This window comes from Pieris brassicae, chromosome 7, assembly GCF_905147105.1.
Source record: "Pieris brassicae chromosome 7, ilPieBrab1.1, whole genome shotgun sequence".
Classification (NCBI taxonomy): Eukaryota; Metazoa; Arthropoda; class Insecta; order Lepidoptera; family Pieridae; genus Pieris; species Pieris brassicae.
Window position 1 is genome coordinate 4,951,485 of NC_059671.1, and position 71,820 is coordinate 5,023,304.

At 33.0% G+C, this 71,820-nt stretch overlaps 7 protein-coding genes and 5 non-coding genes across 17 annotated transcripts in view; 8 read left to right on the top strand and 4 right to left on the bottom strand.

Moving 5' to 3' along the window:
- Window positions 1-12,063: 12,063 nt before the first annotated feature.
- Trnay-gua lies at window positions 12,064-12,151 on the top strand. The gene is given in 2 exon segments: window positions 12,064-12,100; window positions 12,116-12,151. It is a non-coding gene; the product is annotated as a tRNA-Tyr (tRNA).
- Window positions 12,152-12,855: 704 nt separating this feature from the next.
- Trnay-gua lies at window positions 12,856-12,941 on the top strand. The gene is given in 2 exon segments: window positions 12,856-12,892; window positions 12,906-12,941. It is a non-coding gene; the product is annotated as a tRNA-Tyr (tRNA).
- A 188-nt stretch (window positions 12,942-13,129) lies between these two features.
- Trnay-gua lies at window positions 13,130-13,215 on the top strand. Its single transcript is given in 2 exon segments — window positions 13,130-13,166; window positions 13,180-13,215. It is a non-coding gene; the product is annotated as a tRNA-Tyr (tRNA).
- A 188-nt stretch (window positions 13,216-13,403) lies between these two features.
- On the top strand, window positions 13,404-13,489 carry Trnay-gua. The gene is given in 2 exon segments: window positions 13,404-13,440; window positions 13,454-13,489. It is a non-coding gene; the product is annotated as a tRNA-Tyr (tRNA).
- Window positions 13,490-13,995: 506 nt separating this feature from the next.
- Window positions 13,996-14,081, top strand: Trnay-gua. Its single transcript is given in 2 exon segments — window positions 13,996-14,032; window positions 14,046-14,081. It is a non-coding gene; the product is annotated as a tRNA-Tyr (tRNA).
- A 25,164-nt stretch (window positions 14,082-39,245) lies between these two features.
- On the bottom strand, window positions 39,246-49,345 carry LOC123712544 (histidine--tRNA ligase, cytoplasmic). 4 transcript variants are annotated; one of them, XM_045665701.1, is made up of 9 exons: window positions 49,243-49,345; window positions 48,900-49,002; window positions 47,830-48,042; window positions 47,347-47,568; window positions 45,797-46,003; window positions 44,410-44,704; window positions 43,703-43,803; window positions 42,066-42,248; window positions 39,246-41,161 (listed from the first exon to the last, which is right to left on the bottom strand). In XM_045665701.1, the coding sequence occupies exons 2-9, from the start codon at window positions 48,990-48,992 to the stop codon at window positions 40,931-40,933; spliced, it is 1,545 nt and encodes a 514-aa protein (XP_045521657.1). In that variant the 5' UTR covers window positions 48,993-49,002; window positions 49,243-49,345; the 3' UTR covers window positions 39,246-40,930. The 4 variants fall into 4 exon arrangements, with proteins under 4 accessions (XP_045521657.1, XP_045521655.1, XP_045521658.1 ...); XM_045665699.1 differs by adding an exon at window positions 48,195-48,358 and having other exon boundaries at window positions 48,900-49,345; XM_045665702.1 differs by adding an exon at window positions 48,548-48,826 and having other exon boundaries at window positions 48,900-49,345.
- Window positions 49,346-49,511: 166 nt separating this feature from the next.
- LOC123712467 (vacuolar protein-sorting-associated protein 36) lies at window positions 49,512-54,664 on the top strand. Of its 2 annotated transcripts, none has more exons than XM_045665566.1 (8): window positions 49,512-49,618; window positions 49,851-49,978; window positions 50,162-50,357; window positions 50,447-50,802; window positions 50,991-51,155; window positions 53,304-53,404; window positions 53,590-53,704; window positions 54,462-54,664. In XM_045665566.1, the coding sequence occupies exons 2-8, from the start codon at window positions 49,883-49,885 to the stop codon at window positions 54,630-54,632; spliced, it is 1,200 nt and encodes a 399-aa protein (XP_045521522.1). In that variant the 5' UTR covers window positions 49,512-49,618; window positions 49,851-49,882; the 3' UTR covers window positions 54,633-54,664. The 2 variants fall into 2 exon arrangements, with proteins under 2 accessions (XP_045521522.1, XP_045521521.1); XM_045665565.1 differs by having other exon boundaries at window positions 49,526-49,741.
- Window positions 54,665-55,889: 1,225 nt separating this feature from the next.
- Window positions 55,890-57,239, bottom strand: LOC123712082 (piRNA biogenesis protein EXD1-like). Its single transcript, XM_045665023.1, has 3 exons — window positions 56,652-57,239; window positions 56,458-56,574; window positions 55,890-56,163 (listed from the first exon to the last, which is right to left on the bottom strand). The coding sequence occupies exons 1-3, from the start codon at window positions 57,237-57,239 to the stop codon at window positions 55,921-55,923; spliced, it is 948 nt and encodes a 315-aa protein (XP_045520979.1). The 3' UTR covers window positions 55,890-55,920.
- Window positions 57,240-57,286: 47 nt separating this feature from the next.
- On the bottom strand, window positions 57,287-57,820 carry LOC123712083 (vacuolar ATPase assembly integral membrane protein VMA21 homolog). Its single transcript, XM_045665024.1, has 2 exons — window positions 57,602-57,820; window positions 57,287-57,535 (listed from the first exon to the last, which is right to left on the bottom strand). The coding sequence occupies exons 1-2, from the start codon at window positions 57,620-57,622 to the stop codon at window positions 57,287-57,289; spliced, it is 270 nt and encodes an 89-aa protein (XP_045520980.1). The 5' UTR covers window positions 57,623-57,820.
- A 1,102-nt stretch (window positions 57,821-58,922) lies between these two features.
- On the top strand, window positions 58,923-62,313 carry LOC123712227. The gene is made up of 5 exons (XM_045665231.1): window positions 58,923-58,930; window positions 60,721-60,832; window positions 61,423-61,509; window positions 61,575-61,673; window positions 61,901-62,313. The coding sequence occupies exons 1-5, from the start codon at window positions 58,923-58,925 to the stop codon at window positions 62,210-62,212; spliced, it is 618 nt and encodes a 205-aa protein (XP_045521187.1). The 3' UTR covers window positions 62,213-62,313.
- A 2,542-nt stretch (window positions 62,314-64,855) lies between these two features.
- Window positions 64,856-71,820, top strand: part of LOC123712231 (glutamine-dependent NAD(+) synthetase) — a 25,003-nt gene continuing 18,038 nt past the window's right edge. Inside the window, exons 1-3 of one of the 2 annotated variants that reach the window (XM_045665235.1) lie at window positions 65,874-65,892; window positions 69,805-69,875; window positions 71,624-71,777. In XM_045665235.1, coding sequence (XP_045521191.1) covers window positions 71,632-71,777 — 146 coding nt within the window. In that variant the 5' untranslated portion in view covers window positions 65,874-65,892; window positions 69,805-69,875; window positions 71,624-71,631. Of the gene's footprint in view, window positions 65,079-65,873; window positions 65,893-69,804; window positions 69,876-71,623; window positions 71,778-71,820 lie in introns of those variants that run through there. The other variant, XM_045665234.1, reaches the window with a different exon arrangement.
- Window positions 65,608-70,129, bottom strand: LOC123712228 (cytosolic carboxypeptidase 2-like). Its single transcript, XM_045665232.1, is given in 16 exon segments — window positions 65,608-65,923; window positions 65,997-66,398; window positions 66,510-66,655; window positions 66,730-66,906; window positions 66,990-67,067; window positions 67,136-67,256; window positions 67,334-67,653; window positions 67,722-67,881; window positions 67,957-68,072; window positions 68,141-68,305; window positions 68,371-68,629; window positions 68,700-68,846; window positions 69,116-69,348; window positions 69,426-69,578; window positions 69,649-69,824; window positions 69,925-70,129. Coding segments are annotated over 16 exon segments (3,174 nt in total).

Below are 71,820 nucleotides of genomic sequence, written 5' to 3' on the forward strand. Positions count from 1 at the left end.
ACTGAATAAAATGTGATTGTACGAGTCATAATAAAATCCTTTCGACTTTTAAATAACTGCTACCTTCAATGCAAATCTATCGCATGGATCTTACAAAGGAAAGGTGATAAGTGCGACGCCCAGCAATCATTCACTTAGCTACTGTCTTGTGGTCGGCCAATCGATCTAAGTCGGCGACAGTTTGGCTCAGCCTAACACCCTGTTGCCACATACAGTTGTGACGTGTGGACCGTCATCACTCATTTGTATCCTGGGAAAATGCTTCAGATCAAGATAAACTTACGGTTCATAGAAACTGTTTACGCTAAATATTTGTAGCTTAGTTCTTAATAAAATATGGTTGTAGATTTTTTTTCTTCGTATCACAAATAAAATTCTTCTTCGTATCACAAATAAAATTTAAAACTAATGTTAAGCTTAAAATAGATTGCACAACCGACACACGGAATTTGTAGAAACTGTATATTATCTATGACAATCGATAAAATATGACAGTTGACTGCCAAGTCAATCGTCATATTGTCTGTCAATTTTCAGATTGAATCCAAAACTAATTGTTTTATAGACTATATAACAATGAAAAGTCTACGCTTAAACAAAATCAAATGTTATAATTAGGTTATGTATAAAATTAAGTTTCTTAGGTATAATTTTCTATTAATTTAATAATAAGTTTCTGTTTGAAAAGAAGACATGGAATTTAAAATATTTCAGACAAGACTAGCCCAGAGATGTTTGAATTGTAATAGTAAGAACGTTCATAAAAATCTACGTTAGTATGATTAGAATCACTATATAGTTAATGTGTGATTTATAAGAACATACACGTTTATAAATATGAACTGATATAAAATAAAAGAGCTGTGTAATTCTAGTGGATAAATCACGACTTTTAACCCTGAGGACGTGCGTTTGAATTCCAGCTATGTACATATGTATTCAAACTATGTCTGCGTGAACTACTTGGTCATAGGATGAAGGAAAACATTGAAACCTTTAACAAGACAAAATAAAGAAAATCTGTGCGCAGCAGCCCCTGCTTTTTCTCATAAAGAAAATATATTTTATTATTTGTTTGTAGATAAACTATTGATAAACTCGGTATGAGCGAGTAGACAAACATTAAATTACCTAATGAACACAATTGAGACCCCAGTATCAAAGAAAGTAAATCTTTATTTATTTTATTGCTATGTGTGAAGTCATATGAAATTAAATATTCTGGTACGTGTGTATAACCTAAGCAGTTTCATTAACAATTAATATAATAATAAACGTAAACAATATTAAAGCGTTTTCTAAACATTAAAGCAAAATTTTCTGTAAACGACGGCTTGTTGGGCTAAGTCGAGAATCCTTATAAATCAGTGAGGCACAAGAGGCGTCGAATATAACTTAATCCTTCTGTTCGTTAAGTCCTGAAATACACTGAGCTGGTTGTACATACTAAGGTAATTAAGTTTAAAAATATCAAGCGATATTTCCTCACTTTTCGGACTTTAATTTACTAGAAAATTATTGTTTTGTAGCAAATTTGCTACTAGATTATTATATTGGAATTAAGTTTGCAATTCGTCCACCAACAACATATTGCTCAAGGATTTGAACAGTTACAGTAGGCATTTTTAAATTTTAACGAGAAAATCTGTAATGGTGTAATGGTATAATTATATATATTTTATTATTATTAACAGAACTTATAATACCGAATAATATAACTAAAATACTATTAGTAAGTGTATGTCCTAATACTGTCTTCGCTCTATTACGAAGTTTCATTTATAAAGTATCTCTCAGTGTACGAACAGCGTAGGAGTTTCGTATTGTCTTGGCACCATCAGTCATGAGAAATAGGAAAATTGTAACAATGCCGGATTAACAGTTGACGGCTTTATAAATATTCATTTTAGGAGCATTCAATTAAAGCTGTTTGAGACCTTGTTTATGTGACAGATGTGTTGATTCCTGTGCCTTATTATATGCCAACAATATTTTAAGATTTTTATTTGTTTTCAAATCTATATTACATATAAGTTAAAGCTGACTTTCGGCTAACATAAACGGCGTATAACTAACGTGACCAGACGTCTCGTTTTGAACGGGACTGTCCCAATTTCCAATTACGAGTCCCGGTGTTCCCGAAATGAACTGTGAGACGAAAAATTGTCCCGTTTTTAGAAACCGCGCGACAATTTGAGCAGCAGAATGTAAAAAGAACGTGCCGAGAGTTCCATTCTTATTTGAAATAGTTACCAGCTATATTAAAACAAATTTGTTGTACATTCATAACGTATTAACCAACTAACTTTTTCTAAATAAATAACTTTAAAAAAAGTGTTTTTTTTTTTTCATTGACAACTTACTATTTGACCTAAATAAACCAATGTCCCGTTTTGAGGTCACGACGTTCGAGATCACGACAAAAGAAGCCATAGAAGACGACGACACACGTGTTACGTCAGTTTTCGCACTTGGACGCCCATTAGCAAATATTTATAAGAATCATAATGACACTTTTAAGACCTAATATATGTATTCATATATAACCTTATTTTTATATAAATATTACGAACCTTATAATGCCCTATTTATAATATATAAAGTACGAAAATGTTTGAAACGTATATTTATTATCTAGTATAACATAAAATTATGTTATCTAAGTGACTCTAGAAGCCAAGCAACCATGTAACGTGCATGAATGCCCAATAGTTTGTTCTATGATGTGAAGTTAGCCATAAAATATCTCTAAACAGGTAATGAAGCTATAAGTGTAGAGGTAGCGAGGTATCGTGGTATCTTCACGCTCGACCGAGTGGAAGCATTCGCTTCATCACACGCGCCATTGTAAACTATCCACGCAATTCAGTTACTTCGTAAAGAAGCTGTAAACATTGAAAAGAGTTTTTAAATATTAACTAAAAGTTGTCATTGACATTTCAAAATAAATTTGCACTGATTTTGTATTGAGGTTATTTCATGAAAACCTAAATATATATCTTCTTTAAAAAACGACGATTGGGTGCTTAAAGTAAAAGTGTCCATTTTTAATCTACGTCTTTCGTTCTTGATATTGATGAAATAACATATTATTCTTATTATACTCTATCATAGATAGCAGACAATTAACATATTTTCCTTTTAAGTGCATTTAAAGACCGTATAACAAATCGCACCTATTTCACTATATACTGAAAACCTCAAAACATTCAGTAGCGATATAATATCGTATATTGTTTTAATATGGTATAATTTTGTATATTATGGTGAGGAATAAATAAACATAATTATTGTTTACGTTATGACGTTACGTCTATTTACAATAATTATGTACGTATAAGATATATGTGATATGATTTCTTAATCATATCACAAAAAAGGAAGCAATGAAACTCCATGGGTTTCTTTCCGTACTGAACCTACGAGAACGAATGATGAAATCTATTGTCGCACACCTGGGCTTCGAACGAACGCTGATTATTGCAAGCCACTAAGCTAACACTGCTCAATTTGTATAACACAAGAGCAATCAATATGCATTTGTTATCTAAATACTAATTATACAGATTCCTGACTGTGCACAGATTCGTTTAATTACAATACGTTAATCGTCCGGTATTGTTTACATATGATTAATTACCGTCAATTGTAACGTTGTTTATTGTTCGGATTTTGTTTTAATTTAAACATGAGTGCCTAAGGACATAATAATTTATTTACCTAGCGAAATATTCAATAATTCAGAGAGTTTTTGTTGACCATTATAGCATTCGATTTCCGTTTAATACAAATATAACACAAATTGTGTTAATGGCGGCAAAGTATAATAATTAAAGATGTGACATTTGGAATGGCGGTACTGTCGGTTGTCATTGTCATGTCACAGAGCTTATAAGTTAAAAACATCAAAGTCAAATCTGATCAAATCCCTTATAACTTGTAGTTTAAAGACCTAGAAATATTGTGAAATCAAATGAAGTTTGTGTGTTATCTTGTCCACGGTACACACATTTCATGATTATATTTTCTATTAAAAACTTACTCTTTTAAACATGAAAATTTGCCCCGAATCCGTGTCTCACTCCTTAGCCTGCGAGACGTCTACTTTAATATCTTAGCTTAATATTTGCGTAGCCATCAACAAATGAATATAAGTATTAAGTTTCTACTAATACTATTTATATATGACGCTGATTTTAATTAAATTAAAAGAAGTTTATATTAACGAATATTAATTTTATACATTGGAAAACAAAGGGTATATTGTCCCGGATTAGTTAAACGATTTAATTTGTTCTCAAAGGTCTTGCAACATGACAGAGATATACTAATATGTAATCTATATGCTTAGAATAAGGTTTAATTTAGACTGTTCGATGTATGGTAAATATTTATCGTTGGATATGCAGCGAATGTTGCAGGGTGGCGAATTCAGTGCAACGCGTGTCGGTGAATAATACGTTTCGAACGGGCGATTAACGTCTGACATTAGCCGATCGGACCTATACTATGTCGTGAAGTCAATACAGAATTTATATGTTCGATAGCTGACCCGGCAAACGTCGTTGTACCATGTATATTATTTCCAGCAAACATTCTTTTTAGTTCAATTAAAATAACCTATCATCAAAATAGGGGTTGAAAAAAAAAACAAAAAAAATTGTCTAAAAAATAAATGTTTTGGGGTGAACACTCTTCATCACTTAGGGGTTTGAAAGATTTCTTGTAGCCGATTCTTAGACTTACTGAATATGCATAAAAAAATTATAAGCATCGGTCAAGCCGTTCCGGAGGAGTATGGGAACAAACATTGTGATACTAGAATTATATATATTTTCATATAACGAAAGAAAAAGACAAAACAAAGCCTCTACTGAGCGATATATTACCGCCCCGTTATTCAAATAGTTAACTGTAATCATTGCAGTTTGTTCATACAATATTAAATTATCTTTATAAACTTATAATTATTTAAATTTAAAATTATGTAAATAATTAAAATAAATAATATAAATTATAATTTTATAAGCTATGCTTCAATCCGTTTAAAAAGTGTTTTCTTCATGTGTAAAATCTATGTTAACATAAGACAATATTAAATTATCTTTCAACAGACTCCGTAGTAATATGGTAAAAAAAATAGGTCTGATCACACGCCGTCGACTTGGGTTTCAGGCAAGCCGGTTTCCTCACGATGTTTTTCTTCACCGTTCGAACGAATGCGAAATGCGCGCATAAAAATAAAATCCACAACACTGCTCTGCTCGTAGTAACCTACATTCATAACATAGTAAACGTCAATAATAAATTGTGTCTTCCCAGAATCGATCGAATAATAATTAACTAATAATTATTAATTCATCTAATTATTCCAATGCAATAAGTGGGTACTTAACTAATCGTCCCATTACCGTTATATCCAATTACCAATTACTAATAGAAGCTAATTAAATTATTATGCATAAATGATCAAATCCTAACCATTAGCTTTGGATTAAAGTAGATACCAGTAAATCAATGAAGGCTGTCTAGTCAGGTTAATCAAATGGATCCAATGGGCTTAAGGATATGCATTACGGACAGTCGAAGAGACAATGCCAATTATATTAAATATAAATTAATATAAAATGTGAGTTACAAAATGAATTAACAGGCAGTATGAAAAAAAGACATATTTCAATTCAAAACCTAGTCTTGCCTTGACGATTTATAGTAAATTCATTTGACTGAAATATTATTATAATTTGCCTTTTAGAATCATAAAACATGGCATGGCTCACAGACAATCCTGTTTGTTTCAATCTTCAACCATTATTCCCCTATTAATACTTCTAGGCCTCATTTTCTCTCCGGATATCGATCAAACTGTTTACTTGTAACATAGCTACTAGGTGCAAGAATAATTCAAAATGTTATATGAAACTAGATTTACTACACAACTGTACAATATACCGCATGCAACATACACGGAGATTCCAGGAATATCACTTGAAATTCTAAACTATGTTGAATTTCCAGGTGACGTCATACATCAAGCGCCTGCAAGAGCTTACGTCTCATAAAAAATCTAAATGACAGTGAAAAACGACACTCATCATTTCAACGCCGTTTTATAGGCGCAATTTCTTTCAAATAAAATATCTTTATAAAAACATCTCTTCAATTGTCATTCATGAGGGCGTTTTGCGTATTTGTCATCGGGAACCGCTCGCGTGTCGCGTACCAAATATAAAAATGCAATTTTAAACAAAAAATCATTGGATTCGAACCCTCGCGATATAAATGTCGATTTGATGTTCGCAAACAAATGCGGATATTTATGAAAACCCCAAAACTTTTATAACGTAGCGGAGCTTTTACTATTGTTTTACCTACAAATATTGTATATCAAATTTTATATATTTTAGTTTTGCGTAAATTTAACCTATCGTCGTATATAAGTAATACTGGAGCATAGCAGCAGAGCAGAAAGATCGGCAATGTACTTGCAAGCCCCCTATTAATAAAAAAAAACAGCAACATGTACATCTGAAAGAGCAAAACATAACTCTTCACTTTCTGACCAAAATCTTAGTATACAAAGCCCTCAGATCATGAGCACATTTCAAAGATAATATTATATTTATATAGATACTCTTAAAAAACAGGCCATAAACAAAAATAAATAAAAAAATTATGTGCGCCGTGTTCGAAATTCGAATACAATCAGTAATAAATTGCGCAGAACAAAATCAAAGATTGCAGAGCTGTATTTGGTATTCCGAGCGTCGTCAAGAAGACATCAGGGTGGATAGCAAAATATTATAATAGCGTAATGGCGTCAGGTGTTGTTTTGAAAAGCCTCCTCCCACCTTGCTAGTGGAACTGATGTATCGATAATATGTTGTTTGAGTGTTTTTTAATACAAAATATATTTTTGAGTATGTCTTTTATTTACACGAATAAATCATATTTTCACTGTTCTCACTTTCATACTGTCACAAGCTGCTTTACAAAAATCGTGTTGAATAATTCAAAATTTTATAATTTACTTATAAAAATGTTATTCTTAACGACAAAATAGACTTAACTTTCAAAGGGAATTCTTAGATCTATTTTACAAATTAAACTATAAATTTATTTCTGTGCCTGTGTGTGCTATTATTTCACGGCCACACAATAAATACATATTTAATGTTTTCAGAAGAAAAAAATGTGGAGTTTAGCCACTCGTTTTACACCTTTCATTTGGGAACAAATTTATCTTGGGAACAAACAACACAGCATTTTTTTATAGATGTAATATAATTTGTTTAAATCATTCAATATTGACTATTGATTTCGAGAGCGATACTTAACCATTATAGCAGTCATACAATTTTTCGATACGATTTATAGTACGATTTGTCTGTAGCTTCAAAATAGTTATCAGTTTCGGCGATTTCCTCTTCTTTAGCGCAAATATTAAAAGTGTTAGAGGTAAGATTAGAGTAATTGTAATTGTTTTTAAATTTGGTCAAGTTACTAAAAAAAAACCTTATTTTGTTTCTACGTCTCTATTACTTACGCTTACGGTTCCGCAGTGTATGCGGTGATTTGAAAACAAAGTGACGTCACTTAAACTCAGTCAAAACAGATCCGTATAACTTTGAACGCTCTCGTTGAGTTTTATTGTTCGCTGGATTGTCGTGTGCTTAGTTTTATTGCACTCTCGGTGTTTAGATGCCGACTGTGGGCTGTGAATACCAAACAGTTCCGAATATTCATATAAAAGTTAGCAATTTGTCTTTCTACAAGCGATTGCTCCTTTAGGAACTAACTAGAAAACATAAATTTATTTTCAAATTATTATGCGTAAAAAAATGTGTTAGAATGCACAACACTAACTTTGGTTGCTTGTTGTTGTAGATGTCTTTCTTTTTACATTTTTCACAAAGGGACACATTTATAAAAGAAACTTCAACGAAACAGCTACATTTTTGTGTCCTGTAACATAATATTTAACACAAAAACATGTCAGTCATGTAATTTCAAACCCCAACCGAATTATTTTATAAATGGTGATTATCCAAATGTAAATACGCCACATAAAACGGCAATTAAGAATGAAAAATGATCATTACTCGCGTTATAATTAAAAAGCCGACTTATGAGTAGTCTTGTTCAGACTTTGATTAATACTTTGGTGTGACAGCGTGTTGTCATTAAACTTCCTATTTTACCTTCATTTGGAATTATTATTATCATTATTTGAAATATTCGGTACGAAATTATTCAGTTAATAAAATGTATTCTTTTTTAATTGTCACGTATAACTGATTACTCCATTTTTTGTCGGACTGTTTTAGTTTATTTATTTACAGTTCGTTACCATAATATATATATATATATATATATATATATATAGAAAACAAAAAAGCAGGTTACATAAACTATTAGGTAACGGGCGGCCTTATCGCTAACAAGCGATTTCATCCAGGCAACCCCAAAGGAACAATTTAAAAAAAAACACCTACAGAGTGTAATGTACAAGTGCATAATTAATTAACAACCTCAAAATAACATGCAAATATAATTAAAATTAAATAAAGTAAAATCTAAAAAAATATATTAATTAGTAATTAAGTAATAGAGATATCAATCTTGTTTTTTTTTTAGAACAGAGGGCAAACGAGCAGGTTTGAAATCGCCGCCAATGGACGCTCTTAACGACAGAGAGCTTGAGAGTGAGTTGGCAGCCTTTTAAGAATTGGTACGCTCTTTTCTTGCAGGACCGCGAGTTGAATAGGTTCTTCAGAACTAAGAATGGTTTTGTCACAATTATTTTTTATAACCAAATTGGCCATCACCCCAGTGCGGCATATTTACACTTTTATTACATATATAACAATAGAAACCCACATACAAAACCTACAAAATTTAACAGTAAAATAGTAAATAGCTTTACTATTTCTAGTATTATAGGAACTGTCGTAAAACAAACCTTTCGTCACTCAACGGATAGTTAAAAGTTGAGTGTAGGAAGTTTGTTAAGTATTTGTTCCTCGTTATTAAAGATATAGTCAAAATATCCATTTGAAATTTGGTTATCTTTACCAAATCAACTCTATAAACTAAGCTGAAGGATAACATTGTAATCCCAAACCGTCAAGTTTAAATCGCAATTCCAAACGAAAGTGTCAACTTGTAATCTATGTAATTAAGTGAATGTCAGGCAGGTTTACACTGATGAATATCCCGGCATAACGTTATTATGTACACTTGTCATGTGACATATATTTATATATATAAATTGGTTTCTGTTTGTAATTAAACCCCTAAGATGTCCAGTGTATGGTCCGATCGTGATGTTTTTTGTATTCAAAACGTCAATATAAGAATGTTGTGTGCAAATTTGGTTAATAGTAGTAATAACATACATTTTTGTTTATGTATAGTATTTTGGTTTTAAGATATTGCTTAGAGATTCTCTTGATTAATTTTTTAAGTGATTATGAATAAATTACATTAATAATATGTAAAATGAAATAAATCAATGGCGCTACATACTTTAATAGGTCTGGGCCTCAGATTTCTATAATAATTTATTAATAATAAATACGTTTTTAGTAGGCTCATTTTTGTTTATATATAGTATTTTGGTTTTAATTAATTGCTTAGAGATTCTCTTGACTTATTTTTTAAGTTGTGATTTAGTGATTATGAATAAATTACATTATTAATGAATAAAATAAATCAATGGCGCTACATACTTTTTTAGGTCTGGGCCTCAAATTTTATATTAATAATGAATACATTTTTATTAGGTCTCACTAATTAATTTAGTTATTAAAATTAGGTAACAGCGATATCGCACCCACTTGTTCTATATGTCTATAACAATATAAGGAAATGGAAAGTATGACATAGTTTGTATACCCTGAACTAATTTTGGAATTTCAAGAATGATTCGTCACCAAAAATATATTATTAATTTATAATAATACAAATAGCTTTAATCCGGTTACAAAATAGTTTTCTTTCAATGTGTAAAAGCTATGTTAACCAAAGACAGTACTATTATTAATTAAGATAAATTTATAAACTTATGAACTTCAAACATTATTTAAATGACTTTAAAATTACATTCACTCCGTTCTACAATACAATTCTACGTTCTACAACGAGCGTAGAAACAGCAACCAAGCATCTCTTCACCATTCTTTTTAATTTGTCAATTATTTTTCAACATACAAGGAGCTGCAAGCAACACATTAAAACTAATTATTTTATACACATAATTAGACCAAAATTATGATTTTATCTGCGCAGTGCTTGTCAAAACAAACGAGCAAAATACCGTCGAGAAATAAAGTGCGCGGGAAATATCTACTAAATACATAATAAGACAGAAACTTATAAGTGAAAAATCCAACAGCATTAATTGACAAGCAGACGTGAGTCTTGAGGCGACGAGACGTACATCGCGAGTTAACTGCCACTAAATGAATTATTCCGCTGAGGTGGCGCCCTCTGTTGACGGAGTAAACTTTGCTAAATAGTTTCGTTCCCACTGCTATTATTGTTCAGCAACTGTCGCAGAAGTTCTCTGACGCCTGTATTCACTACATTGTGTCTGCCAGCACAAAAGACACCATTTATGGCTCAACATTTTGTATGAGGATTGACGTGTTAAGAGATCTTGGTGACTTCTAAGCATTGTTCAATACTATATTATTTAATATGCATTTGATAATAATACGTAAACGTTTACGTATTGCGTATGTATAAGCGAGTACTAAACTTTAAATAAGAATTATTTACCGGATATAAAGACCAATTAATTATAAACAAAAATATTTTTAAAAAGAAATCAGTATAATGCAGAACACGAGGTCAAAAGATTACACGAATAATTATCGATAACATACTTTTATCGATAAGAAACACTAAATTGCATATAAGTCACTGTTATAAAATCACGTTTTCCAGTCCAGTCAACCTGAGAGTATAAAAATATAACAAAAAAAATATGTTGATCTTTATTATAAAATCACGTCCATCTAACACATAAACGTCACAATAAAAGCAATAACCAAAGGGGAAAACGAATAATTTGTATAAAATATTATTATAAATTTCTTAGTAAAACTTCCCTTTACGGTACAAGAATAACAAAAGACGTATCTGAATATAGTACCGGATTCCGGATCTCCAATTCCAAGTACTAGTGCTAAGCAGCTTACTTCATGCGAGTTTCCAATTAATATGTAAATGTAAGAATATTCGGGGTTATGATGCACCGGGGTGCAAGACGCAGTAAAATCCACTCAATCGTAATCTTGTAGATTACATGTCTGTGCTTGAATTTAGGTTTGCATATTAAATAGTATGAATACTGAATAATTTTAAGAATATATTTTGTTCACGCGTGTACTAGTTGAGTTTCTATGTTAACGCCATAGCGTAGTGAATTGTAAAAACTCATTTTATATAGTGTGCAATTAACGCTAGGATGCGAATTTTTCCTTCATTCGGGGGATAAAATTCATGGTATTAGTCATTCTCCGTAGCGCATGTCTTAGACCCAATAAGAGGGAGTTAGAGCTTTAAAATATAACATGATTCATTAAATAGATTGCTTTATACGATATTTGAATAATGCAAAACGAAGTAAAACTTCAATATGAGCCCAGATTCCAGATAAGTTTTACCTTAGAAAATTCGAGTTTCTAGACTTTGGTAATAAACTTTCTAAGGATTCTAGAAAATTCCAGAGCTGACATTGAAATTAAAACACATATTATTGTATTAATTAAAATATGTATTGAGGCTACGTGGGGTAAGTAGTTCATTCGCAGACAATAACGTATTTTAATAATGTATATAATAGACACGAAACGACGATTACTTTCGCTTCTTGTAGATTCTATTAATGCAGTGTTTATTTGACATTACCACTTACATAAATAATACGATGTTAATATCAGAAACATTTTAATTTCCTACCAAAACCTGTATATTATGTGATGCAATTTAAATCGCAACGCGTGACGTCAAGACTGTTACCGACTTAACACTTGTTTATTAAAAAACATAGATATACCTTCGATAGCTCAGTTGGTAGAGCGGTGGACTGTAGAAGTGAAAGTTAGTCATCCATAGGTCGCTGGTTCAAATCCGGCTCGAAGGAATTTTTGCAAAAATTCAAAATCAATTAAAGTGTTGTGATATATTAAGTGGAAAGGTCTTGTCATTTATGTAATTATTTTGTTTTACATTTATCTAGAAGACGATCTTTTATTTGTTACGGTTATTGTAGATATGTGTATATGTTTAACTGTCAACATTAATCGTCTAATACATGAGCATATAACTTACATAAATTAGGGGTAGCGGGGTTGCGACGCTGATTTAACAAAAAACTTACTTAACTTATTGAAGAGTTCCTAAATATAAGTGACACTTATGTTATTGTACATTATTGTGAATGTTAAATTACAATTTATTAGTGTGATAAAGATGAAATTAATAAATGATTACATTAAATGTAATCTAGAAGTTTACATTGACATCTGGGATCGCAATATGGGATCCTTTACAAATTTACAATATAACTTGTTTTGTAATATTGTGTTTCAGAGCAGTTGTTTAAAGCAGAATTCACAAGTCTAGCAATCAATAATCATATTAATTAAGAACTAATCAAGCTAATAGTCGTTGAACAATAGAATCTTGAATATCTGTATATCGATAAGTAATTAAATTAAAAAAAATTGTTACTAGGTGTAGGACCCAATAGATGGCGCCGTTAACAAACAAATATAATTTGGGACCTTTCACTTACGTATTGGTGTCGCGTTCTTAAATGCGAGTAAATTCATATATATTCGTATACCTTCGATAGCTCAGTTGGTAGAGCGGTGGACTGTAGAGTGATAATTGATATCCATAGGTCGCTGGTTCAAATCCGGCTCGAAGGAACTTTTTGTAACTACCCACAAATCATAAAGCTGCACTTTGAGAGATGACAAAAGCATTTACATGGATCAGTTTTGCTGGAACACTCTATAGGTGGCGATGGTAACAAACAAGAATAATTTCGGTCCTTTCACTTTGTATTACGTATTGGTGTTAAGTTGCTATGAGTACATTTGTTTGTCATTACATACCTTCGATAGCTCAGTTGGTAGAGCGGTGGACTGTAGAGTGATAATTGGTATCCATAGGTCGCTGGTTCAAATCCGGCTCGAAGGAACTTTTTGTAACTACCCACAAATCATAAAGCTGCACTTTGAGAGATGACAAAAGCATTTACATAGATTAGTTTTGCTGGAACACTATATAGGTGGCGATGTTAACAAACAAGAATAATTTCGGTCCTTTCACTTTGTATTACGTATTGGTGTTGAGTTGCTATGAGTACATTTGTTTGTCATTACATACCTTCGATAGCTCAGTTGGTAGAGCGGTGGACTGTAGAGAGTTAATTGGTATCCATAGGTCGCTGGTTCAAATCCGGCTCGAAGGAACTTTTTGTAGCTACCCACAAATCATAGAATGTATTATTTAGGTAGGCCTTGTCTTGAAGGAATCTTTGAGAGAAAACCACACAATATATTATTTATAATTGTAGTAGTTTGATATTTATGTACAGTGTGCGAGTTTTATCGAATTGGTTTAAAGCACTATATACTATATATATATATAATTTACAATGTATTTGCGTTTAATTCTACAATGTAATAATACGTTCGATCAATAAATGTCAAGAAGAATAGCACTTCTGTATCATACTTTGTACTATTTGTTGTCGGTACTATCCTAAACAATTTTTGTTTCGCTAGAAATTGATACCTCTTCGTATTCAACCACTAAGCCACGACGGCAATCACTTTTATGTTAATTTTGGTCAACAGTATAGATGTGTAACGTATGCAATGTTTCAATTTAGGTAACAACACGATAAGTAGAGCACCTTTCACCTCATACGTAATAAGGTCGATAATATACATAAAATTCGAAAGTATATCTGTACCTTCGATAGCTCAGTTGGTAGAGCGGTGGACTGTAGTGAAAGTGAAGTCATCCATAGGTCGCTGGTTCAAATCCGGCTCGAAGGAATTTTTAATATTTCGTAATCCTGGAAACATTTTGAGTGTTAAAAATGTAATACGCGGACTTCTTTCGAATATCTGTGACCCCAAAGACACACGTCTCCTTCAATGACATATTTTGATGATTATTAACTTATTAAAGTTATATAACTTATCTAACATCACAAACAAAATTACTTCTTTCAACATTAAACATAATCAATTCTCCGTCCAACTCTTTTAAAAACAAGACCTTAAAACACTACAAAACATTGAATATCACTGAATCGAACCGATTTTAACAAGCTTGAGCTTGAGTAAGATATACACACACCCTACACACATTCACATTATATTAATTATATATTAATCGGTAAGGTTTTCTAAAATATAAAAAAAACTACATGTGTCGGATAGAAAACTGATCACCTACTTGTCCATGACATAAACATCAATAAACAATATTAAAGAAACGGATGCCATCCCTATCTCTTGTATACTCACATTTCGGCACAAAAGCAATAAATCTAAACCATCCAATTATTAGTTATTATTCATAGCCTTTAAATAATCCAAGTATTTCCATGACAAATTGACAGGTATCATCGCAAAGGGCACCTCATAAAGATCAAACAAGCTTGTCAAATAATTCAGGGGTAGTTAGTATAAGGTCAAACTGACATTTCCTAAACATTTACGTCGAGGGCAATTCATAACAACAGAATACGGAATGTCACGTCACTACATAATAGCTAGTCTGTGGCTAATAGATTATATTAATTTTATAGCGGGCGTAATACAATCAATAACACATTTTATTATTATAGTGCTTATACGTTTTAGATATCAGCTAAATCCTACAATTACATAGAAAAAATAGTAATAGCAAAAGTACGTCTACTATCTTTACAGTTAGTCAGGCTAGCATCAGTAAGATCTTAAATCAAATGTAACGCAATAGTTAGTAGCGTATAACTGTATTATTACACAGATATAGCAAGGATGGATTTAAATTTATTCTAATGCAGTAAGAGTAAAAATCAAATAGATAAAGATTTGATCTTCATAACAGAAAACTTGGTAAAAACACAGTTTAATACACTAGAAATTGCTATTAAAAACATATTATTAGTATAAAAATGTATGTAATTTTAATGAAATTATAATTGGCATAATTCTTATTTGTACCCATGAAGCAATATAATGTGAAATATCTCATATATAAATAAGATTATATCAACGAATATATTAGACTTGATATGAGACACGTTACCCTAAAACAATAAACTTTTAACATAAAGCGCTACGAAAATCTTTAAAACTGTCAATCAAGAATACGTTTCCTAATTTACGATGATACCAATTAAGTCAATCTTCCATTAAATCCCCCTTTCTTAGCGACTCGTCTCTCGCCTGTACTCGCATAAAATGCGCGAAAACCTAATGCCATTTCACGGCGGAGTAAACCTTTCTCTTAAAGTTAATGTCTATTTAAACTTGGCTTAAGTTAATCGATCGAGAAGGCTCTTAATTATGGGTTTATCTTCGAAGCAATGAGGATCGAAGCGGGAGGATTTAACTCAATTCGAATTAGCTGTTTTAGAAGTTAGCTTACGTTAGTTCGCTTCAGACTGGGCTATTCTAAATTCAAAAAAGGGACGCCTTCTTTTGAAAGCGTTCAGAAATTGGCGCGATGTGTCAGTTATCTACTACACAGAAAAGTGGTAATAATTATAATAAAGATTAATTTATCGAAAATTATTCGGTTATCTGTCCAAAAATAAACCCGTACTATAATGAGACAATAATTTCACCAATAGACAAAAGTTTTCAACGACCTTGTAGGTATTAGGTCCTTCAACAAAAATGTACTAAAGATCGAGAACGATTCTGACCTGAATAAATCATTATAATATTGCAAGAATATAAAATGTACGGTAAAAATATTTTTAATTTTCTACTCAATAATCAAGACTATATAAACTTAAGCACAGTTAAGGAAGACAAGGTTTGTCAGTGCGAATTAGCGTCAAACCGCTAACCTGCCGCCGCCATATTAATATTCATAATCGACGTTCCTTGCATGTTATTAAAGCGGTGGAGACTGGGGATGTCAAAATATTTATGTCAATTTAGGGTTAAATTTAATGTCTTATTGAAATTCCTTAACAATTAACCTCATAATATTATATATTGATTTGAAACAAAATGACAAGAAACTCGGATATTATTAGGTTTTTTCCATATGGAACGTAAACTATTTTCTCTTCTTCTTTCTCACTCTTACACTATTTTCTTACATGGTAACTATGCGAAAGAGGATGATGATATATGAGCATCTTAAAACTTATATTAATGAAACAAAATAACTTTATTTTTTTGAAATGCTAGTTAACTGCATTTGTCCTTTCATCATTTATTAAAGGCTAGATCGAATTTTTTGCACTTTCCATTTATTTATATAAAGAAAAATATGAAAGAAATAAATTAATAAAATGTGACGGTAGAAACACGGAATAACCGTTAAGTCGTGTGACTTGCAGTTCGCGGCTACCCGTCGGGACCACAAACCCTAATTATCTCTGAAACAATACCGCACCTTATTTTTATCCATTTTGTGCTCAATCATAATTACCAGATCCATCCTCTGGGATTCTTTCTCGTGGTAAAATCATCCCCCGTAAATAGGAAACGTATACGGACTAATGTAGGATTAAAACAAATTATATTATTCTTATTATGAAATAAAAAGGGCTTGATTACTTGTAAAAACTTTTTTTCGGACGAGCGATCAACGAAAACGAGCAATGTTGGCCAAGTAGCTTGACCATGCGGCTGTCATTCCTTAGGTTCGAACCTTGGCCGTGAACCAATGGACTTTTCTCTTCGGTACAGTGAAGCAAAACATTGAGAGGAAACCGGCACGTCTCAGGCCAAAGCCTAGATGTTGTAACGAATTTATAGCATTTGTAATCTAGACAGACGAAGACCTAGAAATACTCGAGTCTTACCTATTTAATAAATAAACAATTTCAATCGTTAATAAAACCGGTCGAAAAAACGACCGCCGTGTTACGAACAGTATTTTATAAAGACATAATAAAACGTTATTCGTTTAAACAATCTGTTTAAACTAAAATGCATTTCCATACAATACGTGCTTTTTAATACAAACAATAACTCAATAAAAAAGCATTCGCAATTAATTACCTGAGTCGAATATTTATCTTTTTCCGCGCTGTAAATGCTTTGTGGAGCTGAACAATGGCTGCGGGGTGGTAGCTCTATAATTTTTTAATTAATTCTGTCGAAAATATCAAAGTCACCTAGTGAGCCGTCTACTAGAGCGGAATTTTATTAAACGCAACCTTTCAACCACATTTTTATAAAACGACAAGCGATATGTCCTGACTTCGCGTGCGTATAAGGTTATAAGAAACTCATTACGTAGTAGAATTGATCTGCTCAAAGATGCTTTTGGGCAAATTTGGGAAAGTGTAGTTCACAAAAGGTAACGTGACCAAATAAATTTAGAAATTCTATTTGAAATCCTAATCTGTGTTTATTAAAAAGAACTTATCATATTAATATTTGTATTTCGTATTTATTCCTTGATCGTATTATTTAAATATTCATTTTTAAATAATAAATCTAGACTGATTTACTATTTATTTGGTCTATGTCCTTCAAAATTTGTTTACGCTGTACGAGGAGAGATAATGATGTTTTTAAAAGTATATTCTATCGTAATCGGAAATAGTAACAGACAAAAAAAATTGATTTAAAAAATACAGCAATAAAGCTTTTGTAAATGATTTTCAAATAATAATTATTTAATCTTGCTATTTTCACACAGACAATGCTTCCAATTGTTTATGTATCTTTAGAGATTAAAGTGGATACATCGTGGTCGGTCTATAAATGCTTAATCGCAGTTCAATCTGTAATGAAAAAATTAATTCATTTTCCACTCAACTTCAAGTCGGCCCACTCTCTCGTGAAAGTTATTCTATTGGAAATTCGTGTCATTTCACTGGGGTGATCACGTGGCTTGGGAAATTACTGTGAAAATCACTCATTAGGAAAACCTGTAGGAAAACATGGACTTAAAAGATTTCCCGCTCGAGAACACTTGTTAATTAAAAGCTGAGTTGTTGGACAAAGTGAGTTAAAATATCGGTTTAATGATGCAGTTGGTTTTGGGGTTACTGTCCTGTTAACATACAAGTAAAAACGATTCATGTGACTCGACTCGCCTTGTCACTACAATATTTAAGAACGCTAAATACAGTCTGTTTACAGCTCACGTTTGTTCCAAATTTTAATAACTGAAGATGTGCGATACACTGACCGTTCATAAGAGTACCATTATGTATGTTTTATAATTTGAAAATTGCTCTGTTTTATTAATTTTTCGCTTCCTCTTAAAGTGGTGAAGATTCCTTCTAGCCCTAATATCGTGGCTTGAACTCCGTCTGTTACCTTGGGTGTCTTGTACCAACATCCCGTACTTATTTATAGATTCATTATCTATGTGTTAGGTTACATTCGTAGGGTTTTTAGGTTCTAATGTCTTATCCACTCATATAATTAGTTATCTAGTGTAGCTTGCACTACATATACTATAGAGTGACGCCTGGCATTTATTACATATAAATTTAAATACACATTTCATAGTACATTGACTGGCAAGCTATACAGAGTCTTACTTCTTAAACATACATAAACGTCATTATTACAGTACACGTTTCAATTAGAACGCTGATCGATATCCATTCACCAAAGGTTGACCGTTTGCCAAGGTGTGAATTGTTTAGTTAAAGACAAAAAATACTTGTCAAACGTTCATAAAATAACCTTATCGAGTTGTTTAAATTATAATATATTGGTTCCTATAAATGAGGTTTTTTCTGTTACTTGAAATAAATAAGAACTTTATTCCATTACTCTGCTTTACGCTCTAGCCTCATTGAGGAAGCACAAATTTCTTTCATTCAATGGAAATATTTCCAGCAAAGGGAGAAAATAAAAACATACATTTTTTATTAAATTTATCTTTATTAAAAGCAATTTGAATAATTATGTGAACAAAATCCTTAATGGCTGTCCATGCGTTGTGCTCATGAACGGGTGCTACTCGTGGTGACGGGGCGTGCTTGAACTCGTGTATGTGATGATTATTACGACCAGATAGTTCCACATTTTTACTTTCATCGACTACGTGTCTCGTGATCTATGTGTCTTCGCTTCCGCCTACACAAGCTGAGAATTTCCAGGTCTGGCTTCCATAAGTTAAATGGAGTAGTAGACATGAGTTCATAATTTTAGCTTTGAGAGTTATTGGTAAGATTCCAATATTTCTTCCAGGTTTGTTGAACCATTATCTTTATGTCAATAATGTAACTGTCTTTTTCGAAACTTATTATTTTTCCCAGGTAGGTATAATTTTGTACATATTCTAAAGGGTTACCATTGATAGTCATAGGTCTTTTTTATGTAGTCATTGTCTTGGTCTTTGTTAGATTCATCTCAAATTCAACTTCCGCACTCGCATCTTGTTGTAGAGATTATATGATGAGTTGCATCTCACAAGGTGTACCAACCAATAAATGTTGATCTGATAAATATTAAACCGCTTCGTCTTCATAAGTTGACAATTACCTTCTACTGCATAAGTGGATGATTTAATAACAGTTATTGTATAACATTACGCTTCTCACATACACACACGCACACAAAAGCACCTTAGCTATTTATATAGCATACACTTAAAATCAAAATAATTCATTTAATACCACAATCAAAGGGTAAATCGCCACCCAGTCTGGGTTTGATAAAATTTTATTATACGGACAATGCTCACTTAAAATTAGCGTTATTAGTCCTCGCTCATACAAATTGGCGCTTTTATCCAAATTTATTGAAGGTAATTGATTTAATGCGTCTCTTTGTTGGCGATTATCTTTTCTGTATAAATGATTTCAGCGCGTATTTCGACGGAAAGATTCATTAGGGTAGAAAGCTTGACTGTATATAAATATATATTATATCAAAGAGTTTTTAAATTAATGTAGTTAGTAGAAAATGTTAACTGTAATTATATTTTGCAACGTATGCAGAGGATTTTTTTATAAGATCTGTAAGAGAGATTATCTTCTTCATCAAGGTTAGAGCTGATTTATGATATATAATAAATGGCCAAGTAGAATAATTCTTTACATACATAGATAGATAAGTATATTCAAAGAAAGAAAAAGTCTAACAATACAAGACAATCCTAAATTATGTTCAGAGTGTTTACCAGCGGCAATAACTATAATTTCCGGTCAGTTCGAAATGTCCACTTGCAACGAAGGCTGTAATTAGACCAATTTGAGTGCAAATACTCTATTTCTGTCATTATTTTCATTTAGTTGTGTAACTAAACATGACAAACAACTATACTATTTTCTTAACCTACATAGAAATAATACAAATGGTAACTAAAAAAATAATTATAAGAAAATTAACACAAATTTAAAAAGTTTGGTCCCTGTAGAAGTGCATCTTTAACCGCTGGCAACATTTCTGGGCTGTATTGCGATAGAAGGAAGCATCAGCTGTGAGGTCTCTTACTAACTTAAATCTTTAATTAGCGCCTGTCTACTTGAACCGTGGGGTTCAAGAGTCACTACTCCGAAGTTGTAGGAAAGATTCTTATATTTGAGCCGTTCTACTTTCTTTCATTATTGATTATTATTTTTAAGGATTTATTTCATATAGGCCTTTTTTACAAGGTTATTAAATGTACTCGTTCTAAAAAGCCGGCAACGCACTTGCGAGACTAGCAACGTGAGGCTCCGGTGTCACTTAACATCAGGTGAGCCTTGTGCCCGTTTGCCGTATATAAAAAAACTTTCTTCCTCTTCGTTTGAGGTTACATTTATGCATTTTCTTAATGTTGAAATTATTAGTGTTATTATAATTGAATATATTAAAATAATTAAAGTCAATTCAAATTCCAATGTAAAATACAGTAAGATAAGAAAATTCGGATGAAAATGAAGGAAAATCTCGCAGCATTATCTGTTCAGTTTAATTGTTGGCAGGAGTGCTATCTCGGCGTGTTCGGGGTCTACTGACTGGGATTGCGCCCAATAAAATGTTACAACCCCGTTGATAATGCTGTTTACGCCGCACTTTGTCACTTGTTTATATTATACACTATGAACGAGTAGATATTATTGTATGTTATCTAAGAACAACTTATATATTATATTCTCTCTTCTGTTGTTTTAGTGCCATTACTAGAGGTTGGCCGTCAATCTCTTTAAGCGGGTCTTGTCATGTACCAGATGCATCAACTCTTCTGCAGCTGCAAAACCCGTCCACTCCCTTAACTTATTAGGGCTTCATAAATATAAATACCATTAATAGTTATAAAAAGGTTAAAGAGAACTTTAGTCGAGTCAAATCCTTTATTTCAATTAGGTCTATTAAAAATTGTCTTTCAAAAGTAAAAAAATACGTGATAAATATTTAAAGAAATTATTTGGTTGCCCTTTTCTTAATAAAGTAGAAGTATAAAATATGGTAAGTAATCTGTAAGTAACCACATACTTACTCTTTGAAATTAGTTTTTACAATATTTTGTTTACATTGATTTGATATATATATAAGAAATTAAATATAGAATAAAAATACTACTATACTAAAATAAAATATGGTCATGTTATAAAAAAAACAATATAGCAGACAACCAACTTATCATGTAGATACATAGGGCTCACAGGTCTGTGTGTCTTTTTAAAATCTATGAGTTTCAAAAGACTCGATAGGAAAGAGGAGAAGTTTCTGTTTTTTTAATCATTACTAACAAATAGGCAATATATAAGAATATATTGATAAAAAATAAAAATGCGTTTATTCGATAGAAGTACATTGCATTACTCTCGCTAGCAAAGTTTAGATTTAGGGACCTTTTTAAGTAAATTTTACCCCTGTCTGAGTTACCAGCTCTCCATACCAAAACACTATTCATAAATAAGAATATAAATTAAAAACATTATGTTATGCTATTTTAAATAAATCTTAACATTCATTCAAATGTATTGAAAAAGTATGTCACATTCTCCAAAAGTGTATTTTGTATAAATTCTTATTTAAATACGTATATATTTACGTTCTAACGGCTCTGTTAGTACGAACTTTATTATGTATTTGCTGTTATTGCGTATATACCACGTTTCCTACTTTGAATAATTTAGTTTAGGAAGGCATTTTCACGCACAACGTACAACTTATAAAACGAAATACAATATTTACATTTTATGTGTGTATAAAACGTGACATCCTGTCATGTGATTTTCAATTCTTTAGAATGTTTTGCATTTTCAGAAAAAAAAACACAATCAGTTGTGTTTTTGTTTAAATTTAAGAGTTCTATAAATTAAAAAAGTAGTTGAAAATCCTCAGGGATTTAACTTATTACTGCGGTAGTTATTTTTTTATATAGAAGTAGACACAGTTTGGTCACAATCTAATGTTAAGTGAGATTATTGGAGGGCACGTTCTGGGCACGCACTGTCCAGGAGATGCTTATTAATCCGCCGCTTAAATAAAACCATTTTAAAATATCTAGAGAAGATGGAAAGTTCCACTCTTTTTTATGAGCTGTTATTACATGAAACGACGATCCACATCGTGCAGTGCGGCACCTGGGGATGTCAACAGCAAAGGGGTGACACTCTAGGTGTTTCTAGATGAGCGTAGTTTAAAAGAGGATGACGGAGTCAAAATGTGTAGTTCCACCGTGATTTCTCCGAAGTGCCATCTATGGAAGTCAGGCTTGAGGCATATATAGACGCCGATGGTCAAGACTTGAGAGTTTAGATTCTACGAGTGAATTCTCGTCTATAATAAGCTTAGCCGGCTTCTCAATAGTATCCAAGGCACCCAGGTGACGCTTGACAGCACTGGCCCGGCTGACTGCCGTACTCCACACACGAAAGGAGTTAAGTTTGATCAATAAAACGCTGAAAGAAAGAAGAAAGAAGCTGTTCCACTAAGAAGAACTATCGGACTTTGAAAATGCGTTTCTAGGTTCAAATAAATTTATAATAGAAGGAATTTACAAGCCTTCATATGACCCCAGCCATAAGCGAATAATTTTCAGATATGGCAAACTAATACCTGAACAATAAAAAAAATCTAGTCAAATTCCTTTTTATTTGTTTCGTTTGACGCGTCAGTCTTTTGTGAAAAAATCTCACGTACAACGAACGAAATGCGATCTGTATGATCCGCGAATCGTGATTTTCAAGTGTACTAGTGTAGAGGCAGGTTTATATCGATATAAACAATATATGCTGTGAAAATAATATTTCGTTTAATGTATTAGAATAAAATGAAGTGGCGGCTGGTAGTCCAAGCATCTACGCAGCACGAATTACAGACTCTCCATCTAAGGTTTGTAGTAAAGTAATCTTTATGTCATTAAATTATCCACCAAGTCTTCCATGGTCCAATTCACTAGACTTTTGTTTTGTGAACTAGCGAACTGTGGAATTAATCTCGCTTGGGGTCTTTCCTGAGAGATACGACTTCCTATTGTTTAAAGCATACTCCTTTATAACTTCAGGGAGGCAATGCACTAAAATGAGTGTTCATGGGCAGTGATGACTAACCTATTTGGGCGTCCTGTAGTCTCACTTTCCAACCTATCTTATAATAAAAATCCATTGTTACGTACTAAACTGTTACATGTGGTTTAAGAGTGTTATAATATTTTTCTATTAGTTTATAATGTATTATTTTTATACTTTTATCTTTTATAACTTACCGAAGTTAACGAAGTTATAGCGGCCGCTAGGGATATATACAACTTCTCAACCATAGCCACTGGGGCCTTCTCGCAGTCAATGGTTAGACTGGCCGAAAATCTTCTCTTTATGTTGCCAGGGACAGTATACCATACGTTCTCTACAGCCTTAATAAAAATACAAAATTAAACTTTTCTAATGGCAAACGGGTATATTTGACTCTCCGCAGTGTCTCTATTTAACGTTGTCATTTTTTTATCTTAAATTTGGTGTTTATTCTTTGGTTCAATTACAATTTACCCTAACGAACAAAAAATCTGCCCCCAAGCGATAACCGCAGATTCTAGCGACATTTGAAACAGCCCTAATATGAATAAAAGTGAAATAGGCTCTGTCAATAGTTCGGTTGGTATTTGCGAGGCAAACAGGTCCCTTCTGCGCGAGTTGGTGCTCCCGCAATCGCGTCCCCTTGTCAACAAGCTTTTGTGCATTTTTACATTCAATCTGTGGAAATAAAAATTATTTCCAATGTTCTGAAAATTTATTAGTAGTAAATATTGCTTCGTCTGTATTATTATTTTTTTAAATTTGATAAGTGGTTTTCTAACACAAGTTGTGTAAGGGCAAGCAACTTTTTTAAATTCACTCTAGTGATTATACAAGTATTTTATTATAATAGCAATATTATTAAAAAAATCTATTGTTTTTATTAAATCTATTAATGAATTTCCTTTAATTGAATCTTTATAATATTTTTAATAATGCGTACCTAATACTTTCTCCGGAAATAACAATTCTATGTTCCGAACGAATTAAAAAAAACGAGTTAGAAGAGAGAACTTTCTATATTATTTTCGGTATCGAAATTATGCATAATTAAAGCCTAAGTATTCCTAGTATTCCTTATGCTTTTTTAAAAATAATTATGAATATACACAACCATCGAATTGGTGGAAATAACTGATAAGATATGAAGTTGTATAGTTGGTAATAAACAAATTTAGTTATATAATGTAACTTAAAATATTAAATCCTATTTGAGCAGTTTTGTTAATAATGCGAATGGTATTATTAATAATGGCATAAAAAAATTTTACACGCTTATATATTTTCTTGGCCTTTAAGGATTCATTATAAAGACGTAACAGATGTAACTGTATACATGAAGTATTTATTCTGTAAATCTTTGTAATAGCGATGTGAGGGTTCTCACAATAGACATTAGTCTTGTTACACAAAAACATCGAGAATTCAACAAAAACGTGCACATTGTTTCTGAGCTCTGGTAATTTATCAGGTGTGTTCAAAGAAAATTCTAACAGACTTGTACATTAAACGCTTCGATACAATTGTTGAATAGTATTTATAAAGCTTTAGTTAAGGCCAAAACATTGTCTGTAATACATTTTACAGTTTATAATTGTGGAGAGTATAATCGAGTCAATATAAAACGAACAACGTGTTTTAAGTCGTAGATGATTGGTATGAAACTAGTTAATTTAATTTATTTTTATAAACAGATAACATAAATCATATCTCAGGATCCTGTGAATTTCCAGTTACATGTAAAGTGTAGTAAAATAGAGAATTAATAGTAATAATAATAATAATTAAAAAGAATACTAATTTATGATAAGTTACTTTAATATAAGTAATTAAACTAAAATAATAACATCACACGATATATCTTAAATACAAAACCATGTTTACCAAATACAAACAATCTTATCTAAAAACAAAACTTCATATTATTGTTCTTTGTTAAATTGCGTGGGAACAACGCAGAGTGCCGCGCGAGCGCTCCCCGCTAACGTCTTGTTCCAACCGAATGAAATATCTTAACGCGACTCGTAATGATCCTCATTTATTTCTCTCCCGAATCTCGCAATGAACGCTCCTAATTATTGCGTTTCCAGTAGGGTTATTAAGTTTTGCTTCGGTTAAAATGAGAAATGAGCGCAATCGTTTCCTCCTCAACGTGATATCTCGCGTGCCAGGGTCCTAAAATTTAATTCTGGATCAACGTTATGAGGGCATTAAATTAATTGCTACCCGGATTGTTAAGGTTATTTCTTGGGATATTTGTTTACAACTGCGTACTGCTAGATAAGCTCTGTAAAACCTTAATTCTAATAATAATACTATACTAACTTCTAAGTTTTGACTGTGAGTCAAAGCTGCATCACTGATTATTTCAAAGATTGACACAGTATTACTTTTCATTCGGTATCTATGGACCGCACTCTCCATTCAGGGTAAACGACTTCTAAAGCATTGTTTATAACATATTTAAATTCATGATAAATTTATAATCAAATCAGACATAAGTCTGAAAAAGTCAGTGTTCAGTCCTATACATTAAATATAACTATCGATATAGACTTATACAGAAAAATTAAATATTTACTTATTCAATACAACTATTTAAGAAATATAGCCATAAGTCTGTAGCTTGTTTGTATTTAGTATCCGAGACTTTAAGGCAATTTAGCCGTAGGCTTAAGCTCATACATATATTGTTTAAAGCCCTCGGCATTAACAAATTTCCAACTTTCCACTGATAACTTGGTACGTCTTAAAGTTGCTAAGAGGATTTACATACTTAAATGTTTTGATAGAAGACAAGAATTTATAAATAATACAAAATAGTATTTTCATGCTGGATACGTATCTACTTAGAATAATAGGTTTTTATCGGCATTAAAATTTCTGTTGTAACTGGCTAACTTTTCCAAATCATTTAGAAAATGATATTTTTTTTAAGACTATATGTTATAGAAGTGGAATTTCAGTGCATAAATAATATACCGAGCTAAACAGAAACATGTCTGTAGATAAGCGACCATGATAGCTTTGAAAACTCGTAGCAGCCTCGAACATAGCAGAAATACAGGTATTAACGCGTCAAGAACACAAAACATACTTATATTTATGTGGATTACATTAGGAATCATCCTCAGAACATTCTAGAAGGCGTTTTAATTTTTTATTTGTTGTTTATTCTATAGACATATAACATTTTTAACAATTCAATTGTAAATTACTTTAGTATACGAGTCACAAACCGTTCAAAGCAACTACACCAAGGTATTTACTAACGGAACTATGCAGGTGTAGGAAATAGTTTATAATTCGTGAGCACACATCGGTTAGTAGTTATCCGAAGCAGTCGTGCGATTCGTAGCCTCATGCTACGGAAGGGCTACGAAACTCGGAATTCGCTACAAAATTCATATTTAAATTTTCCAGAGTTCCACGTATAGGTCAAATATAAGTCATGACATAATTCAACAAATATTGGGATAAAATTCTTATTCATTCATAATATTTCTTTATTCAAGGTTCATTTAAAATTTGAATCAAAAACATTTGTCACCTCTACTAAAACTCGATCTTACACTTGATTAATTGGAGTTTCTCGGTTAACAATACGTAAATCATTAACGTAAAAAAGTTTAGTTTTAAATTTTAATTTTGTTTTTAAAACCATTAACCGTTCTATTCGACTATTATATACACCACAGAAGATTATCTGACATTCACAACACAGGGATATCTTTTATTAGGGGACTAACGTCTATATAGCAACAATAAAACCATTTTTTTAACGAGTGTACGAATTACAACATGTTTTTTGTCATGAAGCATTACTCAAACTTAGTTGTATCAACAAAACTATAAATTGTTAATATTATCTCAGTTCATTATATTATAAGCTAAGTAAACTGAGCGCTTTGAGTGGCCTCAACTCGAAATACTCGAAGACTGCCTCAAGGCACGAATGCCTGGCAAGACAAACCGAAATCTTATCAAGCGTCCGCCATGTTGGTCTCGTTAATAAGCAAAACTGCACACAAGGGTCTCCATAACTTACCTGACGGCTGTTTGTGGAACATATTGCTCCGCGCCATGGGCAAACAGTTGTCCAATAAGTTATGGGCGGGCGTGGTTATAACTTTATTACGTTTACACAATTTCTAATAGTTTGAAGTTGATTCATTATGATTAAGGGATATTAAAGTCAATATGTATTTTTTTTAATAATGCGTTTCTTAATGGTTTGGGGTTGGACAACCCATTATACCAAAACAATATTTATTACGCAAGCTTTGAAATAAATGAAAATGCTTTTTTGTAATTTATAAGATTTGACATAGAATCATACACAGGTATTTAGTTTAAATTTGTTGTAAACATCGTAATTTTACATTTTAACCATTTTCTATAGAAACCCTTCTAAGTTCAAAGAATATATTTCGGTCCCTTTATCATTTCCGCAATGTCATTGTTATTATAAAATCCATAAAAAGTGAACTTATTTTCTCCCAAGGTAAATTAATATTAACACAAAAGGCGAGCTAATAAAAGGGAAGACTGACAAAAAGTCTCGAAACATTGTTAAAGGCATTTCGTAAATGTGGCATTTTTCTTATAACGACTTGTGAATTCAACCCTTCAGAATAAAAATATATTTTTCAGTTAAATGTCTACAAGGGTTGAACGGAATTGCATCAATTTAATTTTGAAAGCGCTTTACACGAACGACTTGGACTCAAACAAATGCAGGGGTGATAAATCTCATGGGAGCGGTTTATTTCATACCAATTAGTTAGCTACAGGCAGTGGATTCGTCACGGATGAACAAATAACCCTTTCGAGTTTAAATGCTACGATCTTTCTACGCCTGCTGTATTCAAAACCACTTAAGACTAACTTACATCACTAATTTGTTTGCAATACAGACTATTTATTATATTATATTTTATTTATATTTAAGTAAAATTCAACAGAATATGTATAAAAACATTTATAAAGGAACTTATTTAGAAACATTATTTCTTGAGATGGTCTAGGAAATTTCTTTCTGCGTGCCCAACTAACTTACGTGCCAAACATCGTAAGTAAACAGACATGTTTCAAATCCGAAAATCGATTAAATGTATCGGACACAGCTGATCTATTAGTCTATGAAATAAAATGGTCGAAGAAAGTGATGCCTTCGGAGGTCAAGACCCATCTAGGTTAACCCTAATGGTATTTAATTATTTTATGTATGGAGCACTTTGAGGGCGTTTCAAGAAGGTAGAAAAAACAATACAAATGAGGCTTTAAAAATAATCCCTAAATTAACAATGAAACAAAATTAAACCTTACAACGTATCGCAAATCATAAAATTCACAACACATAACAATATCAACTAAAGTTAATTTTTTTTCAACTACCCTCAAAATTTTAGCTTTCACGGATGTTACTTTTTTATTTATATTGGCTGTTATAGTTAGTCAAAATATGTACTTCAAATATGGGTAACATATTTATTAAATATATCTGCATCATATGTGTAATCTAGAATTTTATATACCATTGTGTTATATTTAATAGAAAATAATTTTTAATTAATACACATAATGAACAAGCGTTTTTATGCCAATTTTTCTATTGCTACTACTGTAGCAAATGCTACTGCACAGACACATTACATACAATAAATTAAAATAAAGTAGTGTTCGCAGGTGTTAACGATCCGATTTTGATTCCATTTGCAGATACAAAAAATATCGCATCATGTAAAAGGTACCACAAAAGAAGACCAACTTGTTCATCTAAACTGAGTTGGAAATCTGTAACAAAACGGCCATTGAGGCAAGTTCAGACAATAAACAAAGTCGGAGATAAGCGCGTTGCGACTACATTGTTCTGTCGGGAATCCGCGAGTCGAGATACCGACGGAAATGACGTCATTATTAATACTATTACTTTCCTGGAAACATAAAAGTCTAATTTTGATTCCCCTTCAGGATTTTGTTTGTATCAATTAACAAGATGTACATTATAATTGAAGTGTTCTTGTATTGTTAATTAGGTTTTTTTTTAAATTTCGTCTTACACTTTATAAACACTGTGTGTAAAAAAAGTATTTTATTTTTTTGCACTAATTTTTAAATATACATACATATAAAAGGTAAGTACATAACTGATATTCTATTATTAACATAATTGCATGCAATAAATTTTAAAATATATAAAAATAATGATTATGCAACACAACAACCGTTCTAGAGTGAAACATTCAAAGAACGAACTTTTTGTCTAGTCTAGTCTTTTGAATATAATAATAATTGTGTATGCCACAGCGCGATTGTAGTATTATACTACAAAAAGGCATCTAGAACAGGCTAAATTATAAAACATATATCAAGCCTTGGTCTCATCTCTGTAACTTTCCGCTGACCAGGTCAAAAGACCCGAGGTCAGCGCTATGTATATTGAGAGAACAACATCGAACTTGCATACAAAAACGTCAAGTATAGTTGTCGAAACTTACAGATCTATACGCGAGCGTTCTTCCACTTCAATACATAGTTTCAAGTGATCTTTTCAACGATATATATATACCAATTAATAAAATAATACTCATCTCAGAACATCCCCAATACGACATCGAAAGTTCGTTAAAGTAATGTCAGGATTGTTCTTCCCCTTTGCGCGTGAAAGGGACACACATACATTCACAAAGGGGTAAAACAAGGATGGAACATATAGATAATATCCTATAATCACAGTTTTGTTTTCCAATCGCTACTAACGATTATTGGCGTGTTATTCGGGTGTCGTTTTGAAATTGCTTTAGTGTAAGACAAGTCGTTATCAACTCTAATAAAAAGAGAGAGATACTATTAATGTACGAAGTGATTAAAAAGTTATTTTGTTTTTGTATATTTGATGGTTGAGTTTTGTAACTAATCTCAGTTGATAATAGTAGTTTTTATTATAAGCTATAAAATTCTATTCGTATGTAATTTTAAAAGAAAGTAACAAAATCTTTATTTATTTATTAACACTTCGTTGCATATAGATAATAACACAATTTACATAATTAAATGAAAAGGGCAACTGGCGGCCTTATCGCTTTCGAGCGATCTCTTCCAGGCAACCAATGTGAGAAAAACAAAATTAAGTTAGCAAGAAGTGCAAAGATACATAATACATATAGTAATTTAGACAAAACTAAAACAGGAACAAAAACAAAACTGTATTGTGTTTGTTTAACATAGCTTTTACACATTGAAAGAAAACAGTTTTTTTAACCGTATTAAAAATTATGTAAAATAATTATAAGTTTATAATAATACAAATAGCTTTTAATAAAACAAATAGCTTTAATCCGGTAAAAAAATTGTTTTCTTTCAAAAACAAAACTGTCTAATCAGTTAGTGAGACAGGTAATATTTGTACTGTAAAGATTTAAACGAAGATATAGAGGAAGCCAAATGAATAGGGACCGGAAGAGAATTCCATAGCCTCACTGCAGAGACCTTAAAGGATTCGAAAAGGACGCCTTCCAAGATGGGATTCCCACCCACACAAGGATCCTGTGTCTGTGATTCATTTCATTATTATCCAAACATTCTTACTATAGGTACTTGAAGTAATAAATTCCACATAGGACTATAATTTTACTTCTGTTGTTTAAAAAGTATAATTTCGCTTTGATCATAGAACACGTTTACTTTTGGTGCCTCTCCATTACTGCATGTTGGCGTCTGCAGTCTCATGAAGCGTGTCCTGTCCTGTACCAACTGTTTAGTAGTCGCAATACCTGTCGACTCTCGTTACGTTAGCTGGTGAAGTATAGTATAGAATAGCGAAGGACGGATGACGACTTTTGGAGCATCTCTGTGTTGCGAGACAAGCTCATTAGTAGTAATAATAGTAAATATTAAATAATGAAAAAAAGACTTGTCTTTTTGTCTTCATTTCAGGGTTCTGGCGCCCTTGCTAGGAAATCTTTTGTGTTGGTAGCCGTCCCAAAGCGGCATCATTGGTACAGGTATTGGTATCACAATTTTTATTGATATTGTTAGTATTGTTACGAGCTAGGGGATCGGATAGAAAATGCCGTGGATTTATTCAAGGGTTTATTTCTTGATAAATCAATGAGGAATCTATGGGCACAAAATTAATTGCAGAGATTCACTAATAACACACAAAAACACAGTCACTAATTACTTCACTTATGCACACTTCACACAGTACTTTATCACTTATATTCACTTTATCGCTTCGGTGTTTCGCTCTTGTTATCGCATTCAAAACTAAGTCACTAGTCGCGTTTCGGCTCGCTTATATATCCCTGGGAATAATTCTAAACAATATTCGAGAACTTTCTAGGCGCGCTTGCTACTGAGTAGCGATTGCACAATTCTAGAACGTTCGCACTCTTTGTCTCTTTCGCACGTTGCTCCGTCCTTGTCGTACGGCGTTCTAGGGTGCTCGTCTAGTTTCGAGAAAGTTCTGATCTTCTCTCTCTCTCTCTCGTATCACTTCGTCCTTGTCTCACACCTAGAAAGTTCGGTCTAGAATATTCCTTCATCAAAGGGGTATAACTAGGCCTGAAAACGCCTGAAAACGGGTCTCCTGAAAACTGCACCACTCGACTACACATGTTCTGAAACTGACTGAAAAAATGTTTCAGCTTCCTGAAAACTAGGGTAACATTATGAAAACTACAATTAACTAATATGTGATTGAGCCTCTCCTGAAACGGTCAGAAATCATATTTCAGCCTGCTGAAAAGTTCTCTAACTAGTGGAAAAATCTAGAAACATTGTAGTCGACCCGTCTTCGTAACACTACCCCCTCCTTAGACATGCTCGTCCCGAGCATCATTACTCCCTTTATAGGTGGCCATTATCTTTTCCCATCGAGTCTGCGGATCCTTAACAGCTGCACAAGCTCTACATTTCTTGATCCAGTCTTCTACATCTTCACGATCCAATAAAACATTTCCTTAACCTTCATAAGAGTCCGTTTTACTCCTAAATGTCCACTAGACAAGTCACTATGACACATTTCTAATATGTCGCGAACCTTGAATCTTGGCACAACAAACTGCAAATGATCGCCTTGAGCATTTTTCAATTTGCGACATAACACTCCATTATGTAGAACTAAACTATCCCATTGAGCCCAGTAACTCTTAGTAGTGTTACTTGTAAATGTAACTTTACTCCATTGCGGCTTGACAGCTGAAGATTTCATCCAGTCCAGAATTGGTTTAATGTCAGAATCTTGATGTTGCTCTTCCTGAATTAATTTACCACACCAATCTGGACTTATGGTATCTGTTCTTAGTATCCTCACGTGGTCATTATCCCTTCCATCCTGTTCGTTGACTTTATCGCACGGTCTTTGAAACACATCATCTGAACTCCTTCTTAGCTCTCTTTCATGGGTTGATAACATGTCAGAAAATTTCTTCAACTGTCCCTCTGCCTTTGATAGAAGTATTGACAGGGCTTCCGTATAGTTATCCGGAACTGTTTGAACTGTGTTCCACTCTTTTTGATTACTGACTTGGCCGTCCACATTGATTACTCTGCAGGCATCATAACCACTTTTTGAACGGTTACCTTTAAAGCAAACTTCCTGTTTTCCACACTTGAACATTCCTTTTTCTAGATCTATCTTACACTTATAGAACTTCATAAAGTCCAAACCGATTATACAGTCATCTACTATGTCAGCAAGAACAACTTTATGTCTGTAAAAACTTCCACCAATCTTGAAGGTTGCGATACCTTCTCCCCGATCGGTTATGCGCTGACCTGTTGCCGTCACAAGCTGTACAATTCCTCTAGAAGGGCTTTTATAAAATGTCTTCAAAAGCTGGTATCTGATCACTGTTCGTGAAGCTCCTGTATCAAGTGTCAGATCACACTTAGTGCCATTGACTTCTCCTTCGATAACTAAGGTATTCCCACGTCTAACCTTCACATCACCTCGGAAGTCTTTCTTAGGGCATGAAAACCTCATGTGCCCTACTTCCCCACAGGTGTAACAGGTTGGCCCTCGTTGACCCTTAGCTTTTTCCGTGATAGCCCTAATGCGGTAAGGTTGAGGATCTTTCCGAATCGCCTCCACCTCCAACGCATGGGCAAGAGCATCCTTAAGTTCCTTATGGTGACCGAGGTTCACAGCCATTCGAATTTCACGGTCTCGAATACCGTCGACAAAAGCTTGAACCAGCATCTTGTCTGCAACATCTGGTGAGGATGCGTAGGCCTTCCTTACCAGCTTCTCTATTTCAAGTCCCCATTTTTGCAAACTTTCATTTGTCTGTTGTATTCTATCCTTCAATTGCGCCCTATAAACATGCTCTAAATGTGCGTCTCCATATCGTGATTCCAGGGCATCTAGCAGTTGCTTCAACGTCACCTTACCTTTCTTGGTATCTAATATGGAGAGGGCTTCGTCTCGCAGTCCCAGAATAAGGGCGGTAACAGCTTGATCGTCAGTCCACCCGTTTGACTCTGCTACAGTCTCAAACTGCAGCTTGTACGCGCCCCAAGAAGATGTACCATCAAAGGGAGGCACTTTCAGATATCCAGGTGGTGCAACAGTCGTGACAACACCAGTGGTCTTCAGGCATTGGATTTCATTTTCTATTCCAAGGATACGTTTATCCTGCTTGGATAGCTTACAATCCATATCAGATTCCAAATTCTCGATTTTTTTATCTACCTGTACTTTCAGGTCACAAAGTTTTTCTCCGATACGGCGAGCCTGTTCCTCCATCATCTGACGTGTATGTTCTTCTTGACGGCGTGCCTGTTCTTCTTGACGGCGTGCCTGTTCTTCCATCATTTGTCTTGTCTGTTCTTCCTGACGGCGTGCCTGTTCTTCTTGACGGCGTGCCTGTTCTTCCATCATTTGTTTTGTCTGTTCTTCCTGACGGCGTGCCTGTTCTTCTTGACGGCGTGCCTGTTCTTCCATCATTTGTCGTGTCTGTTCCTCTTGACGGCGTGCCTGTGCTTCCATCATTTGCTGCAGAGCAAGGAGGATGTTGCCATCGTTACTTTCACCCATCCCGCGGTTCGCATCGAAACTTTGTCGCCGGGCGGCATCGCGTGCTGATTGCGCCCTTGTCTGCACTCCCTCCGCAGCTGAAGACTCTGCCACAAACTCCTCCTGATTCTCCCTTGGAGTAATTGGCATGCTTCTATCCCACTTCTGACACCAAAATGTTACGAGCTAGGGGATCGGATAGAAAATGCCGTGGATTTATTCAAGGGTTTATTTCTTGATAAATCAATGAGGAATCTATGGGCACAAAATTAATTGCAGAGATTCACTAATAACACACAAAAACACAGTCACTAATTACTTCACTTATGCACACTTCACACAGTACTTTATCACTTATATTCACTTTATCGCTTCGGTGTTTCGCTCTTGTTATCGCATTCAAAACTAAGTCACTAGTCGCGTTTCGGCTCGCTTATATATCCCTGGGAATAATTCTAAACAATATTCGAGAACTTTCTAGGCGCGCTTGCTACTGAGTAGCGATTGCACAATTCTAGAACGTTCGCACTCTTTGTCTCTTTCGCACGTTGCTCCGTCCTTGTCGTACGGCGTTCTAGGGTGCTCGTCTAGTTTCGAGAAAGTTCTGATCTTCTCTCTCTCTCTCTCGTATCACTTCGTCCTTGTCTCACACCTAGAAAGTTCGGTCTAGAATATTCCTTCATCAAAGGGGTATAACTAGGCCTGAAAACGCCTGAAAACGGGTCTCCTGAAAACTGCACCACTCGACTACACATGTTCTGAAACTGACTGAAAAAATGTTTCAGCTTCCTGAAAACTAGGGTAACATTATGAAAACTACAATTAACTAATATGTGATTGAGCCTCTCCTGAAACGGTCAGAAATCATATTTCAGCCTGCTGAAAAGTTCTCTAACTAGTGGAAAAATCTAGAAACATTGTAGTCGACCCGTCTTCGTAACAGTATTAACAAAAGCTTTTGTAAGTGAACTCTTACAAAAACTATTTTGTAATATTTAATGTAGAATAATAAAATCATTTTAAGTACATTATGAATATATAGCCAAATTAAACTACACAGTACCTGTGTACCTTTTATTAATATAGATATTTCTTCGGACTGTGTAAATTCCAAATGCACATATTAAACATATTATAATAAGAATAGAAATAAAATTACCTTAAAATATAGTATATCTTCTGCAATATCTAACAATTATGTTAGCAAATGATTATTGACACTATTTATTGAAGGATTGCCGAGTCGATACAGGAGATATGTATACATGTGTATTTTATTATATTATTGTATACAAAACTCAATATCAAATAAGTGTAATATCATCGAAATATCATTTATAATTAAAGTCTGAATTTGTCTACATTGGAACTCATTTACAAAATTCCTTTTAGTCGAAATATATTCCGTTTTCAAAAATGAATTTCAATTTGGTCCTCGTCTCCCAAAACTTAATTTCAAAGGATTGATGCAATTTCAAGTAGAACGCGACTACTTTTACAAAGTAACATAAGAGGAGTGTATTTTAATTGCAAATTGGCTGGTAATGTGAGTAGACTGTCTACCAAAATCAAAATATGTATGGAATTATAAATATCTTTAATGCTAACTTTAAAAACGATTTAGGCCCAATCATGCATTTGCAAAGCTATTCAGGTATAGGCGTGGGAAGGGCTTTTTATACTAAAGTTGACATCAACTAAAAAGTCCAGAGCAACATTATAATGTTAACAGCTGATTAATAATGCATTATATATATAAAACACCATAATAAAAATTTTGCTATATTACAATCGATACGGTTGATACACCCATTGAATGGACATTATATTATAAGGGACTTTAACTGGGGCTTAACGTTTAAATTAGTATATTCCCCTAAAGCGGAACCACAACGAAGGGTTGCAAAATTTAAATTACAAATAAAAGTACTGAAAAATATCTACGAGTGGCTCCTGGGTAGTGCCTCAATAACGACGTCCGTTAATTAAAGCCGAGAGTAATAAAGAGAATTAATCTGTAAAACTTGAATGGTGTTATTGTCAGAGACAAAGTGAGAAATGCATAACAAGCAATCAAAGATTTTAATATTAATTCAGTATTTTTCTTTTAAGCGATTTGAAAAATGTATTTCAATTGTTTTGAATTAAATAGGCTGTTTGAATATGTATTATAGCGTAATAAATGTTTTAAATTCATTGAATATGTTGGTACACATATAAATAAAACACATCGCTTTGAAACTGCGTGTCGATAACGTCCTCGGGGTTTAATTTTGATTTGACGTCTTTAAAATTTGCAATTTGGTAATTAGACTCACTATATAGTTTTATTATTGAGCGTCAGTAATAATTAATGTTACAGAATATACACTTTTTTCTTTTTTATTATAGATAATAATTTAAGACTGTGCTCGTCTATTGTAAACTAACCGATTAATATTACTTGCTTGAGCTTCCCTAACAGGCAAGTTGTAGTAGGTATCATCATAGCTTGCATATCTGCGGGTACTAGGTTTTATATTGAGTTGGATGTAGTTCCCTTCTTCCCTCCTCAATTGGCCCCCTTCTTTACCGCTATACCTTGGATCCTCGTATATTGTTATCGTCTGTTTTCTACGCGCTACCACTGGTGCATTCGAAGGAACGTCTACAGGAACTGATTCAGGAATTTCAGCCACGGGATTCGACCTTGACTCGCCATATCGATATCCAGGGTTTGAACCATAGTAAATACCATCTTGTAAGCCACGATTGTCATCATATCCAGGCCCGACATCCTGTCGCCATCCAGTTCTATCCCATCCGGGGCTCTCTTCCCACGCTGGTTGCTCCCACTTCCTCCGATCTTCCCATTTTTGCCAGTCCCATCCCGGTTCTTGGTGCGGAACGTGGTACACGTGTGGTTCTTTATACTCATGATGATCGTGGATATTACCTCTGTCGTAAGAGTTTCGACCATTACGGTATTTATTGTAGTCCTCCAAATCTTTCAAGTAATGTTTCCTCCCATAATCTTGATGAGCTGTTCGCTTGTTACCGACATCTCCATAGCGATTATGACCTCCATCTCTGTAATGATCTTTAAGATATTCATGTCCGTTGTTATGCGATCCTCTATAATTCCTTCCATCGTGATTGTCGTAACTGTTTACCTTACTTTTATAAGCAGCTTGGTCACCTTCATCAGTAATGTCATCGAAATACGTACTTTTATTCGAGGATTCATCCTTATGATATGAGTTTTGAAATCCTTGTTTATGGTGTCCCTTTTTATGACCCCGTTTATAACCATTTGACTGAGTATCTTCTAATTTGTCCTGTTTGACGTTCGACCCTTTGTAATCGTCGCTTTCTGAAGCTGCTTTCGTTTCGTGATCCTTCGTCAAATATTTAAGATCGTCAGTTGTTTTTGAATGTTTATCCGTGTGGTCATCATTGATAATGCTTTCAATGTGATGATCCTTCTCTCCTTTTTGTTTTTCTAATTTAATCACTTCAGCGGCATCGTTGTGCGCCAGCTCTTTCAGGTGGTCTTCAGATGCATCTTTAAGCACTGACGCTCCGACTTTTGCCACAGAAAACACACAAAAAACAAAATAGATACGTTTTGTAAGCCGTCGCACCATTTCATTCCAGTAATTCGGTATGACTTGTTGATATTTCGAGTCCGTAGTAAATGGAACTAACGTTGTGTTAAATTATTTATACTGGTGTTAACTATGGACTTCACGGTGGGTTAGGGACAATAAGAGGAAGTATCGGTAGGCACAATGAGTGCCCAAAAAGAACGCGGTACTTTGTCCGTGACATGCAGATACTAGTGGTACTCCCACGAGTAAGCATGGAGGTCAACGCTTATTCATTTCAGTAATCAATGAACTACACAGACTGAATTCTATTTTGGTTTAGCTTAGATAAAAGTAAATTTAATATATTAAATGAACACCATATACCTGTCCAATGAAATGGAAAAATTAAACAATTCATTATAATTATTTATAATGGACTGAGAAAAGCGTGCGGAAAGTATCTCGAAAAGAACTGTACCAATTCTAATAAGTGTTCCCTAACTTGGAATGTACTGACTTAGTTTCGAGATATCTATGGACTTACTAACACTTTTGAAATATTATCCCATTAACAATATCACATGTAATAATAATATGACTTTTTTTTCCTGTTTTACAATAGTTGGTAGTTGTTATATTACAAGAACCAAAAAAATACTTTTGTTAGTAGATTAGCTTAAATTATGTTAGTAATATATACTATTTATGAATTAACAGGACACCAGTTTGTTTAAAGACCTCCTCTAAAAATGCCCATTTTACCAGTTACAATATCACATATATACCTACAGGTGAAAATGATAATGAATTTTGACTAGGTATCGGAATACTTGATTGATTTTACCCACTGATACTACTGACTTTAGGTATATTCTGATAACAGACCTCCAATACCTACAGATTATATATACGCTACATGCCACTAAAGCATGGATGGGCTAATAGACAGTATAAGATTAAATTAAAAATAAAATAAAAACTTATTTATATTGTTTATTAAAAAATCAGATATACAAATAGTCTATGGGTAACAGAAAAAGCTTACATCCATTTTCATAAATTACGTTCAAGCTTAAACAGAACTTTCATACTATTAAACCTACAATGGTAAGTTAGGATAAAAGCCATTGAACATTATTGCTTGGAAATGCTTATATACTCAATTATGTATAAACGCTAAATTTCTCTACCTAGTATCACGAAATAAATAAATAAGAATTCATTTATCGATGTTCAGCAAAAGTAGGCAGGTCAGTGTCCACCTAAAGCTAGCCAACGTAAGCAGCCAGGGCCGTATAACTATTGTATTCATTTTTATATTGTGTATAAATTGTATGTCCCTATTATGGCTTTAGTCATCTCATGCCTGAGGCCGTAGGTTCGATCCCCGGCTGTGCACAAATCGTTTTTACTAGGTGCGCATCTAACTCTCGCGTTAGAATACATCGTGAAGAAACCCACACGTCTCAAATAAAAAAATCGACGTTATGCGTTAGACAAGGCTGATCACTTATTTTTAATAAAATAGATCAAAGAAAAGAATGCAATCCGAGGCCAAGACTCGTTTAGGGTTGTAGCGCCACTGTATTATTTATTTATGTATTATATTTTTATATTTAAAAATATCGTACAATCTAAGTTATGAAATTATTCCACGAACAGTTCGGAACCCTGTACGTACATACGTACGTACACGAACGTTGCTATACCCAAATATTGCTTTTAACTCCATTTCATATCACCAATATGCAAGATGATATTTATAGTATCGTTGGCATACCATGCGCTACCGCAAGGGAACCTACTACTTCCATATTTATTGATCTATTTCGTGAATCATATAAATGCGAAAATGTGTTTAATAAACGACGTCAATAATAAGAAAGATGAAAGAAAAATAAAAATACTTACATAATAATAGAATTTGTAAATTTGTAAGATGTTTATGGATACAAATATGCGTGTATGTATTTTATGAAAGAGTTTCAGACGCATAAGGGAGCGTTCACATATTGCGTAACGAATATTTCCCCCCCCCCCCAAACGTTACGCCGCGTTTCATGGGGGGCGGTCAAAAATCTCCAAAAATTGCGTGATGTAATACTTGAACGCTCCATAAGTACCTTCAAAATTGTTAGTATTTTACCTCAATCAGTCGTAAGCACTTTATCATTAAACACATTTTCCGTGGCATAAAATGCAAGTAAATCGTAATAACTCTATTTAAAAATGTAACGCACAATCGTAAAACCCTTCAAGAAAATTCTTATATTAGAATAAATAATGAGGAATCATCATGTTAACTAATACAACTTTGTACACACATTTTGAGGAACGATAAATATATTTTAGAGCGAACCTACATTACTGTAACTAGTTCATCTAAATATGAATTTTTCATAGGATTTTAACGCGTTTTTTAATATTTGAAGCCCTTGTACAAATGACACCAAAATATCGAGTTACGTAAGTAATGTACGTTCCTTAAGTTTATAAATGTGTAGCAATACGCGTTATATAAAAAAATTACAATCACATTTCATCGTATCGAAACGATAACGATATTTCAGGCCTAGTACGAATAACAAAAACATTTGTACCAATTTAAATGTATTATTTTTGTAATGAAAAATTTCGCTCTAAAACATAATTAGCACCTTAAGACCCATTCATTTCCTTCAGACCAAAATTTGCGATTCTGGTCTCCAATTCCTCGACCAATTTCTCTCGAGGTACTTCAGCCTCTTCCCGAGAGGTAATATTCCTGATTTTAACCACACCACGCTTGAGTTCCGATTCTCCAAGAACCACAGCGAAGGGGATTCCGTTCTCTTCGCAGTGCTGGAGTTGGTTGAGCATTTTGGGATTCTTTTTGTAGGACTGCTCGGTCTGAACATATAAATAATTTTATTGTTAGTAAAAATATTCAATTTCAATTTCAAGAGTACATTTAAAATGTATTTTTTAGAAGCATTATAGGGCAGGGAAAGTCTTTTCACACAGCATGTAATATGTAATAAACTTTCTTTGACCATATCTAGTCGTTTTGATGACTTTAAAAAGGTTAAATTAAAGAAAATATGTCATAATTGACACCCCGAGTTGCTAGTACATTTAGAATTCTGCTTCTTGTCCCAGCAAATTCGGAAAAACTTATATAAACTTCGTTAAATAAAAATAAATGACATAAAAATTGTAAGGCATGCAACGGGCTGCCTTATCGCTATCAAGAGACTCTCGCAACCCTACTAAAACTAAAAAAAGAATATTAAGAGTAAAATGCAATAAGGGAGCGTTCGAGTATTACGTAACGATTGGGGGGGGGGGGGGGGGGCTCTTGTAAAACGTTACGTACGAGGCGGGGATTGAACTACGCGTTATTGTTAATATTATTTTCGACTTTACACCACATAATGGTAAGTTTTAGGGAGTCATAAAGAGTCACTGGGGGGTGGACAGGAAACGTTTTACTATTGGATACAGAAACTGTTACGGTGCGTTTCATATGGGAGAGGGGTCAAGAATCTTCAAAAATTGCGTGACGTAATACTTGAACGCACCCTATGTGCATAATCCAAACTGTATAAAAAAATTTGAAGCAATTTTATCACAAAAAAAAGGCATCATAATCCGCAAAATGCGTAGAAACCGATCTAATGCAGTATAGGAGTAGAAATTTACAATGGCGGCAATATAAATGTATAAAATGCCACGATGTACGATGTACACAAATGCCTTATGTATGTAATATTATAAAAAAACGATGCCAGCAATTCTTATCATAAAAAAATACCTTGATTCCAGCATTCCACAATTCCGCGCAGATCTTCATACGTTCGTCGAGGAAGTTCTTCTGCGCAGACGCAACGTATACGTCTATGTCCGTCGTTCGTACTATAATATCACCCGCAGCCAACTTCGCTTCGAGCACTGAGAATATACGTTCCACGCCCACACTCACTCCTACGCATGGCACCTGAAACATTTTTACACAGAAAAATTAATACAACACCAAAATGTGAATTAATATTTTAATTAGTTTCCATAGAAAAAAATGGCCAGAATACGGTTTGATACGGCAGCAGATAAACACTTTGTTCTAACAATAAGTGATATAGTAGAATTCAAATTATTTTTCCCTATCCCCTTTTGTACATATTGTAGCTAATAGTAAGATATACTCCGAAAGCATACTTCAATATATCTTTGAATTAATGAATTTACTAAGATCTGCAATAGGCTATATGACAGTATGAAAAATACTGTCATTGAGAATATAAAGTCTAACTTCAAAACGCGTTATGGAATAACTTATAAATATTTATTGAAATCTACTGTACGTGCGTATGTCACTGAACTTCTGTGAAACGGTTGGACCGATATGAATAAATTTTTGAAGTGAAACTTCTCTATCGGCGTTGGAAAAATATTTTTCGGTTACGCGTCACATTTATCCGTTACGCGACATCTTTTTCTTGTTGATTCGAAGCCATAAATATATATATGTGTGTGTGTGTGTGTATATGTATAATAACGATAACAATGATAGTGTATATGTATAATAACGATAACAATGATAGTAATAATTCTATTAAAAAAATGAATCAATGGCGCTACAACCTTTTTAGGTCTGGGCCTCAGATTCTGTATCTGTTTCATGATCATTTGTTAATCTAATAGGCAAGTAGGTGATCAGCCTTCTGTGCCTGACGCACACCCTCGACTTTTTGGGTCTAAGGCAAGTCGGTATCCTTACGATGTTTTCCTTCACCGTTCGAGCTAATGTTAAATGCACACATAGAAAAAAAATCCATTGGTGCACAGCCGGGGATCGGACCTACGACCTCAGAGATGAGAGTCGCATGCTGAAGCCATTAGGCCAACACTGATTTCATTAATTGTAACAATTATGTTACAATTAATGAAATTCTGTAATAATCTTAGTAGTAATAAGGTAAAATGAAATAATTGTATTATTTGTATTCATGTCTATCATAATAAAAGCCTTTTTGTTAAACTTTATCTAATTTAACTTTATTTAACCAATTTCTGTAAAGTTGCATATAGATCATTTTTCGAAAAATAAGGTCATAAAGAAGTTTCACTTCTTACGTGTGTACACTAGTACACGCATACATTTTTTAATGCATTTCGGTGGCGCCCTGGATGGTTTAGATTCCCTAATCAGCCCGGAAGATGGCGCTGCAGTCAGTATCTAGGTTATATGTCTATATAGCAAATAAACAGCTGGTATATATAAATGTTCTGTGCATGTGTTCGTTATTAAACTCCTAAACGGCTTTTAATGATTTTTTACAGTTATTTAAATAGGACAAATCATGTAACGAATAACCTTTTTATTATGCTTTATTTGTATCGTTTTAACTAACGTTTAATTAACATTATTTGTTAAGTAGGTAACCTATATACCTGTTTATTCTTGGAGTCAAACATTCCAACGAGGTTGTCGTATCGTCCACCGCCAGCTATCGAACCCACTGTCTGATCTTCATTTCCTATTTTTATTGGGTCTGAAAATTTTTTTTTTTTAAGTCAAACTTATAGAGGAAGTATGGCTGAATTTCTCCAACGTAGAGGCCTGTCTCGACCAGTGTAACCACTAACTGTCTCGAAGGCCCCACATATCTACTGAAACCCTATCGAGCGAGGAATCAGCGGAGCCGGTTCTCTGCGGGCTTGAACGATTTGTGATCAGCAAATCTCATTCTCCAATCACTCGATCCGCTGTGGCTAGGAAAGGTCGGCTCTAATGCTAGCACAGATGCATCAACATATCTTCGAACGTAACCCCAGTGGCTAAGGTCGAGAGTATATATCCTTAGTTTGTTTGCGCGTTTCAGGATATGACGAGGAGGTTACTGTAGCCGCAGATTATAATTACCGCGATTTTAATTATTTAGTTTAACATGTTCACCGTACTGATACTTTTGAAATTATCAAATAAAATAAATGAAAGCAAAAATTTATTTCAGTAATTAAATGTATAATCTCTCTTAAAGTTGATTAGTGCATTGCAATATCATGCGGACATGATGTCAGAAGTAGGCAAGAACAGCTCTTACCATTGAACGAAAATAGGCCACGATTAAGTTTATAGTTAAATAATTTATACTCACGCGTCAAAACTGCTTCATAAATGACTCCAGTGTAGTAATCCAATCCCCTAGCGAGACTCAAATCGAAGATAATCTTATCTTTAATTCCCATCAGCTCACAATAGTGCAACAGCAGTTTAATTCCTTCGAGTCCCTCCACAGCACTTTTACTTTTCGATAGCTTTTCATCACTCAACAATTTGACAGCCAACTCCGAACTACCGTTGAGTTGGACGTATTCCCCAATTTTGTCGGCAGCTTCGGGGGTGACGCCTTTTTCGTTTATCATTTCAGTTCTCACTTCCGTCCATGGTAACTGGAATAATGATGACGATGACGCTAGGTGGCGTTGCCATAATATGAAATTAATTGTCTAATAATAAGACAATGCCGAGATTGTGTCACTGTGGTTTTGGGACAAAATATTTTTCGATTTATCGATATTTGTTTCGATTCTCGAGTTATGTAGCCTAATGGTTAAATATGTTACACATGTCTATATATTAGTTAATAATAGAAAAATAATGAAATGTTGCTAACATCACCTTACAACTGCAGCCAATAAATTGTAAAACGTTAGTCTTGGTAGTGATAACTTAGCTTTTCACAGATTCATAAATTGTAATATAACATACTCATTTCCGATAATGTACGACTACTGCAGTAGCAGAGAATGTACAGCACTTAGTTTTAAGAAGTCAAGTTACAGTCTTAGTCCAGCGTCGCAACCCACTACTAAATCTTAATCTAAATTTTTGTTAGAAGCTCTTTTTTTAAACCGCCACTGAAGTTAACTCTTGGCAAGGCATTAATTTGTTAAGTGGTGGCAGCTAGCTTTTTTTATACAGGTTTTTATAGTTTAAGTATACATTGTTAAAAATATATATATAAAACAATTGATATTTAATTGATTGAAAGTTAACCTATATAGGTGTAATACTAATTATACCGTTCCATATCGATTAACATTTCTCGATCCACGCCTCCAAGAAACTGGTTACACTTGATTTCACTTGACTCAATACGCAATGACATTGTAAGTTTCATTGATTACATAAAAGATCACCATGTAATTCTAATTAAAATATCTATTTACTGGGGCTATTTTGTTATTTCCTATTTTAAATGTAATATAGAAAATAAAATCTTAGTAAAATCATGTTTATCTCCAACTGAATTTGGCTTTCAAGCGTCATATTGAACTGATAACTTTTATAACCTAGCATTGTTTTGTCAATTACAATTTTATGTTTACCGACCCTCTGAATAATCGAAGCATTTTAAAGGCACTCAAGTATTTATATACATTATCAATTTACTTCCAAAAAGTGAAGTTGTTATGATAAAAATTATGTGTCAACTGACAATTGACATTTTAAAACCAGAACTTATGTTACATAAGCCATACCTTATCGAGCTTGTCGATAGTGGAGCAAGTTGAGCGGAACTTGTCTGCGGGGACGCCGCATGCCTCAAACATTCCGTCCAACAAACGTCTGTGGTTCACCTTCAGAATGTATTTGCCAATGTCAAGGACGTCTAGGATTTCCGTGACCACTTTAAGACATTCCGCGTCAGGAATCATTGGATCGTACTGGCCAGCGATGTCGAAATCCTTAAAAAATATATTACCTACTTATAAATATTCCTTAATTTCAAAAAAAAGTATTTTCCTGTAAAAAATATCTATTTTACATTTTTTTTAAACAAAGAAACGTGACTTAACGCTAAGTTTGGACGTATGTCAATAACGTATTATGAAATACGGGAATCTGGCGTAAAGTTTCAACTCTGAACTTTGCCCATAGACTAAAATAACTGCATTAATATGATTTATAAAGAATTAGACGGAGATAGTAGAATAATTGTCTAGGATTAATTTAAAACCCAAAAAAATACCAAATACTCGGTCTATTTGCAACATAAAATTTGAACGTGTACTTAGAAATCGCGCAGTGAGAGGCTGTCTAATGTATCTAGATCGAGGTCACAGATCGACAATTCTCCGACCTTAAACTGCTTTTTGCTTTGTTTCTATTGCTCTAAGAACTAACGGTATATGAACGTAATGTAAGAAATAAGTTGCATAAGAAAATATTTAATGCAAACATACTAATAAAGTGCAGATAACTGAACGTTTTCTTTATAAGGTAGACTAAGATTATTTATTTATAATTAAAGCCGGAAAAACCCCATTTATATTACCCTTAACATTAACGTATATAGTAATTAACCCTAATATCATAATTAGACTCCATTACACCTTGTAATAATTGCATTTATTAATAAACTTGAATCTAATTCCCGCACTTTAGGACGAAAATATCTTTAAATAGTTGAAGAATTTAATCTCTATACCTAAACAGATAATGCTCAAACTTCCATGCTATGCCACCTACCATACCGATTCTTAAACCTTTGAACTATTGTTATTAATTAATATGAACTTTATAAACATGTTATACAGTTAAATATCGACTAACGCCAATTGTAATTCGATTGTAATCCTATTCAAGATGTTTGTTTGTTTTTTTACAAGATGGTATCAATCATCACGTAAACTTAAACACGAGTTTTGACGGATATTAATGTATTATTATTAACCTTATTAATATAATAACCTTAATAGTTTAGTTTTCTTTAAATCACTATGTTTGGCAGTAAGCAGTTATTATTGACTATATTTTACTCATATTACATATTTCTATAAAATGGATTTGTAACTAAAAGCAACAGAAACACATTACAAATAAATTTTTGTTCTTACAATTTGATTTAGGTTTGATGGCTAAAGAACTAGAATATGTCCATCCCATCCCCAATTAGTATTACAAAGAAATATGGGACTGTAAGACAAAAAACTAGGCTGGGCTATGAGTAATACAATAAACAAATTTATCCAGCTAACTGTAAATCTAAAATTTATATAGGATCTACTGAAATATGTTATATACATACACATTGGTAAAACTCCCTATATCTCCCTCTTGTCATGGCTGGATTATCTCTTCTGTACACCTTGGCAATGTGATATCTTTTTAGTGTTGTTATTTTATTCATTGCTAAGTAACGAGCTAAGGGAACTGTAAGATCATATCTTAATGATAATATTTCTCCACCTTGATCTTTTAAGTCATAAATTAGTTTAGAGTCTTCTCCATATTTTCCTGTTAATACTTCCTAAAAATAATAATATTATTGAACAATGATACATACCTATAGAATAAAAGTACAAAAACCTTTAAATAAAATTTGTTAATTTTCAATAGTTTGTTCCAAATACAAAGACAATTACATATTGTATAAATATAAATGGTAACTAGTGTCCAAATTTTTAAAAAAGAAGCCATGCAAACCACACATTTGTTTCTGAGTTTATATTTGACTCATTGTATTTATTCCTAATGTTCTTTTATTTTTTTCTATAATTTATTGTAGTACCTTGAGTTCAAAAACAGGTGTGTCAATACACTCTGCTCCATGTTTTTTGAATATAGTAGTAATTTTCTGCAAAACATTGTTTCTTATAGACATCTGTTGGGAATTGTAATCCCTGGTGCCCTTTGGTGTCTTAAGAGTAAATTTTTGAGGTGCGGCATCTTCAGTGTTAAGCTGTGCTTTTAAACCCAATAATTTTGATACCTCTTCCTGTATCTAAAATAATATTATAAAATATAAGAACAATTTACTGCTATGCAAAAATTATACATATAATTAATAAGAATATTTTTTCAGTTATATTGACTAAAAGCTATTCTAATCACTATAGACATCAACAGCTTAGCTTTCTCTATAAAGTTTAATACCTTGGAATTAGAAGTTGTTGCAATTGTTTTTGTGAAACTGCGGCTAAAAGCTGATTTATGCAACCATAAGATTGTTGCATTATAATTTACAAATCTAACCACTTGATGAAACATGCTTCTCTAAATACTTTCAAATACTACACCAATATGATTCCTCGTCACCACTGATGTTTTCAATTACCGGAAAAAAATACAAAAATAGTTATTTTAATAATTATGTTTGACAGTGACAGTGGTAACGAAAAAACCATATGGGGTGTCACCAACTCAACATACAAAAGCATAGCATGCCTTGATAACTTGCTTGATTATTTTTTTACAGTGCATAACTTGTGTCATTTAAAAAGACAGACCTGATAATCATAATTAACTGAATGGTATGGCTTTAGTAGATCAATAACATCTCTTGTTGGTCTACCGTCAGGTAACAAATCTCTTTCAGAGTCACTGAAACTCCTCATATGGTACCACCATCTCTTAATATACACATATTTATAGAAATCTACACCAAAATTTATACTTTTTAGTAGTTCTAAATCATATTTACTTGGTAAATAACCACAAATATAGCTGTATTGAGATAGATGTCTGTCAATCTGACCAATATCTTGATTTTTTTTAATTATAATACCCTACAACATCAAATATAATGGCAAAATTAACTGATGCAATCTTTGCAAGAGTTAACTTATAGTTAAATCTTACCCTTTCGTTCGATTCTTTCGCCGCTTTTAACTTTCTAACGAGATCACCCTGCTCTTTGATTTGCTGTAATAATAAATTTTGTGACTCTGCCATTGCTTTTTTGCTAAAAAAATAATCAATCCTTCTAATGTTTGCAATAAAATGCAACGTAACCACTAAGCACTGAAGTGAATGGATGTTCTAAAGAATCAAATCTTTTGGTTAAGTGTTTATTTTGCAATCACTTTCATTATTAGATTAGCCTTCAAATAAACTCTAATTTATTGGTGGATAGAAAAATAAAGTGCTTGTTACGGTAAAGTATAAATATTTGTAATGAAGTTCGTCTAATTTATTTCCTAACCTCTAACTTTTTTAGTCACAGAATAATCAAAATGTAATTCAACGTTTCCTAGCGGTCACTTTTACTTTGAATTTATCGAATATAGTTTCGCTACAGACGTCGTTCAATTTATAGCTCAAAAAGGAATCAATCAAATTTATATTAAGTTTACAGCTGACATTCATGGAATTTTGGATCGCAACATACATATTGTGCATTCATATAGACTCTATTTTACCTCTACTTGATCTGTGGTCTTAGTACTCTGTACTCTGTATGGCTATGTGACAGATGACGGTGTTTACCTTTTAAACTGATAAAATTAGGAGATAATGTCTCATAGAACCGAAATTTATTGAAATTAATATTAATATATCGTATATTAAAAGATAAAAAAGTAAGTAATAGGAGCGTAAATGCTAACGACTAGAGCTAAATATAGAATTCACATGCAAATATGATTTTCGAAATAAATGTTGTCTCTCAATGAACGAATCTTTTAATTAAAAAAGTCCATAACGTGAGTAAATAATGGTTTCATATTTTCGTGTACTACGATGATTATTAATATTGGAGGAATCCTTAAAATAAAATTATATTAAACGAATAATTACCGCTTATTTATTTAGAGTACTACACCCACTTATGTGGTTTTTGCAAAATGGATAGATTTGAGTATATGGAGGCAAGATTATGTGAAGGAGAAAACTATATCAAACGCGATAAAAACGTGAAATTGTATGATGGTGATGATAAGGTATAATATTTTGTATACCTGCTTAAAATTTTCGAACATATTAAGCTAGTAAATGTTAAACCTACAGTTACCAATGAGAATTTACAATTTTCTATTTGAACCTACAAATATATTTTTACACTAAAATTTATTTATCAATTAATTAATATCTACCAGTATTTCTAATCTGCCCTTATATTTTAGACTCAGTATGTAGATGGTGAAGTTGTTCTTACTTCCCATAGACTCCTCTGGGGAAAACCAGGAGATATACCTAAAGGACTTATATGTTTATCCCTATATTTGTATTATGTGTTTTGTTTGGAAGAAGAGAATGGAGGTGTTTTTGGTTTAGGTGGACCTAAACGTATAATAATGCATCTGGGACCTGCACTACCTGGTAATTGATTAATCATAGCTGAGTCAAATGCATGGTCATTATATACACTATTAAACATAGGTAACTAATTTGCTTTGTTTTTCTTTAAGGTAAAAGACCTGGGCCAGCAGTAATCAGTACTTACCATTTCATTAAACTCTCATTCAAGGATGGCATTGACCCTGCTTTTTATAAGGCTTTGAGTGAGGCCGTTGCTAATAAATTATGGGAAAGACATCCACTAGAAACAAATGCATTCAGCAGCCCCACTATGAGCCCACGGTCATCGATAGCTCCTATTGGTACCAAAATTCGTTCTGGAATTGTTGGGATTGAAAGAAGCATTGAAGAACAGCAGAAAGCTACAGATGAGAGTATCACTGTGGCATTTAAAGATTTAACAAAACTTATGGAAAAGGCTAAGGATATGGTTTCCATTTCTAAAACAATATCAACTAAAATAAGGGTAAGGTAGCAATTTCTAAAGATTTATTACATATTTTATTTTTATAAATCATAGAACATAATTATTATAGGACTTTTTTTTCATAGTACTATAATTGGTATACTATATCCTGTATATGATTGGACTTAGTGGGATTTTGTGCCTATACTTTAACAATAAAAATGTTTGATGAATAATTGAAATTTCAGGAGAAGCAAGGTGATATATCAGAAGATGACACAGTAAGATTTAAGTCATATCTAATGAGTCTTGGTATAGATGATCCTGTCACAAGAGATGCTTTTAGATCAGATTCAGATTACTACATGGGGCTTGCACAACAAATTTCTGATATGATGGTTGCAGTCCTAATGGTATGTAACTTGATATGTAGCATTAGACTTATACACAATATTTTTACGAATATGTAATTAAAACATCTGAAGAAGAAGTTGGTACGAGCATCATCAGCCATTGGTTATGACTGCATTGGTTGGGACATGTGCCTTTCTATTGTTGACATATTAATTACTGTGTACTAACACACATTTTCAACACCTCCTCTTGTGTCTTTCCTAATATCTGGAAATATGCCCATATTACTCCTTCTCCCAAAATCGCTAACCCAGTTTCCTATTATGATTTTCGTTCTATTTCTATCCTACCTTTTCTTTCTAAGGTTCTTGATCGTATTCTTCATCAGCAATAAGGTATCTTCCTCAACAAACACAATATTCTTAATCCTGTTAAATCCGGTTTCTGTCATGGGCACAGTACTGCTACTGCACTCACTATAGTTACAGATGATTATAGGCTTTGAATGGATGATAAAAAACTCACAACTTTGCTTGACTTTAGTAATGCTTTTAATTCGGTAGATATTGATGTTCTTCTTGCCTTGCTCCGTTCTATATATCTGTGATTCATTGGTTTAAAAGCCATCTGTCTGATCGCCAGCAACAAATCAAATTAATCGGTTTTGTTCTTGGTCTCGTGTTTCTACTGGCGTACCGCAGGGCGGTACATTTCTCATCTCCTCTTTTCGCTCTTTATAAATTCTATTACTGCTCAACTTTCTTCCATCGCTTATTTGTATGCTGATGATCTTCACATTAACAATCAGTCTACTTTCAATGATTTGCCTTCTGCTATACAGTTACACTTTGATTTATACATAGTTGTTGAATGGAGTAAATCATATGGTATTCAGATTCCAATCGATTATTATTGGAAGTGTATCGTACATGACGATAATAAATTAACTTTACCTCAGATTACTGTAGATCGTACTGTCGTTCTATTTTGCTCCACTGTTAGGAACCTGTGCATTATTTGGATACAACCCTGTCTTAGCCCCAAATTAACGAACTGAGCAGGAGGATGTTTTCATCTTCACACGCACTTGATTGGTTACGCAAGTTTTTGCCTATCTTTACTAAAATTTCTGTTAATCATTCTATTCTTGACTACGCTGATGTGCGTTATTCTGACTTAACTGAGCTGCAGCTTCATAAGTTAGAGCGCTTACAAAATGTTTGCATCAGATATTTGGATTTCGTAAATTTGACCATATTTATGAGTTTCGAAGAAAGCTAATCCTGGCTAAATGGCTCCTGATTTGATTGCGGCGTAAGATGCACATTTTACAACTTCCTTATAATGTTCTGTTTAATCCTTAAACGCCTAGTTACTTCAAGCATAATTGTATGTTCCTCTCTGGGGGTAGTTTGATTTGCGTTCCCTAGACCAACTAATTCTTAAAAACTCGTACTCATAAAACTAATTATTCCATCACTCCTCCTTTACTTTTCAAGTATCCTGCTATGGAATTCCTTACCAATTTATATCAGACGACCTCAATCTTTAAATTTGTTTTTAAATCTTTTTTGATCATTTTTCTTATGCGTCGTAATTAGCTACTTATATATATTAATTGTTACTCAGTTAACCCTTGGATTAGCTTGTACATTTTTGTTTACACATATTTAGTATATATATATTTTTTTAATTATTTTCTCTTTCTTTAAATTTTACTTTAGTTAGTGAGTGTTGCATGTTATTTTGTGTTATTTTTTATTATATTTATCCACTTCTGTACTTTACCCTCTAGTTTTTTTTATTGTTTTATTAAGTGTTGCCTGGAAGAAATCGCTTGTTAGCGATAAGGCCGCCCGTTGCCTAATTACTTACGTAACCTGTTTTTTATACGTATTTTTTGTATAAGGTAACTATGAGTGAATAAACAAAAATAAATAATAAGATGACTGAAATATAAAAAATCTAGCATTTTTATTGTTAGAAGAGGTTTGTCAGTGTGTGAACTCATTTATAATGAACACTGTATCAGCTTAGATACTTTACTCATACATTAATTTTATTTGTTGTTAATAGTAAAAAATATATCCTGAATTTGTGTTAGTTCCCTTTTTGTCTAATTTATATTGTGTAATTCTATAGTTATTATTATATGTACCTAAGTTTGCCTCCCATTTGCCATTTGTCTTGTAATAAATAATTTTCAGGATTCTGGAGGCATCATGTCGTTGGCTGATGTATGGTGCAGAGTGAATAGGGCAAGAGGTCTAGAGCTTATATCGCCTGAAGATTTACTAAATGGTTGCAAGTATGGATTTTTTGTATTTCTAATAACTAACCCATAAAGCTATCTTTACCAAGTCCAGAAGTTCCTTTAAAAGACAACGACAGCAATTGCTATCCTGATTTCAATGCGGAGTTGATATACGTAATATACGATATGCGTAACACTTTACACACGTAAACGTAAACACTATTCAATGACATTTTCAGATTGCTACCTACCATCGATGCCCCAATGTCCCTTCGCAAGTTCCCGAGTGGGGCGTGCGTGCTTCAACTGAATAGCCATAGAGATGAGGAAGTTGCCAAAACTACTAGTCAATTGGTATATTTATTTTTTTAGTACATTGCTGTTTGTATATTGGTCAAGTTCTGTAGCTTGAACGTTGCGTTTCATTACGATAGCTAAAATCATTATATGATGACATTCTTAAGGGGTTACTAGACGGGCCATTTTTTCACGAAAATGTATAGCTACAAGGGTGTGGCTGGTACTCGGTAGCATCAGCCAGCATTTACGGCTAGACTATGCAATACTAGACAATATTTTTAGTATGGCCGGGATATATTCCCATTTGTCTATGTCCGATGAATGTTTAGAGTCGCAGCCGTATGGCCGGAACGATCGCTTTGCAATCGGAAATACTGCCATATTATTGCTGTCTCGCTTTACGGCCTAATTGCGTCCCTTTCTCATGGTATGTGACAACAGTTTTAAAATTGTTCATCGAGTCTTATTTCCAGACTTAAAATATCTAATGTATCACGCCCATTGAAATAAGGTCGAATCCATAATTTTCTTTTTTTTTGACTTTGCTTTTAAAACAATAAAAGCTGCCGTAACGCGTATAAGTTCGCTATTGCAGCCATAGGTCTAACCAATCCATGTATGTAGACACAAAGAAATGTGTTAAAGAAAAAATTCACTTTAAGATTAAAATGGCTAAGAATATGAGTAAGAACATAATATATTGTGACATCCCAACTATGAACTGGTTTCTTGTTGTACGGATAATTAATTTCAAATTAAAAAAAAAACTATTTTACCCATAAAATGTTTTTAAAATACCGTATTTTTACAGATTGAAGAAAACGGGTCGCTGACTCCAATAAAACTATCTCAAATCGCTAACGTATCCGTCCTACTTGCTCGTGAACGTCTCTTTACTACAGAACGACTCGGACTTGCCTGCAGAGATGAATCTATTGAAGGATTAGCTTTCTATCCAAATCTATTTTTAAGCAAAGTGTAAATTTATCTTTAAAAATATATTTTCTTCAATCTATTGTGTTATTAGTAAAACACCCTTTTAAGCAGACATTTTATTGAAGCGTTCACAAAGTTTATAAAGCTCTTAAAACTCTTGTCTAATTTCCTTTATATAAATTTTATAATAGCAATATCTTGTAAGCAATTTATGTTTACGCTTAAGAATACTTTATTTTAACACATAACTCATACTTTAAATTTTGTGTTCACATTCTGTGTATTTTTGCCTACTTAATTTTCACGCTTGGTACAGACTATATCGCGATGACAACTATGACGGCAAACATTTTGTGCGCAAAAGTATTGTTCACGTCCCTTAGGGCGGTTTCCGTATTTTCTGCGCGTATACGGTAGTTTTAGCATACGCGCTTACACTCGTAAACTGCCATATTTCGTCGTGTTCGCTCGAAGTGGCGTCGTGTCAGTATCAAAATGGATTCTGACAAAGAAACGTTGCTATTTGCTTATACGAGCTTAGGAGCGCGTCAACGCTCGTACGAGTTGAGCGTGTGCCAACAGGCGCGCCTTTGCGTGCCCAAATGCGCTCCCAAAGATTCTTTAAGTCTTCCTTCTGATTGTGTACTTTGAAAATTTTAATGATTGAAATCCTTACTAACACTACACAAAATATAAGTACATTCTTAAACTCTTGTTTAGTCTAGAAGATACTTAATGCTAATACCTTAGAAGCAGAAGCCCTAAATGAAAGCAACCCATTTGCATCAAAGATTAACATTGCCATTGATATTTTCTATTAGAAGACCTATAATATGTTAAAGAGGGTAAAATCTTAATGCAAATGGGTAGGTATCATTTCAAGAAATGTTATACATTTTAGACTTATAAGAAAAGCATAGAATCTTACATTAATGATATTAAGTTGCATACTAAAATATATACTATAAGATACAGATAAAAAAATAGCTTCCATATTTATTGACATAACAATACTGTTTAGCCACAAGCTTTAGACACATCAATCACAGATAGCCAACATTCCTTTTATAAAGCCATTTAAATCTATGAACATACATATAATTTGCAAGGAAAGTATATTTTATAAAGGTGTCATAAAAAAGCTGAAATTTTGTGTCTCCATTAAAATACCACACCACAAAATGCCACTTCTTTAGATTGAAATCTTCTTCAATTCTCAAAGATTTCACAATGTGTGAGCATTAAATTCATACACAAAAAAAATGTGTAAAACTAATGTTAAATGGCAAAATAAAATAAAATCCTACTTCTACAATTTATTTCTCGCTGGAATGTTAATACTCTATTGCACTCTTAAAATCCTTTGGTATCTGATTGTATTTTCCACACAGCTCCCAAGCTTTGAAATCATCACATGATCTCAGATTGTTGATAAAAAATTCAACTCCCCGTAAAAATGGTAGTTGCATTTCATCATTGATAACTTCTGATAGACGGTGCAAGAAAGCGATGTTCTTAGCAAGACTCTCTTTTATATTTAATGGTAGAGGTCTTTCAGTACACTGTACTATATCCAGCTAAAAGTAAATATAACAAAAAGGTTAAATTATAAGGTACTTTAGAAAGATACCATTTTGTGACCTAATTGTAGTAAACCTTTATATATTTATTTGAATTCAACCAATTACAATAATATTTTAAAATTTTTCATCAAATAGTTAATTACTAATAAGATAAATTTTACTGAAGTTCCTACATTTATTCTTATAATAAAGACTCTTGGTTAGCAAGGGCAATGATTTTTTTATAACAAGGGATTTTTTGTAAAATAAAGAATTGAGCCAGAAAAGGAACTTTTAAAAATGTTTTACCTTTTCATCCACCATGTTTACTTTAAATCCCAGATATGTATTAAGACATTGTGCTAATGTTTTGACATTTCCTTCCAATTGGCCCGTTTTATTTTTTGTGATAATAAGATCACCAACCTAAAAATATTTTTTGTTCATAAGTAATAAATTAAATTCATAAATAATACAACATGAGGTAGACTAGTCATACAAACCTGTGTGTCAAAAATGGACTTTATCTTAATATTATGTTTATGATATAAACAATCTGCAAGTTTTCTACAATCATGAACTATCTTTTTTATAGTTTCATCTTCAAGAAGTTTCTTTAAGCCAGCTTCAAAAGCATGGTACTGCATAACGTGAATGTCAAAAATAAAAATCTGTTTAGGTGTTGATAGAACTAAGAAAGGCATTTTACACTTCCGTCCCATATGAGCACCATCTGTGCTCAAGCCAATGTAATTGTACTGATTTAGCATCTCTAATGCATCATGGAAAGTGCTGTCAACTTGATTTATATAAATGTACTTTTTAGATATCATTAAAATATCTTCACATTCTTTTTCTGATAATTTTAAAAACTTTGCTTTTTCACATTCTTGAAGTTTTACAATTTCTCGCACCTCAGAATCATAATAGTGAAATACAGATTCACTTTTCTCATCATTTGGAATTTCCTTAACATTGTAGAGAGATATTTTAGATTTATCATTTGTTATGCTATAAAATCTTCCCTCTATAATTTCTGAGTTTTTTGTATGCAGCTGTAATAATTCTCCTTTCATGTAAAGGCTGTCCATTTTGAGTTAGAGGCAATAAAGATTAAGATTGAAATTAATAAAATTTATTAATCTTTTTTAACAGGTTTTTCTGGCTTTTCAGCCTCAGTATAGGCCCTGTATATGTAAAGACCTAAAGTAACGTGTAAAACAATCACAGCCACCACAGCTGAATAAACGCTACTAGTAATAGGCTCTAAGCGTAATATTCCATCAAAGAGTATCGTCTTTGCCGAGAAGAAAGATAAAACAGGAACGATAATAATAAACAAACAGTATTTTATTACTGTCCTGAAGACCTGGAAGTCTGGTAGTTCCTGAAAATAAAATAAGTTACAGAAGGCATCACATTAAGGGATAACCTATTAGTGTTATATACTTACATTTGCTTTGCCTTCAATCATTATACGTTAAATAAAAAGAAAAGAAATAAAATATACAACCAAAAGGCTGATAAAATCTCATTAACTTAAAAGAAACACTAAAGTACCTACTACGAACTAATCGGTAGTAAGTAAGACCGAAATAGTACTGAATCTAAATTACAGAAATCAATACAAAATTGCTGTCATATCGTTTTCCCAATTCCAATTGTCCTCCCAGTCACAAGACAAATTGTCATTGAGATTTTAAGTTTTGACATACTGGAATATGACATTGACTGTACCCTAGCCTATTAAAACGCCGAAAAACGTTTATTATCGCTGATTTACACAAATCACATTTAATAGACACTATAAAATATATTGTACTTTAATGTCGACTGTGTAAACTTTACAAAAACCTTATTCATACAGATTTTATTACATATGCAACCAACAATATATATTAATATACATTTAAACGAGATTATTATTCTATATTATTATAAAGTGACGTTCCTTTATGATGAGGAAATCTGTATCTACCACTATTTTATATTATTTAAAGTTTTTTCTTTAGGTTACTTCTTATCTCCATAACGCTTGTGGTATTTCAGGATACTTATATAATTTTTTTTTCTTATGTTACCAAAACTCCCGAGATGAATTGTATACGTATACGTACGTACGTGTATACGCAAATATATTACTCGCGAATCCGTCCTTACGCTATTTTTGTAGGCTCCAAATATAACAAAATAGGCCACATTAAACTAAAAATATTTTACAAATCAAGGTTTTTTTTCTAGACTAGAAACCATTTGGCTTTATTGACGAGTTAATACAATAGAGAGGAATTGACGAATATTTCAAAAATATGCTGTATGTTTAAAATGATTTGTTGTTTGCTAATGTGTAGCATTATAATACTTGAATAATGTTTAGAATAAACTGTTTTGTGAAAACTTTCACAACTTCATGGTTCTATCACAAGAATAATAGCTATGAGTATTGGACCATAAAGTGTTATTATCGTAATAATATAAATATCTATATAGGGATATTATAATAATCTGAATAGTTTTAGAGTTAGAAAAAAATATATTTTATCCTACCTATATTTAAATGCTAATTGTATATTGCAGCCGTTGTCCGTAATCAATCCTTCATATTTCATATGAAAAATAAAGTATTACTAAAAATGTTTGATTATATTCATTTGTAAACAGTTAGCCACTAATAGTCAGACTTTATCTCACTGTTATTGTCGATGTATAAAATATTTTATTTATACACGAAAGTATATACTCACAATTATGAATAAATCGTTTTCTTCTGGGTTATGACTAGGTACTGATACTGGACAGAAACATAATATATAAACATATTATGTTTCTGTATCTTAGCAAAAACTGATTTTTTATTTTTATTTTAAAGTCCGCGCTTTTTCCTTGAAATCCCATCACAAAACTCATATATTCTTGACGAATGCTATAGGGTCTCCGCAGTTCGCAGTATGGCTATTAAATTCAATTTCTATCTTTTTCCGCTAAGCTCCTTCTCTATCTTCCTTGAAATAACCACTGTACAAGCATTCCTTGTCCACATCGTATACCTTAACATACTTTAGAAATTATCACGGTTAATTATTTTGCCTTCATTATTTATGTTAAAATAGTCATACCTTAGTTATTGTTAACTTTAACAAATAAAATAACAAAACAGTTCAACAAAATATATCTCCTATAGTTTACATTTCTTGTGATCGCCTAATTATATTTTTTTATTTCCCTTACAATAGTTACTTGAAAGAGATTTATGTGTCTCTGCCTATTTAATTAATCTTATTGTACTGAACTTTCCTGCTTTTCGATTAGATTGGTTCGTTCTCAGTGGCGGATTTACAAATTTTCAAGGTTTCTCCTGTCCTTATACACAAACCATCCAGTTCGCAGACTCCCACCTGTAGTAGGACTGACACGTATAGGTTTTTAGGGGGAAGAGAGAAGAAAGGACTGAAATACACTCAGCTCACACCTTTCACTCATTCAAAGTGTGAGCTCAGGTCTATTACTGGTTGGGGGGTTTGGGCAAAAATTTGATGCAGACTTCTATCTGTAAAACATCAGGAAACCGTCATGCAGATTTCTATTAGACAGCAAAAATAATTCCAAATTTTCTGCCCAAAAAATCTGTCGCCCTAGGCTCCAAGCCTACTCAACCTGCTGGTAAATCCGCCACTGTTCATCCTTCTAGATTGTAGAAGAAACCATAACTTTCTACAAGAGCATTATCAGCAATCGTATACGGAATCGTATGTCACACTTATAACTGATTTAACTTAATAACTAGGTGCTCGAACATTAACTTTCCATCTAAATTATTTGAAATGTATCGTATCGTAACTGTTTGTCAATCTATGTTAAAATCACAATGGTTACTAGTTTTGTAGGAATAATGTTGGACGGACGTATCTAAAATGTTAAAAAGCCAATACTATATAGGTTTCGTGTTTTTAGCTATTGTGAGTAATAGAATTTTGATATTTTTATTAGCTCTCCGTTAAGTAAATTTTTTTATTTGTTTCTAGCAAATAAAAGGACTTCAAGGTACCTTTATAGATCTTAACGAAGTAAAAAATCATGTTATGCAATGGAAGCACCAACACTTGCTTAATCTGAGTGAGGTCGTAATGTTTTATAAAATTATTAACGAATTTATTTCCATTTATTCCATACTAGAAATTATTTTGATTACAGGTTGCAGTAGCCCCAAACGGTATATTTGATTTAAGCGATGTTAAGAACAAATTATTGCAATGGAAAACACAAAAATTAACATCACTGTGTCCATCAAACGGGCAAGTTATTTTTTAATCGTTAAATAAGATAAATAGCCATAATAATACATGGCCATAGAACATGTCTGTAACCAAATCCTTTTGACTATAGACAATAAAGCGAGTACTCTTTTCCAGTCTCATATTGTCTATTTTATTTGAAGTTTTGGCGGTTCCTCTCGATACTCTACGAGCAAGTGTTAATAGCGCACTCACAGCCGAGATTTGAACGCTTGTCCTCCGAGTCGGTTCGTCGGCGCTAATGCTGTAGCAACCCTGTAATATTTCCATTTTATTTTAGGCAACAACTACAATATTTATTGAATTTAGTATGCAGTACAGCACAACCTACGAACGTTACAAGTCGAGATGCATGTATCTCTTGCTTCTCTAGGGTCACATCTATGCCAGAGGTATGTATTAAAAAGGACTTAATGTTGTCGGTCTTAATTTTGTTACCATTTAGTCGAGTAAAACACCGTAGAAGTTGCGGGGTAGTCTTCCTAAATCTGTGGTATTTTATGTTGTAGAATTTGACTAAACATTAAGCATTATATTTATTATTTTAAAGTACTTTGTCTATTTTATAATATAATTCATTCAGACCGAAAAGACTTATACAGAAAACGAACTTACAATAAACTTAAGAACTACAATGTTTATCTATAGATAAACCTTTCGTCACCATTCAGACCTTAAAGACACAACAAGAAGTTGACACACTTATGAAGCTATATTTGCCAACGAAAAATCAAAATTGGCGATAAAACTATGTTTCAGTGGTCACACACCAGTGATAGGAGTTATTACATTGAAATACAATATATAGCAACATCTACGGCTAAATCATCAATGACTCTGATAACTGAAACGCGCTAACAAAGTTATTCTACTAAGGATATAATATATAACATCCTCAACCACTGGGGCGTTCTAGATAATCAGCGATTAGACTGGTTGACGAAGAACACCTTCCTTTCTCGAAACATACTTTTTTTTCCAGGGACCTCAAGAATTGAATGCTCTAAGTGTTTGTGCTGTCCAATATTTTGCGAATACGTCGTATGCTGGATGCGCTGCGGCCCTTATGGTAAATGCTGATTAATTTTTACTTTTTTCATATTTTTTTTTTAATTTAACATAAATTTTAAACAGGCCTTATCAACATCAGCTCTCAACGTACAACCCTCAGGATGCTATATGGGATATTGCGATTTTGTTCGTTGCTTGAGGAGAACTAATTCAGTTAACCTGGTTAGTCATATTCCATTAAAATTTTGCATGGCGCTTTAATTTACCGAACTTAACAGCACAAATTATATTCATACTTTCTTTCATTTCAATATTAAAAAGTAAATAATGTCTACAGTAATATAGCAAACACATTTTAAAACAAAAGAACTAAATTATTTTCGTAAAATTAAAAGTAAACTATCTATATCAAACTAAGTTTTTTAATGTTTCCGGTATTTTTTTTCTAGATAACTCAATGTACGAGAGAAGCTAGAACCGGTGTAAATATAACTCTAGACAATGACAATGTACGGTTTTATACAAATGTCACATCTTGCATATTAGCGAAAACTAGATGTGGTCCTTTTAACCCCATAACGGGAGAGCCTCAAACCCCAGGTTACACGTCGACCGGAATGAGAGTCAGCAATTCACTTCAGTTTTCAGATAATGGTGAACTAAGAATATTGGCATTTTCTGCAGCTACACCCGTATCGTCATCTTTTTGCTCTGCAATGAATAATTTAACCCAAACAAATTGGCTGACAAACGTATGTTAAGCAATTTTATTCGTGCAAGATTATTTAGTACATGGCTCTTTTTCCTTGCCTATATTTGGTCCTCTAAAAATATAACTAGTATTTAGTACGGCAAATGGCAATTTTATGAAACAGTAAGGGAAAATTCTTAAATTCAAAATTGGTGCAAGTCTTATGTTGAAAACGTAATCATAATTTTAAAATAGTGATAGTTTGATAATTTCTAAAAAAATAAAGGTTTTAAACAAGTGATTTTGTTTTTATTAAATTTGCAAGTGGCTCTGGAATTAAATTTAAATAAAACCTTTTTAATTGTTTCTTCAAGCCCTGAAAGTATATTTCGGTGTCTGTTTAAATGGTTTGTTTGAGCAGGCAAAAAGCCTCTGTTTATCGACCCAAAACAATTATTGTTTTCCCGTGAAATAAATCCAGCCTCGATGATCGAGGTTAGGTGTTTGTTAACTGTAGAGCCATCAACAAGGACATTTGAATTTAAAAATAACTTAAAGGAAAAGAAAAAATATTAACCAATATTTATATGCTGATATTCTTGATCGCATTCGTTTAATTACAAAAATATGTAGAAATAAACTAAAAAAACTATGTTATACTAAAAAATATTAACCTTAGTAAGTCAAGTTTTAACGGTTAAATTTGTTATCATTTTACGAAAATGTTCATGCAAGCATGATACAATGAATATAATGAATAAAATAATTGTAATTATTGAATAACTGCATATAAAGGTTTTCCATTAAATCCTCGTTTGCTATTTTTTTTATTAGTTAGTAGATTTTAATTGGACGTCTGCCTTTTCGTTGAAGTTGTAATTCTTACACCTGGATTTACACTTTTTGACTTGTCCTTGCAAAATCATCGACGGAGTGTATCAAGCACGGAAGGCTGATCCCACTTTAGCATTAGAAACAAATTAGAATTAGAAAAAATGATAGCGAAAGAGATAAATAAGAAGCCTAGACCTAAAGAGATTATAGGGCCACTGGTTTTTTACGGTTTGCGACAGGACAGTTGAACGGTATGTTGGACAGGAGGTATTTATTTTTCTTCGGTACTTAATTGTGACTTCTTTATAGGGATTTCCAGTACTACTATACGGCGAATCGTAGCTGACGGCACATCGAATGATAGTGTGTTTTCCACGCCTGGTAAAAAGAGGATAAGGGGAAGAAGAAAATCAACTTTCGATTTACAGTTGATTGCAAATAAAGTAACGGAATTCCAACAGTAATGACACTGTTCAAATTCTTCGACAATACATTGATTTCAACAGAGGAAGAGAATCTATGAGATTAGAATATTGACTGATGATGAATGACTAAGCTATCATTTGAGTAACATAATAAATGATATATTTTTTTACAGACTTATACGTAAGAAGATTGAATTGACAACGAGGTTTTAAGTTATTTGTATGATTGAAATGAATAAAATTTACGATTGATTTATTTTTCATGACGTTATCTTAAGAACCCGATGCCAATGTGTAACAACATTCTTCATATAAATAACTAATATACTTCATGTTCATTAATACTAAAGACAATAATAACAATTAAACAGTATCAAGTAATCCAATTTCCCTAGTATTGCCCACAACTAATTTTTATTTCCCTATTTGCCTTGAGATTCCAATATAGCTGTAACTATTTTTTTATAGTATAATATATTTGATTGGGGAAAAAGTCTTTTCGCATTTTAATATGTATGAACTTATAATAAAATCTGTTTGTTTATACTAATTCTATCTGGCTGGTTTCCAATTTAAATTAGGAAAATGTGTAATTTTTATTTATATTTCGTACTGTCAAGATGAGTGAATCTAATGAAGAAATTCGATACATTGCCGCGAAAAAAAAACGCGATGTTCATGGACCTAGTGCAGACGCACGTCGCTCTGGTTGCTCTATTACGGATAAAATGGATGCCATTTTTGAAAAAGAGCAAGATCAGCATATCACTAGTTACGCTGAAGAACTGGGAATTAACCACAAAACAGTTTTGCGCATTTAATGTACGATAAGAACGTGCGAAGAAGGTCATGGTCGAAGGGCATTATTCATTATAAGCTGTTACCACCAAGCACGACCATCGATTTTGAACTCTACCACGAACAACTGATGAAATTAAAGCAAGACGTTCAGAGAAAGCGGCTGGAATTAATCAACAGAAGGGGTGTGGTTTTTCATCATGATAAGGATAGACGTCACACATCTTTAGGCACTCAGCAAAAATTAAGATCCTCCCAGCTTGGCCGGGAGGTGTTAAAGCATCCGCCGTATAGTCCTGACGTTGCACCTTCAGATTTCCACCTGTTTCGGTCTCTTCAGAATTCTTTATGCAGTGTCAGGTTAACATCACGAGAGGACTGCCAAAAAAATTCTATAGCAATGGGATCATGTCCCTACAAGATGGCAAAAAGTTATCAAACAAAATAGTACCTACATACTTTGATAAACTATATTAGAAAATGATGTGAATTTTCTTTAAAAAATGCGAATAAACATTTTCCTTATCCTATTATCATATGTGGTAATGTTGCTATTTAATCTGAAAAATAAATGGCTTGGTTTCGCTAGTGTCAGATAGGTTTAAAAGGTCTATATGACATTATGACAACTGACGTTGTCATCGTATCAAGATGAATCTCTGAGGATTTACTGTTTTCGTGAATATTTTATTAAAATTGTATACATATAATAACAGTTATCAGTAATTACTATCGTTATGAAATATGAATGTAATTAATCTCTTATATAACTTAGATGTTAAGTTAACTGAACATTTTATGTAAAAAGTGATTTTTATCTCACGAATTTTTTTAAAGTTCATATAAAACAATTTGAAGAGTTAACTACTCTTTTGACTTGTAAGTAAACAATAATTTTCTACTATATTTATATCAAAATAAATATTAATATTGTCGTGAAACTATGCAACAAACAACAATCATAAATCAGATTTTAAATTAAAATAAGCGTTTTTATATGTTATTATTTGTAATTTATTAGCTATAGTTAACTAATATAAATTTCGTGGTAAATGTACCTAATATACCGAACAGACTTCTACTATACTATACTAAATATACTATATAGCATGTAGTTTTGATAAATAAATATGAATTATAGTTTTAAAAGAAACATCAACACAACTGTTGTTTAATTTATTAAAACAGCAACAGTTGCTGTTTTAAGAAAATAAATTGTTGTTGTAAAAGTTATAAAACCTTTATTTGAACAAACGGCTACTAAATGAACACTTACCCTAAGATTTAGTATTGAGATGTAACTACCACATGTCAATTAAATTGTAATTAATAATAACTATTATTTTTGACCTTGACTTATCTTTGACCATGTGTAACTGAGACATGGTACTAAGTCTGGACTCTAAATCTAACTCTTAATATCACACTTAAGTCTATTCTCTGAAGTGGCTTTTTGAAGTTTTTTGGGATTCTTAGTTTTCTTTTTGACTTTTTTTCTATTTTGTATGGAATCATCAGTTTCAGAATTATCACTACACTGCTTTATATCTTTAGGTTTAGACTTCTTTGTTTGAATAGCAGTGGCAACAAAAGCACCCTTTCGAAAAGTCTTATGCTTACTTTCTGTAAGACTTGGTTTTTGCACAGTTGGTTGAGTGTTTTTTGGTATTTCGGTGAAACTTGTATTATTTTGGTAAGACAACTCTGCTTTGCTAAATTTTAACCTGAAATATTTTATACATATTTACATGAAAAAAAAGCTAGATTTTTTTGTTTGTTGGTATAATGGATACTCACTTCCCTTTTTTCTTTTGTGTTTTATTTGCTTTCAATATGGGATCAATTGAATCCTCTGTGGTAGTTTTTGCTTTGTATTTGGACTTTGCTTTCTTTTTCTTTTTGCACTCTTTATTTTTCTTTTTTTCTTCCTCAAGTTCTTCCAACTTTTGTGAACATGACCTGTTGATGGCATTGGTGATATAATTCTGCTCATATTTAGACTATATTTTTAACTGTACTAACTTGAGTAATGCTTCACTGTCTGTGAAGTAAGAGCTCATCCCAAAACTTGAAAGGCCCCAGGATAAAGGTCCTTTACTGTCATCTTGCAATCCAGTCCAAAAGTTTTTCTTAAGTGAATTCAGTTTTACTTCTAACTCAGCAGGTTGTGTTTTCCTATATTTTGTTTCTATGTGGCATCTATGAATAAGATTATATTTTCATGTATAAACAGCAAACTGGTTTGGATTTTGGATCAAAATTTTACAGCAATGACATTTATTAATAAAAATTTAAAAGTTTTTAGCATACCTTGTTGGTGGTAACTGTCTAAATTGATGCCATGATGCTGGTTTAAGTTTCGGCTTATCCATATTGCTATTTAACAAAGAAACACTACGAGGTCTCCTAGTTTTTGGCCTTTTCTCTGGGTCGGAATTAAAAGGGGAATCACTGGTCTGTAAACAGATTAATTTATAAAACACATACAAGGACTACTAGGAATAAAGAGTATTTAACAATTAAAACTTACCGGTGCGCGAAAAATCCTTAGCTCAGGAGGCATTTTTTTCTTCCGACGGGGTTTATTCTTGTGTGAATGCAGTAGCTTATGAACTTTTCGCACAGGACTTTTTTCCCCAAGAGATTCACATTCAGAAGACACGTCTGACATCGCATCTGATGTTAAATCTATTGTAGCTCTTGACACCTAAAATTAATGAAAACCCGAAAGAATATTAAAGTTTATTTTATATCTTAGCCTAATAACTGGTAAGTTTTAATATAATGTACTTGTAACGTTTCTCTTTTCGCCTTTTTCTTTTCATTCCTATTGATTTTTTCAAGCTTGTCTAGTTGTCGGCGCGGTTTCTGAAATTTTTTACTCATTAGATTTTCTATGACCTTCGCAAATGAAATGTAATAAATGGCCTACTTACTTCAGTAGCTTTAATAATGTCGGGGAAAATAGGAGATGGTGGAGGTGCTAATTGAGTTGAGTTTATCTTAATACGAGAAAGACCAGCATCTGAACTGCTACTTGATGTATCTCCTTCATCGCTGTAAAAAGTCTTTTGGCTATTATATTTGAAACTTGTACATGTAACATAGAATTAAAATGATATTTGTCTCGTCACCTTGAATAATCTGATAGATCTATATTAGTAGGCTCATCAGCATTGGATCCTTCTTGCAAAAGACGCGTCACAATTTTTGTTCTCAATCTCTCCTTACTTGGGCCCTCGTCGTAAAAGTCGAGTAGAGTTTCGCAAAATGTTTTACCTAAACTTTCATAGTCTTGAACGGAAAAATGAGTAGACATCCTGCTACCCAGTTCGGAACCACCAAAAGATGCTTCCATAGTATAACTGTTGGCCACACCCAACATCCAAACAACAACCCTCGCTGTACCCTCCTTACTACGCTGAATGCGAAATTTGCAGTTTTCGAAGGAAAACTGAAATGTTATGTATTATTTTAAAATGTTCGACTTCCATCCGTGAATTTTGCTTGTTTCATACCTACTTTATCAGCAGCATTTTTATGTAACATCAGCGGAAATACTTGTTCTTGTAGACGTTTGTCAGAATTTCGTCTACTCTCGCATCCGTAGATAAAAATGTTATGTTTGCGTGAATGTGCATGCAGATCAACATACATTGCGATACCGCATTCTTCCTGTAACCTAAAAAACAATGGCTCATATGTATGTATTCATTTGCTTACTGGACTACTAAGTTTAAAAGCACTGTTTCCTTGCCTTCGAATCATGACTTTGGTATGCCAAACGGGTGGATAAGTTTCCCGAATAACTGTTCTATATTGTCTATTTAAATCTTTTCCAGTTAGTGAGCATCGATTATTTCCGACAATGACCTAAAATAAGCAATGAAGTTATATAAGAAATAAATTATGATCATTATAATCGTGTAACTGGTACTTACACCATCCGGATTCAGCATTGGAACTAATTTGAAAATAAATTTTTCTCTCAATTCCCGAGCTTGATTTGAATCTCCTGTTAAGTAATCCATAAAACCTTTCATCATCCACGACGCTGGTGTTTCCCCAGGATGTACCCTTGCTGTCACTATGACTGCCTTCTTTTTCTAGAATTTTATGTGATTGTTTTTTATTTTGTAACTAAATATAAAAGATATTTCCCATTTCTTACCCTTTGATCCATTTCATTTTGATTTTGTGGTGCCGTGATTGTTAAGTAATAAACGTTATTCCCTGCTAACGTGCGACACAAGAGTCTTAATTTCGAAAATGTTGACTTAACGGGATGGGCTTGTAATCTCGAAAGATACTCTTGTAGATCAGAATAAGTGTATGGGTAACAATGAGCCAGGTATACGGCGTCATCTGAATGAGGAAACTCAATATTGAATGTAAGCGTATAGGTGGGATATTGCTCCTCTTCTTCACATCTGAAAAAAACTCTGTCATGAACATGAGAACTATTAAGCTTTGTTATTCAAGGTTGCGTAATATATTTACGTAGGTTCGTTTTTGTAATATGCAATATTGTCGCCGCACCGTCTCCAACCGATCGAATGCAGCTGTGCGTCCTTGGTGGAATATAGTAACGGCCGCATACCCTCATTGTACAAACTATCAGGCTTCGATAAGTTTACTATGGAAAATCTGCAAGATAAATAGTCAATTAACACGGCCTAAAACATAAAAACAAAAGCGTTGATATCAATCCTCGGTATGTTGAGTAATGTGTTCAACTAGGCCACAACGATGTATTTTTTCACGTACGTTTTTGCCAGCATCTGAGATCCGGCATATGTTAGACACTTCCTTAGAAAATCAAAGAAACAAATACAATTCGATGCGAAAGCAAAAAGAGAATTAAAATCGACATGGCTTTATTATTAAGCAATAGGTTACAGTGAAATAATTATTACCTGTACATCGTTTGCTTTTTGGTTTTGGATACTTTAAAATAAAACCATTGAACATGTCTATTTGTATAGAGATCGGTTCGTAGGTGTAATTCGTAGTATGCTGATGTGATCTTTATTGCCTTCGCAAGATTTCCACTCTCAAAGCGTGATTCGAAACGTAATTCATCATCACCGCCAGCAGAAGTACACGCTGATATAAAAAGCCGCGATCCTCCGACACTTGACCGGCTAAACTAAAGAGAAAATTGTATCTATATAGCCAACAAAATGTGTCGTAATGTGAAAAATTGGAATTACATACTAAACTCACATAATTAACAGCGCTCATAGGATAATATTGAAATATGACTGTTCCTGCTTCCTCTCCTACGGGTTGCGGTTTTAATTCCTTACCAGTCGCGACATAGTATGGTTCAGGTGACGCTGGACTCCAGGTTAAGTGTTGTATTCTTTCCTCTATTACCTGTTTTAGGTTAATATTTAGTAACATCAAGTAGATAGTGGATATAATAGTGTAATTAGTTTATGCTTACTTGACATTCTGAAGGCCAGCGTGTCGCCTGCTGTGGGCAATCCAACTCTTTTGGCAAAGCGAACAAGTCCCTAGGTTCTCTAAGTTTTGCAATTGTTTTAAATGTTCTAATGTCTGTATTGATTTCTAGTTGATTCGTTTTTAAATTGTTTTGTAGGAAGTTTGAAATGAACGTACCTGAAATGAAAAAAAACGGTTTTGGAGTTTAAGATAGCCGGTTACTTAAAGGTAATGTACGTAATTTTGCACTACCTCTCAACTACCAGACTATGTATACCTTTATTACATATGGGAAATAGTGATGCCTGTAAAGTTTTTACTTGTTCTAAATTTGCTATCAATAAGTTATCTCTGAAAACGGGGTCTCTGTTTGGCAAAGTTAAGTTCAAAGTTGTATTTTGGGCATAGTCTCTCCTCTGCTCCTCCCTTTCAATCATTATAAAATTTTCTTGGCCGCGTTCCAGATGTTTCCACCATAACATTGTAAAGTGACAAACTTGACTAAGTTTTCAACTTTTAACTAGTTGATCTTATCGCATTTTGTAGGACTACTTTCAGTAACCATGGTTTCACGAAAAATTTCTGTGATAAAGGATTGATTTTCGGGTGCGACACGGCGATTTCAACAACGCACGAATTCCTACTGAAGTTATTTTGTAGGGGCCAAAGTTATGGATATTTGGAAATAAAAAGTGACGTGAATCGTGGCTGGTTGCGTCAGCAAGTTGTATTTCGATTTGATTGTTCGTAGAAAACATCGCGTTTCGCTCAATAATTATTAACTAATAAATGTTCAGAGGTACTTACCGTTTTAATTCGCTAATAGCTTCCATTAACTGATATCATTTAAAAAGATTTTCAAGCTCATAGGTTACTATTTTTTTTTTGTAATATTACTTTATTTTTAATTCGAAAAATGCAATAAACTTGTGTCCTGCATATACGTTAGACACTATTCCGCGAAAACCTGAAAGGTGACTGCACTTCTCGCTAAGTGTTGTTCGCTCGCTAAAGTTGGATGGTAATGTGCAAACTTCCCGAGTGATAAAGTTTTCACACAAAGAAGAACGCACTCAAAGAATATTTTAAATTTTGTTAATAACTTTTACAATTCAAAGTTATATGTCTATTTGGGAACGATGACCTCAAATATCATATGTAGGAAAATATTGCCTAAAAGATATTTTTATTTCTTGGCTAACCACATCTTTTGCATCTATTGACGATCATACATATATGATATTTATATGTCGTGGAAATATATAATAAATACAAATCGATTTTTTTAAAACTTCAATCGTAAATTATAAGCTGTCACACACCCTCGTAGCCTTGGAAACAATTTCCTTTGATCAATATAGCAGATTCAGTAGAACTGTCTTTTGTTTCGCTTTGACAAAGTTTATAGTTACTGACAGTAGGAACTTATAACATTTAACGATACTGTAAGTTATATTTCTTTGTCTATAATTTATAACTTGTACGACGCATGCTTACTAAAATTAAAAAAAAATTTAAAACCCACTATAGCCTTTTTAAAATCTAAACAATACTATTATTGTTGTAAAAACTGAGTTAAAAATAGAAGTACGTTTAAAAATCGAACGTTCTGTTTTTAAACGAACAGAGTGCTTCGGTTATAAAGGATTAAGGGTTGCCCAAAGAGGTTAATGCCCGGTTCCTGGCACTAGATTCCACGGGCTATGGGTCGATTATAAGCCTGTCTGTCTCGTGTCAACACATCAATGAACTTTACACAAATACGAACGTTGTACGTCAGCAAAATAGGCCACATCATGACGTGTAGGAATTTGGAAAATTAACTTTTAAATTTACTTAAATGTTTTTGAATTATTTAGGTATTCATTTTTGTAGTATAAAGTAAAATTGAACTATAACAACTAACAAATTCACGAAAAGTTTGCCGTTCCTCATGCTGTTTTTAAATTTCTAACAAATCTCTTTATAATTTTCAGAAGCAATAATGGGCCGTAAAGCCGTAGTAGCAGTGTGCACCCTTAATCAATGGGCTCTTGACTTTGAAGGCAATTTGAACAGGATTCTTGAATCTATTCAAGAAGCAAAGGAGATGGGCGCGTTATACCGTACTGGTCCTGAGTTAGAGGTTTGGTAGGTCTCGAACTTTCGTATATGAAGCATTTTATTAACAAGA

Coding starts and splice junctions, on each gene's coding strand:
- LOC123712227 (XM_045665231.1), top strand. Junction 60,833..61,422: donor GGGTCACATCTATGCCAGAG/GTATGTATTAAA, acceptor TTTTTTTTCCAG/GGACCTCAAGAATTGAATGC. Junction 61,674..61,900: donor GAACTAATTCAGTTAACCTG/GTTAGTCATATT, acceptor TTTTTTTTCTAG/ATAACTCAATGTACGAGAGA.
- LOC123712467 (XM_045665566.1), top strand. CDS start 49,883: ATGGATAGATTTGAGTATATGGAGGCAAGATTATGTGAAGGAGAAAAC. Junction 50,358..50,446: donor TCTGGGACCTGCACTACCTG/GTAATTGATTAA, acceptor TTTTTCTTTAAG/GTAAAAGACCTGGGCCAGCA. Junction 50,803..50,990: donor CAATATCAACTAAAATAAGG/GTAAGGTAGCAA, acceptor TTGAAATTTCAG/GAGAAGCAAGGTGATATATC.
- LOC123712544 (XM_045665702.1), bottom strand. CDS start 48,992: ATGGCAGAGTCACAAAATTTATTATTACAGCAAATCAAAGAGCAGGGT. Junction 43,804..44,409: donor TTATGAAGCAGTTTTGACGC/GTGAGTATAAAT, acceptor AAAAATTTTCAG/ACCCAATAAAAATAGGAAAT. Junction 42,249..43,702: donor TTGACTCCAAGAATAAACAG/GTATATAGGTTA, acceptor AAAATGTTTCAG/GTGCCATGCGTAGGAGTGAG.
- LOC123712082 (XM_045665023.1), bottom strand. CDS start 57,239: ATGGACAGCCTTTACATGAAAGGAGAATTATTACAGCTGCATACAAAA. Junction 56,575..56,651: donor AGTCCATTTTTGACACACAG/GTTTGTATGACT, acceptor AAATATTTTTAG/GTTGGTGATCTTATTATCAC. Junction 56,164..56,457: donor TAAACATGGTGGATGAAAAG/GTAAAACATTTT, acceptor ATTTACTTTTAG/CTGGATATAGTACAGTGTAC.
- LOC123712083 (XM_045665024.1), bottom strand. CDS start 57,622: ATGATTGAAGGCAAAGCAAAT. Junction 57,536..57,601: donor TGATTGAAGGCAAAGCAAAT/GTAAGTATATAA, acceptor TTTTATTTTCAG/GAACTACCAGACTTCCAGGT.